At 34.7% G+C, this 72,089-nt stretch overlaps 2 protein-coding genes across 5 annotated transcripts; both read left to right on the top strand.

Annotated features, from left to right (window-relative positions):
* Positions 1 to 29,039: 29,039 nt before the first annotated feature.
* LOC126713802 (glycosyltransferase BC10-like) lies at positions 29,040 to 38,129 on the top strand. Of its 4 annotated transcripts, XM_050413673.1 has the most exons (12): positions 29,040 to 29,139; positions 29,372 to 29,436; positions 30,130 to 30,687; positions 31,053 to 31,151; positions 33,186 to 33,286; positions 33,385 to 33,456; positions 33,569 to 33,659; positions 34,213 to 34,293; positions 36,409 to 36,468; positions 36,551 to 36,673; positions 37,420 to 37,458; positions 37,556 to 38,129. In XM_050413673.1, exons 3-12 carry the CDS (start codon positions 30,304 to 30,306, stop codon positions 37,682 to 37,684), a joined length of 1,179 nt encoding a protein of 392 aa, XP_050269630.1. In that variant the 5' UTR covers positions 29,040 to 29,139; positions 29,372 to 29,436; positions 30,130 to 30,303; the 3' UTR covers positions 37,685 to 38,129. The 4 variants fall into 4 exon arrangements, 3 of the variants coding, with proteins under 3 accessions (XP_050269630.1, XP_050269629.1, XP_050269631.1); XM_050413672.1 differs by lacking the exon at positions 29,040 to 29,139 and having other exon boundaries at positions 29,161 to 29,436; XM_050413674.1 differs by lacking the exons at positions 29,040 to 29,139; positions 29,372 to 29,436 and adding an exon at positions 29,877 to 30,010.
* Positions 38,130 to 41,951: 3,822 nt separating this feature from the next.
* Positions 41,952 to 67,513, top strand: LOC126713801 (ALBINO3-like protein 2, chloroplastic). The gene is made up of 14 exons (XM_050413671.1): positions 41,952 to 42,604; positions 43,562 to 43,668; positions 46,372 to 46,499; positions 46,893 to 46,964; positions 48,032 to 48,133; positions 53,515 to 53,574; positions 54,067 to 54,132; positions 56,591 to 56,638; positions 65,399 to 65,575; positions 65,674 to 65,729; positions 65,842 to 65,959; positions 66,248 to 66,337; positions 66,976 to 67,085; positions 67,189 to 67,513. Exons 1-14 carry the CDS (start codon positions 42,294 to 42,296, stop codon positions 67,343 to 67,345), a joined length of 1,602 nt encoding a protein of 533 aa, XP_050269628.1. The 5' UTR covers positions 41,952 to 42,293; the 3' UTR covers positions 67,346 to 67,513.
* Positions 67,514 to 72,089: the final 4,576 nt, after the last annotated feature.

Raw genomic sequence — 72,089 nt, 5'->3', positions numbered from 1 at the left:
GTGCATGTTTTTGGCATATGTTTCTTTGAAGGCTAAGTGATATTTTGAATGATCTTAAGGATATGGGACATATTCCTTCACCTTGGCTCTCTTATTTTGTTTCTTTCTTTCTCTTCCTTGCTAGGCTATTAAAGCTCTAAGAACATATCTTTTGAACCTCTGAACTATCCCTCTAAATCCCCCTTTTTCTCCCCCCTGCTGTTATGCCTTAGTGTTCCTTTTATAGTGGACATGGTTTGGTATCCCGAATGAGGACGTCCCAGGTTTACTAGGTAAAACCATGTCCTTTAGAAAGTGAAAAGGTGCATTGGGCAAAGATTTAGCTTATTTAGGCAATTATAACTCAAAAACGGCATTTGGCCTTAGCTATAAATGAAAGATATCTTCTTGAAAAGTCAAAACAATGGGTGGGTTGCTCTATGTACTTGATGATAGCTTTAGTTGAAATTGACAATTGAGAGGAAATTGTGGGGAGGTGTCATGCACATGGGGGAACTGAGTTTTCCATTGGTTCATGCATTCCAAGCAAATATATGAACCAAGGGAAACTCTCGAGATCCTCTTTTCATCATAAATCACTCCCCTACCAACCAAACCATTTCTCCCTTACTATCCACTCAAGATCCCATGGGTTTGGACCATGGGTTACAAAGATAATACCTGTTTTTGCTGGATTTTTTAATGGCTTTTGTTGGAAATATGAACATACATCTTGCTGCATATCCTCTGGTCTGACTGGGATCCTTCTTCTTGTTGCATGTCCTCTGGGCCGACTGGGATCCTTCCTTTGGCCTGGCCGAGATCCTCTTCTTATTTCTTTATTATTATTATTCCTTTCTTTTTCCTTCTTTTTGGGATTTTGGGCCTTCATTGTCCTTCTTAACTTCATGAATTGGGCCTTCTTTTGTTAAGGCCCATGGTCTTTCCTTACTTTTCATGGAATGGGCTTTCTTATGAAATTTTGGTCCTCAATAGAGTTTTATAAAAAATAAAAAATAAATAAATAATGAGGACTTAAGCATCAAAGACTCCCTATCAGTTAGCTCCAGAGAGTTTCAACAGCTCTCTTCTTTCCTTTGACAAATAAAAAATATTCCTTTCACCTATCATACATACATGCCCAATTTCACACTCTGATGAGTTGTCAACTTATGATAGGAGCAAAATCACTTTCACATGTAGGGCTATAAATGAACCAAGTCTTTCATATACAACTCAACTTTGCCTCGATAAAAAAATTGTTCATGTTTGTTAATTTATAAAAAGCCAAGCTTGAGCCTTCATTTTAGACTTTTTTTTAATAAATAAACCAAGCCTAAATTTTTTTTAAAAAAAACTAAGTTCATAAATGGGCTATTGAAAATTAAGGCTCGATACAAAACAATCTAAGCCTAAACTCATTTATGGGCTTGGTAATAAGCTTGATATGAGATTGACAATCAAACTTGTATCTTATTAAGAATTTAGGTAATTGGGAGTTGTGACCACTCGTCCAAACCAAATTGGCTTGATAATAAGTTTGATATGGGCTTGGTTATGCACTTGTGTTGGATCTCAAGTCAAAAACTTGATATTGAGCTCAAGTTTTAAGACTTTTTAACAAGCTCGAGCTTGAAAATCATTTATAGGATTGGTTCGAGTTTAAGCTAAACTTGAACATTTTACATTCATTGTCAAGCCAAGCTTAAACAATCACTACTTGACAAGGCTTTGTTCTTTTACAGCCCTTTAATCACATGGGTTCACTACTAACACTATTTTTATTACGTACGACTCATAAATTGACACATTAATCGGGAATGCCCAAAGAAAATTAGTCTTCTCTAGTTGCTTGAAATCCAAAGTACATTTAAATTCCAAAAAAAAAAAAAAAACAAAACAAACAAACAAACAAGCAAAAAACAATTCACTAGTTACTTCTTATTTTTTCTCATGACATTAAATCTTGAATAACTAAAATTCTACTTTAAATTCTAGATTTTTTCTATAAACCAAAATTTTGAATAACTAAAATTAGGGGTGTCCAAGCCACTTAGGAACCCAACCCACCCGCTCGGTTATGAATCGCCCACCGCCCGAACCAATAGCTCTAGTGGTTGGACGTCGGTCCCCACTATCAGAATCCAACACCTGTAGGTTAGTTGGCCGGTTTCCTCCCCTAAAACCTAAGCCACCCGATCCAATCATAAAATCAAAGAAATCCGGCGATATTGAAAGTTTTCCGATGAAGATTCACTTAAAATCCACCAGATCCGACAAGATCTTCGCTGGATCTTTTGAGATATCACCAAATCTAGCGAGATATCATCGGATTTGGAGAGATCTTTGCTAGGTCTGGTGGAGATCTCACCAATTCTTGCAAGATCTCAACAAATCCAGTGAGGACTCGGTCAAATTCAATGAGATCTAGGCGAATTCAGTCAGTTTTTACCATTACTCTACAAATGCCGGTTTGGACCGACCCGACCACCATCCGATGCATTATTCAACCAATCCAAACCGATTGTCTCGTTAATCGGGGATAAGTCTAGAAATCCTCAACCCAATTTAGTCAAATCGGTTGCGGGTTGGGCACAAACCCGACCTATGGACACCCCTAACTAAAATAGAGAAAAAAAATCAATTCTTTAATTTTTTTTTTTTTTTTTTTTGAAAGCAATCAAAGCATTGAGGTGCATAAACAATTTTTTTGGAATATTTTTATACTAACACTTTTATATTGATTTATTTTTTTATAAATTTTACTAACACCAATTAATATTTGTATGATTAATAGACTTTAAGGTTGTATTTGGATATTTGAATTTGGATTTTGATTTGGATTTGAATTTAAAAGTGATGGATTTAAAATGCCTTAATTCCAAATCCATAAATATTTAAGTATGTCATATGAATTTCTAAAATTCTATGGGTTTAAAAGTTATTTCAAATTCAAGGATTTTAAGGTTTAAAATCCTTGATGGATTTGTCAAATCTAAACTTTTGACCTTTTGTAAACTATCAAAACAAGGTATTTGAATTCTAATCACCCAAATCTCTCAAAAAAAAAAAAGAGATTTGTGTGCTTTGGGCACCTCTCTTTTTGGGTAAGTGTGTGGAGTCGCCACTTATTTTTTATACAAAAAAATAAGAAAAAATAAATACAATTACATATCCAGAATCCTTAAATCTACATATATAATAATAGGTGAAGTTAAGAGAAACTCAAATTAGAATTCCAAATTAAAGTTCCAATTTTGCGTCATGTGTCCTAAATTATTTATTCTTAAGGAGTTTTATTTTTTAATTTTAGAATCAAATGTGGGACCACATCATAAATATTCATCCAAGTGAGTTATTAATTACAAAACCAAAGAGTCTAAAATAAATGAATCGTAAAAAAAAAAGTGCTTCACAATAATTAAAAAAATATATGGACAATTTACATTTTATACCTAATAATATCCTTACAAAATTTTCTAAAGAGTTAACAAAATATAAAAATAACTATTAATAGTATTTAAATTATACATATAGGAATTATATTATGCATCTTATTGTATATCTTTAAGTGTATCCATGCATATGCATGGAGTTACAAGCTAGTGTCATTAATTGATAAAAAAAATAAAAAAAGGTACAAATTGGTAGAATAACCTTACAAGGCTTTGGTCCTAGTTACAATCTATGCAAAAGTTACAAAGCTTTGATCCTAGTTACAATCTACCAAAACTAAAGACAAAACACTAATCCACTAACCAAAATCCTAAGTTCGGGGGCTAGGTTACGGAATTGGAAGGTGTTAGGCACCCATCCCGTCCAGACAAAATCTAGCCTTCTAAACTCTAATGATCATTGTATACCCTTTTTTATGACATTGAATGATATGTTGTAATACATGTAACAAACACTTTACTTGACAAAATTAATTTAAACAAATTCATTTATGAATATGCCTACTTCTTAAAGAAAAATCAGATCTATTTTGTAAGGTTGAGAAAATTGAAATTTGATTAACAAAAATCATATCTATTTTGTAAAGGATAAAAAAAAAAAGGGATTTGGTTAGTAAAAATCAGATTTGTTTTGTAAAGGATAAAAAAATGGGATTTGGTTAATAAAAATCGAATCTATTTTGAAAAGTAAAAAATGAGATTTTTAAAAGAGGACTTGTATTCATAATTCAAATCTATTATGCATGCATCACATATTTTAAAAAAAAAATTAAAAAAAAAAGTTTTGACCTAACACTTAATTCATTCTTTAAAATTCAAAATCTGCAACTTTTTATTTAAGAAGAAAAATATTTTAGAAAAATTTTCAAATCTGTATTTAATGAAAATACAGATCTGTTTTATGACCAGAAAAATTTTCAGATCTGTATTTAGTGAAGATACAAATCTGCTTTTGACTTGAAAGAATTTTTAGATCTGTATTTAGTGAAAATACAAATCTGTTTTTTACTCGAAAATTTTCAGATTTGGTTTTTACTCAAAAAAATTTCAGATCTGTATTTAATGAAAATACAAATCTGATTTTATTTTTAAAAAAATGTTTAGGTGATTAATTGCATATTTTAAAATCAAAGAGGAATTAAAACAAGTTAACCAACTAAAGGGCATTGTAAGGTTGAATTTATTCAACCATCTAATTGGCTTTATTCCGTGCCAAATTTGCTTGTAATATAGCACTTAGAAACCTTGTATTTAGGTGGGAATCATGTAAGGGTAGTGTGTGAGAGAGTGTGAAGAAATGCTCAAGACAGTGCAGTGAAGCAGAGACTCGCGGCTAGGACTCGCGGGTGGCTCGCGGCTTGCAAGCCGCCAAAAGTTGCTCACGTGCAGAGCATGCAGGGGAGCTGAACAGTCACGCCACCTGGAGCACTACACGACAAAAATCCAGACTGGCCATTAAGTTAGCTCGCGACTTGAACACGCGACTCAGTCAAGTCGCAAGGTCAAGTCGCCAGCCAGCCCTGTTTTTGGAAAAACTGACTCTTCGTATTCCATTCTCACACCAGTATAAATACCCCTCATTCCCACAAAATATGTGTGGCTATTCAGAAAGAAAAACCCTAAGAGAGGTTTCTTCAAAACATCCACCCAATTAGAGAGAGCTACTCATTCTTAGAGAGAAATCTTTGTAGTCTCTTCTCATTCCCTCTCTCATTGTCATACCTATTGAGAGGAGATTTCTATCCAAATACTACCCACACCCATTCAGAGTGTTGAGTGTCTTTGGAGCTTTGGGAAGCATTGGAAGATGCCAAGGATGGCGGATGCTACGGTCTAGTAGCGGAATCCGATAAGCTAGAAAAGAAAAAGGTTCAGCGCAACCTCGTTGGAGCAAGAAGCTTGGAGGGCTTAGGTACATCGGGTAGATTAGGCTTGGAGGGTCTATTGTTGTTCATGTATCCCAACTACATTTTTTAGTGGATTATTGACCGCTTGGAGGGCGGCGGAGAGGTTTTACGCCGAGGGCTTCGGTTTCCTCTTCGATAACACATCGTGTGTTGTCCTTGTGTTTGCATCTCTCTTCCCTTTATCTTTACTTTTTATTATCTGCTGTGGATTTTATTTTGTTATGGCTTAGATAGTTGTTAACCAATTTCATATTATAGCATGTGTTAAGTTTCCGCACACTAGTTGTTTGACATATTGCTTGAATTGGTTAAGTTGTTTTTGGGGGTCTAAACGTTCAAAGGTGTTTTGTACACGTTTTTGAACTTTCAGGCATGTCAAAGAAAATTCCAACTAAACATATGAACATGGCAAATATGAATTATGAACAAGATCATGATTAAATCAAACATATATTAACAAAATTCATCCAATGAAAATCACAACCTACTAATTAATGGAAAAGAAAAATAGACATAAGAATGAAACTAAATACCTCTTGCATAAGCGTACCTTTCAATAGAATAATATTTTAGAAATAAAAGAAATTTTCACTTCTTTGAGGTCTAAAATACTTTACTTACAAAAAATAAGTTCTTAAATTCCAAGCTTCCAGAACGTCTTTAACGTAAGGGGAGTAGAGAAGTCAAAAAAGAAGACCCCAAAGGGGGGTTAGAAAAAAAAGTAAGAAAAAAGGGTCCTCTTGAATGTTGGGAGGCCTCCCCTATTTATAGAGGTGTTATTTGCTTAGAAAATAAGCTAGGTTTGCTTATAATTAAGTCCAATTACCTTTAAAAAATAAGCAAAAAATGTATATGGAAAATCCTAAAAAAAAGGGGGATTTGGATAAGAGTAAGTTGATTTTCCAAATCAGAACAAGCTTCAGTATTTTGATCATATCGTTTTAATCAAAATTCATATTAAGCTGAAATTTTCAAATCTAAATAGAAATTCAATTCTCTATAACTTTTCCAGAATAGCCTAGTTTGAATTTTGAGTTTTACTATGCCAAAAGTGCCTTGAAACATGAATCTAAAATCTGCTACTTGATTAGCACGTTTTTGAAGTGTTTTCCAATTCAAAAACTGTATTTGGACGAATTTAAGAGTTATTTTCATGATAAACCTCATCCCAAAGTGACAATTAGGTTTTTTAAAATAATTATTTTGAATATAATTATCCTAAAAGCCTAATTATCTACCATCCTTAAATATTATCAGCTTATTTGTTTTAATCCCATACAACAAATCTCACTTTAAGAAAAATACTTAACCAATCACAAAAATTCATTTAATTAATTTTAATCATTAACCAATAAAAATTAATTTCAATTAATCACACGTGATTGGTTTCACCTTATACAATGCATGCAAACCGTGAAAATTGATCTCGTGATATCTTTCAATTTAACGGTCCGATTTGGGAATCAGACATGTTGTCATGACCATTAGAATCTCAAGATCATTTTTATGATATGCAATGAATGAATTAACACATGTAATGTAACTCTAAATTTTGGGTATATGATTGGTCACTCTAGCCATCTCCCAAGATTAAATTATAGGTGCAAAATTGAATGTCTACACCATGTGCCCAAACTCTACCATCCAAACACACCATAAAGAAGATATGGAAAATGTGAAATATCTCTTGACAAAAACCATTGCATTTTAAATAGTAATGATTAATGATCATGGTCAATGTGAGCGACCCAAGGTGCGGCTTGTGAATGTCACTATGGTTGCCAAATGAATGGCTTTTTTAGTTGCTTTTCAGTATGCACCCATTCTACACATGGGCTTGGAAATATGCCTATTGACTCAAGGTGAGGGCAAAGAAAGGAGTTGCCACGGGTTATAGGTTTAGGGACAAACTTTAAACACCATTTGCAAAGGATTATTAGTCTAGATTGCAAAGGACTCACCCAACCACATGAATAGTCATTTAGTTATTATAAAATTACATAATAATTAGTCATTTAGTTATTATCACCAAATAGAATTATATATTATAAGTTAATGTGCAAATCATATCATATCTATAATATATATGAATTTTGGGTTCAAGTGATAGCTAAATTGTAATGGCATCCTTTATAGTGCCTTATGTATGTGATTTGAAAACCCCCTCCCTCTCCTCCACTATCAACCTTTGACTTTTTGTCGGTTTCTTCTAATATTGACACATTAGTCTTTGAAAGCTCACATTTTCCCATGTCATTATTTTAATATATTTTTAACTGAATTTAAATCCAATAAAGATCCCCTTATAAAAGCTCTTGTCATGTCATATATTTTTTGTGAAAAAAACATTTTTCCCCCTTTATGTTTAAGGTAGTTCACAATCCCCCCTCCCCCTCTTTTATCTTTAAAATTAACCAATTTTCCCCTCTATGTTTGGAAAAATTAGCAAATAACCCAAATTTGTTACCATTGTAGTCAAATCCAATGGAATCTTTTCAAAAAGTTATTAGTCGTACAATAGAAGGAAGAAAAAAAGTTATAGATTGCATTGTTGTTTTCTTGGATTGCATTTTTACCTACTATGATTCCATCTGATTTAATTGAAAAAAGTAACATAATTGGGATATTTGCTCTTTTTCCAATTGTAGAAAATGACAAAATTATAAACTACTCCAAACATAGAGGGGGGGAAGTTCTTTTTCCCCTATTTTTTTTTAACAGTAGAATAGATAGTTCGATATGCAAAAACAATAATAATAACTGCCTATTAATAACTTCCATAATGACCAAATTTTATATTTAGGAAAAAAAAAAGAGAATATCATATTTTGTTAAAGGCCAAAAAAGACTATTGGCCCCTAAAGCTAATATGTTTAGTGTGTTTTCTTCCTTGAAGTTAGGGATGGCAATGGGGCAAGGTGAGTTTGAAGGATGTGCCCCGCATGGTTTTGTCTTACCCCATTCCCGCTTTGCCCCACATGACGGGAAAAATTTTCTTGCCCCATCCCCACCCCTCGGGGCCCATGAAGCCCTGCCTCACCTCGTAAAACTCTACTTCTTGTTAATTTACCCACAACTATTACAATTGTTTTTAATAAAAGTTGTTTCATTAATAAATATATACTTGAAATTACAAATAAATTTATCCTATCAAATCAAACTAATTTTTAGCAAAAATTGAATAATATTATTAAAGTATTTAACAAGACAATATCACAACAAAAACAAAAATCTCATAATACAAAATCAAGGATTCAATAGAATATATAAAGACAGAAGAAAATTACCAACAAAGACCAAAATTCAAGCCAAAGTTCATCCAACAAAGACCACAAATTACCAACATTGCCAAAAAATTTCATGACTTCAATGCCCCCAAAATTCGAGCCAAGACTCATCCAACATCATAAATTACCAACATTGCCAAAATTCTATAAGTCACCAACATTGTCCATACTACACCATGACCAAAAGACACTTTAAAAATGCTCCAAAGCCAACATTTCAATATGATTAATTATACAATGCCCCAAATTCGAACAAGATCACACAACAACACAATGACAATGCCTCAACATAAAATTTTCAATTCCAAATTTCCAAATTTCAAATTGCAAAATTCTAAACTCTAAAATTTTATGAATCAAGTACAATTTTCTTTCAAATAATTTCATACATGCTAAAACATCATAGGATCGACAATAGTTCTCCTATACATTGTAGGATCGACAGTAGCTCTCCTACCTTTAAGGGATTGACCTTAGTTCTCCCAAAACTCATAGGATTGATAGTAGTTCTCCTATACATCGTAGGATCAACAATAGCTCTCCTACCTTTAAGGGATCGACCTTAGTTCTCCCAAAACTCATAGGATTGACAGTAGTTCTCCTATACATCATAGGATCGATAATAGATCTCTTACCTTTAAGAGATCGACCTTAGTTCTCCCAAAACTCATAGAATTCACAATAATTCTCCTATACATCGTAGGATCAACAGTAGCTCTCCTACCTTTAAGGGATCAACCTTAGTTCTCCTAAAAACTCATAGGATCAACAGTAGCTCTCTTATCTTCAAAAGATTGACTTTATTTTTTTCATTCATATTCCAAATTTCTAACTCAAAATCCCAAGTTCCAAGTTTCAAACTCTAAATTCCAATTCTCAAAATTCAAAATTTCTAGTTTCCAATTCCAAGATTCAAGTTTTAAAGATAAAAATATTTTTCAAAAAACCACCATCAATCAATCAAATTTTTCTTCATAAAGTTCAAATCAAGAATGAGCAAATGAAAAATCACACATCTCAGAAATAGTAGGACCACGAAGCAACTATCATTTAAAGTCGAACTCTAAATTTTGACTTTTTGCAAAAAGCAAATTCAAATCAAAGTATAAGAAAACCTTTGATTAACATTACAAATCCAGATCGAAGCAGAGGAGGACCTTTGATCTACATCAATAATTTCGGATCGAAGTAGAGGAGGACCTTTGATCCACATCAATAATTTCAAATCAAAGTAGAGGAGGACCTTAGATCATCATTTCATTCCAGATCGAAGTAGAGGAGGACCTTTGATTGACATTAATAATTTCAAATTGAAGTAGAAAAGGACCTTTGATCAACATCAATAATTTCAGAACGAAGTAGAGGAGGACCTTTGATCGACATAAATAATTTCAGATCGAAGTAGAGGACCTTTGATCGACATCAATAATTTCATATCGAAGTAGATGAGGACCTTTGATCAACATCAATAATTTTAGATCAAAGTAGAGGAGGACCTTTGATCGCCATTTCAGTTCCAAATAATCAAAGTAGAAGAGAAACTTTGATCATCATCCCATTCTAGATCAAAGTAGAGGAGGACCTTTGATCATCATTTCAGTTCTAGATTATCAAAATAGAGGAGATCCCTTTGATCATCATTCCATTCCAGATCGAAGTAGAGGAGATCCCTTTGATCAACATTCCCATTCCAGATCAAAGTAGAGGAGATCCCTTTGGTCATCATTTCAGTTCCAGATTATCAAAGTAAAGGAGATCCCTTTGATCATCATTTCATTCCAAATCAAAGTAGAGGAGATCCCTTTGATTGACGTTCCCATTTCAAATCAAAGTAAAGGAGATCCCTTTAATCATCATTTTAGAGCCAGATTGAAGTAGAGGAGATCCCTTTGATCATCATTTCAATTTCAGATTATCAAAGTAGAGGAGGTCCATTTGATCATCATTCCATTCTAGATCGAAATAGAGGAGATCCCTTTCATCGACATTCCATTCCAAATCGAAGTAGAGGAGATCCCTTTGATCAACATTCCCATTCCAGATCAAAGTAGAAGAGATCCCTTTGATCATAATTTCAGAGCCAGATAGAAGAAGAGGAGATCCATTTGATCATCATTTCAGTTCTAGATTATCAAAGTAGAAGAGATCTCTTTGATCATCATTCCATTCCAGATTGAAGTAGAGGAGATCCTTTTGATCATCATTCCATTTTAGATCAAAGTAGAGGAGATCCCTTTGATCATCATTCCATTTCAAATCAAAGTAGAGGAGATCCCTTTGATCGTCATTCCAACAACTCTAGATCAAAGTAGAAGAAGACCTTTGATCGTCATCCCAAATAACTTCATTTTCAAGATTAGGATTGAAAAGTCCTTTGGTCACCCCAATTGCCAAGAATCATGTCTAGAGTCATCAACTACCAACTAAGTCCAGTATTTTCATTATTTTTTGTCAAAAGATAAGGCTAGTTCTATGCTCCAAGATTTTAGGTTCGAGGGCTAGGTAATCTTTGAAAATTCAACCTCAATTAAATCATGGTCGCTAAAATCAGTGTCTTTGTTTTACATTGACATTCACTTTTCAAGCTCTGTCAATGAGGGTATTCTGTAGACTCTCAATTTTGCACCCATGATTTAATCAAGGAGAATGACTTGAATGACCATTCATGTACCCCAAAAATGATAATTGCATTACATGCATTAATTTGTTCTTGCATTACATGCATTAGTTTGTCTTTGCATTACATGCATTAATTCATTCATTGCATATCATAAAAATGATCTTGAGATTCTAACAATCGCAATGATGTTTTCGGTTTTCAAATCGGACCATTAGATCAAAAGGTATCGAATGATCAAGTTTGCATAGCCAACATGCATTATGTCTAGCTAGAGTCGACCACACATGATTAGTTTAAATTAATTCTGATTGGTTAAACAATTAGAATTGATTAAATAATTTTGTGATTGGTTGATAATTAGTGTTCAAAATAGGGATGCATGCATGGGAATAAAAGAGATGATTGGATAACAATAAAATTGTGGATAATTTGAACTTTCTCTAGATTTATTTTAAGGTATTTATTGTCAAGATAATTATTTTTAAATAGCCTAAATTATCCAAAAGAGAGATAAAAAATCATAGACGGAGGATGAAAATGCGTCTCAGTACAAGGACCGGCCAAAAAACGCTAGAAGAGGAGTCCAAACGGCACCCGAACACGAAAGAGTGTTAGGAGCCATAGGGCCAATTTGGCACTTTTGGAGTGCTGAACGGCACTCTAAAAGGGCCAAATTTTCATGTGATGGGCTTTGGCCCAACGACCTTCGGGTGACGATAAAGCACACTCTTTTCGACCTTTTCGCAAAAGGATGCGTCCAAATTCAAATCCTAATCGTCCGTACCTATTTTTTAGTGTCTTCTGGCCTCTATAAATAAAGACTAAACCTCATAATTCAGCACCTTTTTTTTACACTCAGAGAGGCATACATTTTAGGCTCTCAAATTGCCCATATTTTCTAATCCCTTCTCTGAGTGTTGCTACTTAAATTAGGGTTTTTAGGTTTCAAAAAGAATTGAACAAACTTCTTTAAACCCTAAAACATTCTCTCAAGAACAAAGAATGCTCATGCAAGAGGTTGTTTCCTTCACCCTATCTTTATTGTGTTTTTTATATTGATGAATGTTTTTATCCATAACATGAATGGTTCATCATTGTTTTGTTTAAAGCATGATTGTTTTTATGTGATTGTTATAATCTCTTTCTCGAATGTCAATAATCTGCATGTGAACAATTCTTTTTCTCAAAATAAAAATAGATCTGCATTTTTATAAGATGTGGATCTGACATTTTCTCAATACGAAAACAAATCTGTATCTTTACAAGATGTAGATCTGACTTTTTCTCAAAATAAAAATGTATCTGCATCTTCATTAGATGCAAATCTGAATTTTTCTCAATTAAAAACTGATTTGTATCTTTCTTAGGTACAGATCTGATTTTTCATTAATACATGCAGATTTGAAATAAAGAAAAAGATTAAACATGATTGTGTTGGTGTTTGTTTTACTTAATTCATGATTTGTATCTTTCTTAGGTACAGATCTGATTTTTTTTTTTTCTGTCATCAAAAAACCATTTTTTTAGTTCTTAAAAAACAAATCTGATCATTTATAAATCATAAGCCATTTTTTCTATGTTCTTAAAAGCAGATCTGATATTTTTCAAACCAAAAAACTTTATTTCATCATAAAACATATCTGAATTTTTATCATCAAAAACCACTTTTTTTACATACTACAAAACAAATCTGGAATTTTGACAAACCAAAATCAATTTTTTTTAATCACCAAAACAGATCTGAATTTTTTTAAACAAAAGAAGAGACTTCATTCATAAATAAATTTGTGTGATTTAATTTTTGTTTCACATGTACAACATATCATTCATGACATGGATAACATTGTACATTGGTCACAAGAGTCTAGAAGACCAAACTTTGTCTGGGTGGAATGGGTGACTAACACCTTCCCATTCTGTAACCTAGCCTCCAGATTTAGGTCTTTGGTTAAGTAGATATAGCTTTTTCTTTGTTTTTTTTTTTTGGGTAGAATGTAACTAGGACAATAGGCCATGTATTTTGTAGATTGTAACTAGGACCCCAAAGCTATGTAATTTTAAAGTTTTTCAAGATATGTAATATGTATTCAATCAATGAAGAGAACAATTCGGTCATGTATTTGTGTATATTTAGTTTTTCTTTTTTTCCTTTTTTGTATTAAAAAAAAAAAAAAAAAAAGTGGCAACACCAAACCCCTTACCCAAAAAGAGAGGTGCCCTAAAAGGTACCCGAATCTCTTTTTTGAGAGATGTTTTTTTCGAGGTCTCTCACAAATATAGATTGAACTTTTTTTTTTTTTTTGTTTGGAGAAGAAATAAAGGTTGAACTTAATGCTGTTTTTCTTTTCTTCTAATTTTTTGTTTCACTATTTTCAAGTTGAAATTAATGACTTCAAAATTAAGCTCAAATTTTAAAGCTAGGAAAAAATTATATGCTTTCGTGAATTATTGACAAGATCATTGTCAAATTTCCTTTTTAAAAAATTATGACAAATTACACTATTTCACCTGAACCTTTCACCCTAATTACACTTAATTCCTTTAATACATAATTGACCCCATGTTTACTTGATTTGTGCCATAGTTAGAACCTAAGATTAGGATGTGAGTGTGCACTTCTGGTAATGTTAATTTAACCATAATCAAAAATCCAAGAACACAAATGATGGTTAGCTACAATTGGGAGGTGTAGGGTGCCATATATCTTCTAGATTCGTACTCAAACCTCAAACTCAATTTAGACCTATTATATGGAGTTCAAAATGATTCCTAGACATATATCTAGGGGGTGACTACTTTCATGCATATGTGGAGGCAATAGTCTACTCCTATGATTCATTGTCGATAGGAGCCCAAATTGCAAGCATGCACCCCCGCGCGCACACACACATATACATATACAGTGAGAACAAAAGGGTTTTTGGCTTTTTGCGATTTCAGGGGGGAAAAGAGAGAGTGATCGGGCCTTTAAAATCTTGAGAGATAAAATTGTATTTTTGTTTAACTAGTACAATAATATATTGACATGCTATTTTTAAACATATGTCACTTTTATATTTGAAATTGAGAGTCAATTTCGTATAAGAGGTTGTTTCAATTTGGCTAAAGGAACAAAATATTTCAGTATCAGTTGATACTAGTATACCATTTCGAGATTACCGCTATTTATATATTTGTGTATGTATATGCGTGCGTTTGTATTTTAATATGTATGTATGTATGTATGTGGGCGCAACGCGTGGTTGACGCTGCTTTTTTGGGGAGTACGCCTCTGCCGAGTGGATCGAGGCGGAGAAACAAGGAGTTGCCACCTAGTTTTATGGTCTAGGAACCATGAATATAGCGCCCTTACATGGAAGGACTAATCTTATTACCAGAGTATGAGTTTGGAGTTTAGGTATGGTCTTGGGAAGGTGTTAGACACCCAAAACTGCTCGACCCATGGGTTGGCTTCCACTCATTGTGTCTTACGTTTTAATCTTTTTAAAAGCACATTCAACATTGCATCTTAAACACACACACACCAGCATACATCTAAACATACAACATGACATTTCATCCCTAAACCTAACATACATCTATCATGTTTATCACCACATCACAAACCCTAACATACATCTATCATTCTTATCATTACGTCACAAACCCTAGCATACATCTATCATGCTTCTCATCTCATATAGCATCATATCATGGAAGAATTAAATAAACGTTACTGCAAACCTCATCCATGTTTTGTCATCCAAACAAAATCATATTCAAATCAATGCTTGTTTATGTGAATGTATGTCTTACCTTGCTTACCTCACTGCATCACAGCACCTATGACATCAATGTATAATCATATTTGTTTGTTTTTAGACCCCTTAAAACACAACCAGATTAACATAGTTATTTAGCCAAGTTATTACTTAATCCAAATTCCAGATTAACACAATCATATAATCATATCAATCTAAAGTGCGGAATATAAAGAACACAAAGATATGATGACCTAGGAAACCAAACCGGTAAAAACCTGGAGAGGATTTAACCTAGATCCTCAAGGTAAAACTAAATCCACTATGAAAGAATTGAAGTTTACACAATAGCGACTTAGACCACTAACATCCTATTGCTACCTCATGTAGAAAACTTACTGACATGACCACGTGCAAGCTCTAAGACCACGAACTCCTTCTTTCTTGGATTCCCAGCAAGTACAAGCACTCCCGCTTGTGTATCTTTAAGCTCTTATTGTAGCAACTGAAACGATCATCAAGCTCTCAATGAAATCTCCTTCTCGATAATCCTAAGCATGTGTGAAGGCAACTGCTTCTCAGATCTCACAGAAGATTCACACACACAGCAAGCAGAGCAACCTCAAAAACGTGACTAGGGTTTCCCTTTTATACCTAGGGCAAAAACATAAAACCCTACACGTCATATGCGCTTAGGACTGAGTTGGAATTTCTGTAGAAAAAACATTCTACCCGACTTTCGATCGATTAAGTCTAATTCTCGATTGATCGAGCCAGTCAAAATTGCACACTCAATTCTGCTGTTAACTCGATTCCAACTTTACATAAAAGACCTATACTTTGAGCAAGTCTAAACAAGGCTAACATCTGTTTTGATCATGGTTTGCCAACAATACAAAATAAAGTTCTAATACATTAGTTCCTAATTACTTAGAACCTAACAATATTAATACATGTTTAGGGTATCAAAGCAAGAAACAAAGAGAAAACCCTAATCTCGCATGTTGAAGACAAACAAACAACTAAACAAAGGAACATAAACTTAGAAAGCATAAAAATGGACCAAACAGAGGCATATTATATGGAAGAGACAAAGAAACAAAAGCAAAAAGAAACTCAAATTAAGGTTTTTATGCACGAGTATGCATGCGCATACATAGGCCTGCATACATAGGCCAATTGTATGCATACACATACTTCGAGCCTGCGTACACATGCACACTCAAACACGCTCGAAAAAACCCTAACCCAAAAAACAAAAACAAAAACTAAAAGAACAACAAATCTAACAACCTAGCATGCTTTAAAACAGAAAACAAACTAAAACCTAAACTAAACAAACATGTTAACGCATAAACAAGGCAAACAAATAAGATTAATAGCAAGGTTAAAGGCAGAAATGGAAGAAAAGAGGTTTAAACATATACCTTAAAACAAAAGCTTTTTTAGCTTGATTTTAACTATTCCCCTCAGTCAAATCTATTCACAACCAAACCAAAATTATTAGTAAACTTCAAAACTCAAGGATCAAGCATAGAAAAGGTCCCAATCAAAATAAAATTGACTTGACTTGAGGATGTTTTGTAAAAAAACTCCCTCTTTGATTCACTATTTCTAGTGAATCTTAGGTTTTCCCTTAGGATTTTATTTGTGTTTTGAAATATACCATGTAAGGCTTTATATAGTTGAAAAAAGGGGGTTTGGAACGGCTCCCAGACGATGTGGGATTCAATCCAAACCTCGGTCTTTAATGCAGAAAACTTGTCTTTCTTAGGTTTTTGAAACCCTAGCTGCATGTACAGGTCCGTGCCTACATACATACACATCAGTATGTAGGTCCTTGCCTATGTACATAAGCCGAGGGATTCTTTGGCCTTTCATTTTCCAAAAATAGATTTATTTGCTCATAAAAAATTATATTTTCCATTTTAATACCTCTCAAGTCAATTTGTAATTTGATTGGGCCCTAAACCAACCTTGGGCCTTAGAATTTTAGCATCATTGGGGAATGGGGGCTTCAGTCATAAGGGGTACAAAATGATGTGTCTACAATATATTTATTTATTTTGATGCTTATCAACATACGGTTTAAAATCCGCATATTTTATAAACATAAGTAAATTAATCTATGATAGGCCATAAACTGAATGACCCCTTGTGATAGAAATTAATTAATTAATTAACCAAGTTATTAATTAATCAATTTATCATACAAACCCGTGGTAGCACAAACAAATCACCAATAAACTAATTATACAGCGGAAAATAAATAACACGGTGATTTGTTTACGAATGGGGAAAACCTAACAGCAAAAACCCCACAGAGTGATTTTCAGGTCACCACTCCCGAAACTCCACTATTATCACAACAAGCGGTTACAAGTAAAGGAATTCCAAGTACCTTACCAACCTACAGTTGAACCCTTACCCCAATACCCAATTGGACTTGTTCTGTAGTGACAGTTCCCCTTTCTGATGCACGACTCCCAAGTACGTGACTAACTCCTTTGCACAAATCCCAGTACGTGACTAACTCCACAGCAACCCTTTGATTGTTGTAGTTGATTTGCAGCAACTTTACATAAAAACACCAATAAGATCTTCAATGTTGATGCAAGAGACTTTGCTTGGTTACAGAACCCAAAGGCGTACAAGAAATGCAGCAAGAACTCTTTCTTCTGTAGGAGGAGGCTAGGGTTTTAAAAAGAAAACCTTATGAAGCTCTCTAGGGTTAGGGTTTTTCTTTTTCCACCTCCTTTAAATAGGAGCTTAATGGGCTTTCCTATTCCAAATAGTTTAACACAAACCTTGGGCTTTCCTAGTCCAATAAGGATTATACAAACCCACAAACCTTGGGTTTTCCTAGTCCTATAAGGATTATACAAAACCCATAATCAAATAGCCTTTTAGGATAAAAACGTTGTTGGCTATAATTTGAATCTCGTAAGCTCGATCAATCGAGACATCTTTCGAGATTTAATGAATCTCGACAGATCGAGCTTCTGTCGAGGAGGTATCGAGACTTGCAGATTTGCACTTTTCTTGAGCAGTTCTTGAGTAATCTTCATGTCTTCAATTTAACCACTTGTAATGATCATCTTGAACCTACTTAGATTTACCTAAATACAAGTAAAATGCGTTTTGTCAAAGGATATGCCAATTACATAAAAATATGTCCCTAACAATCCAATGTAGCTTAAATAACATTAATTTTTTTTTTTCCATTGCAATGGCCAAAAACATTAATACCACCCAAAAAACCCGAAAAATTTCTAGTACATGTTGGTATTTTATCTGGTGCATTTTAGGGAAGTATCGATACCAATTTAATGGCTGATAAGATATATACTACTAGTATGGGTGCAATATTAACTTCCTTAGTTGAAATGCCAAATTAGAATGGATAGTTTGTATTTCTGTAAAAATCAATACTTTCCTCAACATGAGAGTGGGGGAGAAATTTCGATGTGAGAAAATTTGAGGGGATTTATGGAAGAATTAAAGAGCAAAGTAAGTTTAAAGGCATTAAATGATCATTTTTTTTAAGATGATATTTGCCTCCACCCAATTGAGTTTGCTAATGGGCTGCAAAAGAAAATTTTTTTAAGAATACAACTAAATCAAAGTGTGAATGTTCTCTCTATAGTGTACAATATGTGTGTGTGTGTGAGAGAGAGAGAGAGAAAGAGAGACAGAGAGAGATGAAAATATACATTTGAAAGGTTATTTGTGAAAAGAAAAATCCTTCAAAAAATAGTTATGGTCATAACAAACTGTTAAGCACATAAACAATTCAGAACGAACTCTTTAGATGAATATTTTAAAAATAAGATAAAAAATTCATATGTTTCTTTCTCATCCCTCACCTATCACTCACTTGTGTAGACCATTTAGCTTGAATGAGATAGTTAAATCATGTTAAAATTTTCCTTTTAAACATTTTCCACTCTTCTACTCTTAGGTTTTGTTTGGTTGAGGAGATGGAAAAGTGAGATGAAAGAAAATAGTGGGAGGATAGAAAAGATTTAGTTTTCCATTATTTGTGTTTGGTTGGTGTTGATACCGTACTTTGTCCGCCCTTGATTTGCATGTCAGACCTTGAAAAATCCAAAAATATTATTTTCTCTCCATGGGGCCGCAAGAACATCTAGAATGATGTGGCGCAACCCATTCGGACATCAGAGCACTCAAAGTGCCTCTTTCAGCCAAAATGACCAAAACACTCCTAGTCAACCCTGGGTTAACCGAAAGTCAAACAAAGTCAAAATCCCCTCAAAATATCACTTTTCATTGTTTTACATCAAACCCAAGCTTCTCAAGGATTTTTGGCAACTTTGACCAAGTTTGACCTAGAGTTGACTCCTGGCGGGCCTCAAAAACCCTAATATTGATTCGAAACCAATGCCATTGTGAAGATTATCAAATTCTCAGTCCAACGACTATTCATGGGTCAAAATCGGAGTTAGAATGGACGAGATATCATGAAAACCGGATTAACGCACCGATTGATGCACCGCTAATTTCCAGGAGCCATAACTTTTGATCAGACTATTGGATTTTCAAGTTCCATACCATTTTAGACACTGGAAGTTAATATATTTCAGGGGTGTCAAGATCAACCCCATTTTAGAAGCTTCACAGGTGGCAACCCTTGAAGGGCTGTCGCCTCATAAAGTGTGTCGGGGCTATAAAAGGCCCCAGGCACCCCCCAGACCCCAAAAAAAAAAAAAAAAAAAAAAAAGTCTCCCTTGGTCCTGCTCTCTGCCTGGACATTTTCTACACATTTTTTCTCTCTCTCAAACACAAAAAACACATCTAAGCCTCTTGATTCTTCCTTCTTCATCAAAAATACAAAGTATTATTCTTATACTCAATCTTCTTCTCCTTGGTTCTACACCTTGGATTTGGGTTTTAGGAGTGTGGATGTAGCTTTTTTAGCTACTATCCACACCCCTAACTTTCTAAATCTTTTTCTAGCATTTATCTTGCTCTTTTATGCCTTAATAACATGATCTATTACTTTCCTTAGCATGTTCCTTACTTTATCTTGCTCCTAGCATGTTCTTAGTTTAGATCCATGTTCTTCCATGCTTGTTTACATGTTATTTGTCTTGATCTACATGCTTTATGCTTTATGCCATATTTTCCTATGCTTTGTTCCTCTTTTTTGTTTTATGTTGATGTTAGGGTTACATGCTCACATCCTTGCATGATGTTGTTAGATATGCCTTACTCAAATCTATGTGTTGATGTGTTTATTTCCATGCTATATGGTTAGATCCTTGTTTTCGCATGCTTATATGCTTGGATTCATGTTCTTCCATGTTTATGTGATAGGCTTATACATGTTGATGTGTATGTTTCTATGCCTACTTGTCTAGATCTATGTTTTCACATGCTTGTGTGCCTGGATCTATGTTCTCTACATGCTTTATACTATCTTCCATGTTTGTGTGCCTAGACCTAGGCTATGCTTGTCATGTCATGTGCTATTATAGCCCTTTTGTTTCTTTTATTGCATTTTCTTATGTTTTGGCCTATTGGTTCAGACCCGATCTAGACCCTATGGTCTTTGTCATCATCCATACACCAAGGCCCACTTCAAAAGGGTTTGGATCGTTCCTATTTGCATGTCTATGCTTGCTTGCTCCTATGCTTTATGCTTATGTTAGCCTCTCTAGTTCTAGGCTTTACCATGCTTGACGCCCTTAGCGGGTTTGTGGTTGCGTGGTTACATCTGACACCCATGAGGCATTGTTTGGATGTAACCATTTGGGATGCATCGCCATGATGCCGATTGCTTCATGCATATCCTTCCCTTTCCGCTTCATGCGATGCTATGCTATGCTTACCGTGTTTGTTCGCGCCGCTTATTGGCTTTCTTTGCATCCTTACACGCTTGCTCACATGTCCATGCATGAGTCTTGCTTACTAATGTATTGTCCATGCTTCAACACAATGAAGTTATGGACATTCGATCCAAACCTACATTTGTCCCTTGTGGACACCACCTTTTGTTTGCTTTTTGCATGTTTTGTCTTCTTTCTTGTTTGCTTGCTTTCTTGTTTCTTTGCTTGCCATATCCATCAAGCTTATTGTTTTACGCCTTTTTCATATGCTCTTTGCATCTTTTCCTTCCATTGCTTATCTACTAGTTTCTTGTCTTTGCCTTTGCATGTACACACACGGAGCGAGGATGCATGGAATTAGGGGACGGTCTCCTAAGCGCAAGCAAAAAGGGCGAGGATGTAAGCATGTGGATATAAGCCAAGCAGTTATGTTCAGTAGGTTTAGGGGTCTAGCCTCTCCCATTTGGTTATGTACTCTTTTAAATCCCTTTCCTTCCTCCCTCATTTCTCTCTTAGATGGGTTGTATTGGGTATATCATGTTGTGTACCATTCGTCCTCATCTCTAGAGTACGATGACCCCTGTTTACTTTCCTGCACCTATATTTTGGGTCATGCTCTAAGGATGTAAGCATTTACTTTCCTGCTTTGTGTGCTAGCATTGTGCATGATGTATGTATATATATAACTACTCGCCCCTTTTTGTGTGATTGTCACAGTCCATGTCATCTACTGCGAAGCAATAGCTAATTTCCGTCGCGAAAATAAGGTGACATGTCGCCGGATTTTCACCATGGAAATCTAATACTTTACCCGAATGCCTTAAGAAAGCATAGATTGGGACCACACCCATTCAAAAGCCAAACCTCAAAGCCCCCATGCATGCAAATCTCCAAAAGCCAATGCCAAAATCATGTTTTTTACTGTCAATCTCCGAAAATTAAGGTTTTATCAAAACAAAGGACTGTCCTTGGACAGGCGTTGTGGGGTGCCTAACACCTTCCCCACACATAACCAAACTTCCGAACTCAAAAATCAAGAATTTTTTGCCATCCACATTAGATTAGGAAAAATTCCATTTTTCTTAGCCTAGGATTGGTAATAAAATCAACTAGAAACAGGTAACCAATCACACCTTAGAAAAACCCAATGATTGGTGGCGACTTCACTTACCTTTAGTAATTCCCTTAAAATTTGGCCAAGATTCCTGCCACACCCCTAAAGGTAGACCTACCTTCCTCCACCAAGAGAGAGAGAGAGAGAGAGCACCCGAAGCTCTACACAAACCACGCAAAATCATCGAGAGGGGCCTCCAACGAGCCCTGCGCGCGCAGGAGCGTCGCCACGACGAGTGTTCAAACAAAGGCCCAATGATTCTCCATTCTGGGCTAAGTGTCGACAATTGGAGGGAGGGAAAACTCTTTTATTTGGTTGAGGAGAAAAGTGAGAAAATAAAAAATAGAGTTTGTATAAATTTACTCTCATGTCCCTCATAGATAAAAAAAAATTTGCACATAATATTTTGATTAAAAATTTGTATATAAATGGACACTTCATCAAAAAAAAAAAAAATAGATTAGCACAAAAACCAAAAACAAGTGAGAGAAAAAAAAAGGATGACACAAAAAAAAAAAAAAAACACAAAATATAAGGATTTACACCTAAGTAGACAAAAAAGCAAAAAAGAAATAGCCAGCCAACCACCAAAACAACAAAAGACAAATGTCTAAAAGAAAAAAAAAAAAAGATGCACGGAATGTGTACATAGTAAACAGTTCTATCTTATCATAAAAATAATAAAAAATAAACAGTTCTATTAAAAAAACAAAAACAAAAACCAACGTGTACACACAACAGAGTGGACTAAGAAGCTTGTGATGTGGGCATTTTTGTCCAAATATTTTTGCCTCCCTTTTCTATCCCATTTTCACCCCAATTTGGGGAGATTGTGTTTTGGTAGGCTAAGAGAGAAAACTCCTAGGCACCACTAAATTCTCTCCCCTTTTCCACCCTCAACCAAACAACTACAAACATCACTTTCTTCTTCTCATTTTTCTTTCTTCCATTCTCCATTGTCCCTATAATCACTCCAACCAAACGAGGCCTTAAAATAGGATCAACTAACATATTACAACACACTTATGTATAACATATCATGTTATATTGATCTAGTAATTAAAAAGGCTTGGAAATTTGAGTTTATATTTATAGCCAACCTTAAAATATACTAAGTTCGACTCCTCATCAAATCATATAAAAAAATGGGCCCTATATCACACAAAATGTTCCATCATCCTTACAACAACAACAACAAAAAATCTATGTTGCTCCATTGGGTTTGTTGTAAAATATTTTTCAAAAAAACATTTTTAGTATTTTCAAGTGTTTGCTTTATTATAAAATTTAGTTAACTCTAAAAATGATTTCTGTTGACTAGAAAACCCTTTGTAAAATGTTTGTTGAGGGAGAAGTTTATCCACATGCCACATGTCCCAACCTTATTGGATTTCACTTACCTAATCACCAAAAAATACAAAAACACACTCTACAAATCATTTTGGTCCTCTACAAGTATCTTTTGACTTCACTACAAAGTTGGAACAAAAATCCACAACCACATCATTTAGCCAAAAGCCAAAATGTCATCCTCTACCTCATTTTATCTCACCATTTGGCCAAGCCCAAAATTGGATCCAAAGCCCAATTTATTTAAAAAGCCTATGGAAAATAACTATAAAGCCTATGGTTAAAGCCTATGACAAATTACTTTCACTTCATTTCTTTCAAAAGCCTATGACAAATTATTACAAAGCCCATGGAAAATCATCTTATCAAAGCTCATGGTAAAGCCCATGATAGTTATACTTATTTCATTATATATGCAAGACCCATGACAAGTATTCAAGTCTTGCAAAGGCCCAATAAGCTAAATCAACATGTGTAACAAGGCCACTAACAGTTGGGTAAGAACTTCAACCAATGTGCCAAAGCTAATACAAATAGCTCATAATTGAATCCCACATATGTAACTAACTATAGCCAAGCAAATTCTCTTTTAGTCCAAACTTAACCAAATGATAATTGGACCAATCAGCAAGTGCGACTAGGTTTTCAAATCAAGATCTGAGCTTGAAACATGGCACACTAAAGTTAAATCTCTCTCCCACCATTTGATACTACTGACTTGGACAAGACCTATGAGCTATGTTGGCTTCTCAACCAAGAAAAAAGCAAATATCTCGCTCATTCAATTTTTTGGTCCAAGAGCAGCGAAGCCATGGCCAGAGCTTCAAGCTTATGCTTTTCTTCATTACTAGCTCAAATCTTTCACTAAAACAACATTGTAGATTAGCTCAAGTCCTTTCTTGTCTTTTTCTACTTACCCACTAAACATCCCACTATAAAAGGGTAGCACTAAAATGCCAATAATTACTCATATCGTCACCAACTCAAAAAATCCTAATATCTTAGCAACACACACCTTCCTAAAAACTAGAAATAGAGCAAAGAAACCTCATCTACTTACTACAATTAAAACTAGCTCTAAACACATCACTCTTCTCATACATTCTCTCATATATTCATTCATACATTCACCGATCCTCGTAAAAAAATCTTCAAAAATGCCCTCACTTATTCATCTTTTATTACCATGTCATAAAGAGGGATCTTGCTTAAGTCATTGTTGCACATGGCTGTATACAATCTCTCTCTCTCTCTCAACTGCACTAAGTTTTCCTCTTTTACTTGTGATTATTATTATGAGACCATTATACAAGTTTTATTATTTTACGATTGAAGGATATGATGTCTTTATCATTATTGAGTTTATCTCTCGAACAGATTTATTAATAGAAAAAGAAATACACTGGTTGTCAAAATATGTTTTGATTTATTTATTACTAGCTCTTTTTTCTATAACTACTGTTGAGGTACAAATTTTTCACTCATGCCACGTGCCCCAATCCTATTTAATCACATTTATTTATTCACCAAAAAATACCAAAATATCACCCATAAATTATTTTGAGCCTCTATGGATATTTCTCATCCTATTGGCCAACAAATATTTGATATCTCATTATCTAAATTGGGCCATGCTATAAACCATCACAAAAGCCTAAAAAACTCATATCTTATCCAATTTCATTATCATTATTTAGCTAAGCCCAAAACCGGCCGGCCCTACAACCCAATGCACACATCCCATTCTTTTTAAAGCCCAAGACTACTTATGCTTGGTAATATTTCTAAAGCTCATGATTCAAGTCCATGGCAAAGCAATTTTATCAATGAAATTCAAATCCATAATCAAAACCCATGGCAACTTTATCAATGGAATTCAAATCCATAATCAAAGCCTATGGTTTAAACCCATGGCAATTTATTTATCAAAAACCCAATTCATATTGACAATATCAAAAGCCCAATTTTCATTGGCAATATTAAAAACCCAATTCACATTGGCAACATCAAAAGCTCAATTCTCATTGGCAATATTAAAAACCCAATTTACATTGGCAATATCAAAAGCTCAATTCTCATTGGCAATATCAAAAGCCTAATTTTCATTGGCACTATTAAAAACCCAAGCTAACTACTTGACATTATTTTATCAAAAGGCCAAGGTTATTAATACTTAGCGAAATACTATATCATAAGTATTTCACTTAAAAGTCTAATGATGAACAATGTTTTAAGTTTTTAAATCTGTTACTGTAATATTACAAGCCCATGGAATCTATGACAATTATCTATTCTGAAAACCCATAGCAATAATCTTATAAAAACTCATGGAAAGTTATGATTATTTATCTTAAAACCATGACATTTATTTATTTCATATCATATAATAAACCCATGGAATTTATATAATAAGAACCCATGATCACTATTTATTTTATATCACAACATTCATAATATTTATTTCCAACACTCATGAATACATTTCATTTTTACTAACAACTAAAGCCCATATGGAATAAAAATTCATGGCAATATATGGTAGCTTTGTCCATTTTGTAGGGCTCACAATAAGAAAGCAAAAGGATAGGCCCAAGTAGAGAGAACCACCAAGTCAGAGGCCTACCAAACGACTTAGCCCTCATGGGCAAGCCTAACATGAAGTCTCATCCAAAACAACCCATATGTACAAACTAACCTAGTTGGAGAACTCCATTCAGTTCTGTCATCCGCTAGAGAGTACTTCAAGAAGCAACTAAGCTCTCAAACCAAAAAAGAAGTTGGCCACCTGTCCCATCAACCTCTCTGCCACTACCATTTCTGACGTGAATAGTACTCAGGGGCAAGGCTAACACCAAAAAGCTAAAATGCAATAAATGCCATTCTTCCTCCCTAAGTTTCAGTTATCACTGAAGGAAGCGATGACCAAATCATCTAAACTTTAGCAAACTAGTTTCTGAAGTACTAAAAATGTCTAAAAACTAATTCATGAACCAAGCCTATGAATTCCTAAAGGGGAAATATAGGGATATGTGGTTTGGAGTGCATAAAAAGATCTCTAGCGGAGCTCCCTGAAGTAGGCTAAAAGCTTGACACCTAGCTTAGGGTGATAGCTCCTACTCTTTGAAGTTCAAATCTTAGTTGCAATAACCAAGTTCTAGCCCCATGTATGTCATGATCTTATTGGCTATGATCAATCTCCAAATCTCTGCACTTAATGACATTACCCAAAAAAGATAAAATACTCAAAAGCAAATCACACTATTTTTGGCCAAATCCTAGGTTAAATATTCTGAATTTCAGCTCCACCTAATATTACCCAAAGGAGACAAGCACTCAAAAAGGAGTTCATACCACTTTTGGCCAAATCTCATGATGGATATTCTAAAAATTCTCTTGCTAATTAGGCCCAACGTTTTTGGCCTTTGCTAATTGCTCCCTAAGCTTTACTATTAAATGAAAGCACCATCTACTCATCAAAGGGGGCGAAATCCTCTTAAAGTCTCCATCTATCTTCTTATTTTCAGTCCTTAATTCAGAAATAAGTTCCTTTTTTAGTTCATAAAGGCCCATACCCATCAACTCACAAACATTTCTTCTATTTTTTAACAAAACCCAGCACCATAAAGGTCTCGTGATTAGCTACAATCAGTCTCTCACCACCATGGCCAAAAATAGCCAAGTTCCTTTACCATTTTATTCCTACATCACCATATATCTACTCACCCATTCATATAAGAATAGTTTCCATCATTTACCATACATCCTTCCACATATTCCATCATGGGCATAAGAAACTTGGTTAAATATTTGCTACACTAAGCCGGGGGTCTTTCTCTTCCCATCATTCCATCCTAATTTTCCTCTTTTACTTGTAATTATGAAGTTTTTAATCCCTGTTTATTGATATTATAATGAAGGCTATAATTTCTTGAATACTATGTAAGTTTTTCCTCATGTTGACTTAATAATAATGAGGAAAATATATAATTTTTATCATGTAAACACATTTATTAACTAATTAGACGTTACCGCTGAAGGTCTATCATATTCACTGTTGGACCATTTTCCTTTTGTGTACTTGTTACAACGAGCCCACTTTTATATTAATCAACTATGGAAGAAATGCATAATTTTTACTATGCAATTATATTTATTAATTTTCCAGAAATCTATTGTTGGATGTTTCTCTTGTTTACCACTGGACAATTATTTAAGCACTTATTGTGATGGGTCATTCTTTGTGCTAGCTTATTTTTGCAGGAGGTATTTTTGGGGCCTTATTATAATCTTTGTTGGATGCAACCCGGACCTTAAGCAAAAATGGGCCTTCCTCGCTTTACTGATAGCCTTTGGGCCATATTTCAAGCCCAAAGTTAAGTCTCGGTCTTGGCTTTCCAAATATCATATTGGCAACAAAAAAACTGCCACCTAACAACTACTCATTGGATATTTATCATATTTTATAGCTAGATTATTATTAAACATCTATTTGTAGTGGAACCTCTCTTAGGCATAATTGGATCTATTAGATTACATCGATAGTCATTGGGTTTCCTCTTTGGCCCAACATTGAGTTTCGAGCTACCTCCCTAAAATCATCCTTGCAACAACCCCCCCCCCCCTCGGCAACAATGTTTTACCAACAAAATTTCGTTAAAACATACTACAATTTGGGGAGCTTGCACAACCCTTTTTCCTAATATATGTGAAACTCGTTGTACACCCCCACTTGTCTGAAACCCACAGAGATGGTTGTTAGTGGTGGTTGGCAATGAATCGTAGCTAGGAGACTTGAAATCAGGGTGATGATTCGGAATTGAGAGGCACGATTTGGTGGCTAAAGGTGGCAATTAAGTGATTAGGGTGTTGATCCAGTGTCTAAGGCGCTGATTTAGTGGTTTGGGGCTTGGATTAGGTGATTAAGGGCATTGATTCATCAAGGTTGTGCTGATCTGGTGCTTAAGGGTGTGAATTCGGTCAAGTTTAGTGTTGATCCATCAGTTTGTGCTTGAAAAATTTGATGGTTTAAGCTTAGATATTTTAGATCACACCAAACATTTGAAAATATCTTAACAATGAAACAAACAGAGTATAAAGCTCTTTGAGTTTTATGAAATAAATTAAGAGACTCTTTATTGAGTTAGGCATTGGAAATTCCCTTGTTGGTTAGCCTTCAACAATTTCCTAAGTTTTCTTTTTCCTAAAAAAAAAAAAAAAAAAGTGCATACCATATTATTAACTTATAATAGAAAAATTTAAGGAAAAACAACTTACACTTGACTTTTCAAATGAGACCACTATTGGATTTGGTGTCACAAATGTGGGAAGAGGGAATAATATGTAATTTAAATACAACAAAACTAGCTAGGTAAGAATAAGCATTTTTTTGGTAAAGGAATAACAAATTAAATGGCCATGAGGACACGCACTAGGAATGCGCATAAAATAAGCATTTTTTTTAAATACTAACTAATTAAAAAAGAGTAATATTATTTACACAAACTATTTTACAATGTTTTTATAAATAAATTAATGATATAGTAAATTTTTATTAGTTTTAATATAGGTCTATTACTAACATCACATTTTTATTTGTTATAATTATTTCTTTTTTTTTTGACAGTTTTGTTATAATTATTTCAAAAATTCTAAAGTTACATCAACTGTTCATAAAAATATTATAAAATAATCTGGATCTATAGCATTATTAAAAAAAAGCAGGCTGAAATGGCTTATTTTGTTTGGATGAGCACAGCAAGAAAAAGGAGAAGAAAAAGAGATTAATAACAACAATGACTTCTTCTTCGACTATTCTTTCTTTCTCTCTCTAAAAGTCAGGTCAGAGAATTTGTTTTTGTTTTTTTTTTTTTTTGGTTAGAGAGAGAAAAAAGAAAAATCCACTACAGACGCAGAAACGAATCGTCTAAGGAATCAAATCATAATCAAACAACTATACATAAACGCATAAATATAAAAAACCTCTCTCTCTCTCTCTCCCTCTGACTCTTTGAGTTTGGTTGTGTCTGATTTTTTTTTTTTTTTTTTTTTTTGTTAATATTTTCTGACCTAGATCTTGAATACCCATTTGGTCAAAAGCTTCAGCTTCCAGATCCCTCACAGATTTGCGTCAATTAGGTATCTCTCTTGGTTCATTTCAATTCATCATTTCTGACAATTTTTCTCTGTTATGTTATTGTTTACAAGTGTGTTTCTTAATATATATATATATATATATATATATATATATATATATATATATATAAATATATATATATATATATATATTTTTTTTTTTACGTGTTTTCTCAGCAACCAAACAGGGAATAATGGGAAATTCTTGTTGAGGGGGTTGACTAATGTTTTCGATAGAGTGTGCATTTGGGACATGGAGTTTTCATTTTTTGGGCTTTGAGCAAGTCTTAGTTATTTATTTATTTATTTTTTTTGTTGGGGGAGGTAGGTAGGTTGAAAGTTGAAACTGTGGTGGGCGCTGGATTTTGGGTTTGACTTTTTAAACGCTTTCGTTGGAATTTTATGTTTTATATATACTTGAAGAAATGGGAATTTTCTGTATTGGTTGGTTTAATTAGTTATTGAATTCAAAGGGTTTGCTTATCAAACTCGTTGAATTCAATGGGATTGATAATTATTGATGTTTAATTGTATGCACTTTTGCTCTGTTTGATTAGTGAGAAAGATAATACTTTAGGTAAGGTCCAGCTGAGTCTTTATTTAGAAAGTTAAATCTTTAACTGTTATATGTATAAACTGGATGTTTATGATCTTTAACCATTTGATTTTGTTGTTTTTTTTCTTTCAAAATTTCAGGGTTGGGGGCTTGATCAAACTACTCTCTCTCTCTCTCTCTGTGTTTCTGTTTCTATCTCCTTATTATTTGGGGTTAATTAGGTGAGAGGAAAGGGTGTTTTGGTGGATGGGGAGGACAAAGGACGAGGGAGAGATCATTTGGAGATGAAGATTTGATTGATGAGTTTATTGTAAATGAAGACCAGTCAGGCGTGGCGTGTTGGCATGGCTGATATGCAGATATTGCCGGGGCCTCGCCACCGCCCTCCTTTAAGGCGGCCCATGTGGATCATAATCTTGGTTTTGTTGGTCACATTGTTTCTGATTTGTGCATATATGTATCCACCCCAAAGCAGTGCAGCATGTTATGTATTTTCTTCTCGGGGATGCATGTCAATTACTGATTGGCTTCCACCTGCACCTGCACGGGAATTTACAGATGAAGAACTTGCATCTCATGTTGTGATTAAAGATATCCTGAATTCACCTCCTATTCTGTCTCACAAGTCTAAAATTGCCTTCATGTTCCTGACTCCTGGTTCTTTACCATTTGAGAAACTGTGGGAGAAGTTTTTCCATGTAAGTATGGCACAAGGACAAAATTTTCCTACATCTGGGTTTTGCAAGAATTTCCACCAACCCATTTTGTGGCATTCCAAACGACCATTGGCATGTATTTTATTTAGATGAACAAGTCTCATTACTTTCAAATAGGTCTTGTGACTTAAAACTACATGTGGATTGTCATTTAAATCACTATGTAGTGGGTAGGAAGAACTTTCCAGGAAAATTCTGTCAACAAAATAGATTCTAAGACTAGTACTAAATGTGCAACCTGTTATTGTTTGATTGTTTCTCTCAGACCATCATTTTTATTGATAAAGCCTGTTTTATCGTTGGTAAATTCATATATTTAGCTGAAGCTTTTCCATCATTTTTGGCAGGGTCATGAAGGAAAATTCTCTGTTTATGTGCATGCATCTAAGGAAAAACCAGTACATGTGAGCCGTTATTTTGTTAATCGGGACATACGCAGTGATCAGGTTCACAAATTTAATTTCAAAGTGTACTCTTGGTTTATGTTTCTTCATGGTTAGATTATATATTGAAATGGGTATTTTTCAGAAAAAAACTATGAACAAACTGTTTGCTGCACTCATTATACAGTTTCTTTTATCTTATTTTTAAAATTGGCATTTCTGTTTTTGTTAGATATTAACTCCCAGCGTGAAAAATAGAAATTATTGCTCCATCAGGAAAAGACAACTTCATTTGCTTAAAAAGTGGGCATAATCTCAGATCTCTCCTTTGTTTTTTTGATAAGTAATAAAAGTTTTGCTGAAGATGAAAAATACTTTATGTTCATGGTGATGAATACAAATTTAACTTAAAAAATTACAAGAAGATCAAATAGAAGATGTAAAAGAGTTTTGGAACTCAAACATGGTAAAACCCCATGCCCAAGACCAATCAAACAAAGTACGAATCAACAAAGATTTCAATTGCTCAAGAGGTCTCTCAACATCCCCAAACATACTACTATCCCATGCCTTCCACATAGCCACATAACGCATGCTGGCACCAGATTCCATACAGCTGAGGAGTGTTTTACAAACCAATTCTCCATACAAATAGAAGAGTTTCTACAGTCAATGACATCTCTCACTGGATCCCAAACATCCTAAACACTTCACTCCGCAAAGCATAAGCAACCTCGGAATGGAGTAAAAGATGGTGCACCATGCACCTTTTTCCCACTACACTGACACATACCAACTTACTAATTATAAACCCCTCTTGATAAGGTTATCAATAGGCATGAATTATATTTGTACAGGTGTCTGATGAAGATGTGCCACTGCTCGAATGAATTGATTAATAGTATTTTGGTTTAGTTCTCTAATTATTAATTTTAGTTGGGCTGGGCATGGTTCCTTTATCCCTTTATTGGAAACTTATCTATTTGAGGTAATATGATTAATTAAATTTGATATACTAACTACTAAGACTGTTATGAGCTATGATTCACAAATATAGATATAGGAAATGAGTAAGATAATCTATATAGATTGATAAGGAAAATCCTAAGTATGACAAAGAAGAAGATATGACCAAGAAATTACTTACATGTCAAGGACTAGCCAAAAAGTTACATATGAATCCATAGGGTTTTGAACCCGTCTTCAGCATCTATTCCATTATAATGGGAGGGAGGAAAGTGCTTATTGGCATCTATTGTTTGGCATAACTAATCGGAAAATTGACTTTTCAAAATTGATGACAATGATGCCATTTAAGAACAATATTTACATCTATTAGCCAGTTTTTTAACCAGATGGAATCTCGTCTGATGTAAACAAGGGCTGGAGGATTAACCAATTAAGTCTTGGGTTTAATCCTGTATTATGTAATTTGTGTTTGCCTACCTTATTCAGTCCTTAACCCAGTGGAAAATGTTTGTTTCTTTCTGTTTTTGGCCACTTGGGTAGACACGGTTTAGTTTTTTTGCAGTCTAGATTTACATAACCTTTTTTCAGTCGTTTCAAGAAGTTTAAGTTGTGCACTTAAATGTTCAAATCTGCTGATATGAAGGTTAAAGCAACAATTACCTCTATTGTAATTTGTAAGAAAAGAAGGGTAACACTCATGACATGATCTACATAAGTTATCAATTTTCTCCCCTCTTCCTCCTGAATATATTTATTGAATTCTGTCAAATCCATAATTGTTTGTAGAAGTTCTGACGTGCTGCTTTGTTAGATAATTCTTTTTAAAATGTTAGTTGTTCGTAAAGATCTTATATTGCTTTGGCAGTAGTTGTTGTTATAATATTAGTTTGTTTTTATTATATTATTATTATTATTTGAGAAGTAATAATCTTTGTTGATGAAGAGGCACTATCTCACATTCAAAGGATATATACATGCTGTAGTCCTAAAGAGTTTCAAAGAACAACAGTTACATTTGTAAAGAAAGAAAATAAATGTTATTAATTTGTAGTTATTATTGTTGTTTAATGAGATAGAGATTGATGAGTATTTAAATTAATAAAATTAGTTGGTTTATCATGTTTGCAGGTCATATGGGGGAAAATTTCGATGGTTGATGCAGAGAGGCGATTGTTGGCATATGCACTCCAAGATCCTGATAACCAGCATTTTGTTTTACTTTCTGATAGGTGATGAGCTTTTATAGCTATGTGGAATTACTTTTTGCCAACTAATTTTAATTAATTTTGCTATTATCAATTCTGCTTAACTATTTCTGGCATTGCAGTTGTGTACCGTTACACCGTTTTGAGTATATATACGACTATCTGATGCATACAAATATCAGCTTTGTTGACTGGTATGTGAACCCTTTTTGTATAACGGCCTATTATAAGGATGCCTTGTCTGTTGTTGATGCACTCCTTCCTTCCCCAGCCCCTTTTTAATTTTGTTGTATTTTTTTCCTTCAGCTTTCAGGATCCTGGTCCACATGGAAATGGAAGGTACTCAGAACACATGTTACCTGAAATTGAAAAGAAAGACTTTAGAAAGGGTGCACAGGTATACATTCAACTAAGATGATAATGAGGCTGGGGATGTAGTTGGCAAAACATGAAATACTTGATGTGCATTGTTGTTGTTAGGATAGTTATTTGGACAAAACATGTGGCTAATGTAGCCGTTTTCCAGATGGGATATCCCAAAAAAAAAAAAAATGATTGAATAAACAGTGTCCTCCATCTTTCCATGACCTTTTGTAGCTTGTTATTTAAATATATTACTAGTTGGGAGAAATAGTATATCTTATAATTAGGACCTTATTAATACTTTTACTAGTACTTTTGGCACAATAATCTCAGTATCAAATGTCATCCAATCTCTGTTGGCTATTTTGTCTACATTCTAGTGTATGGAGTCAAACCAATGTCTATAGGTTATAAGAGAGATGCATTTTTTTTCATCCTGCTGTAAGAGCTTTGCTCTTTTTTACCCCACATAAATAGGACAGGGTTGGTGGTGATGAGTTCTTGGTTTAGATATACTAACATGCTAGAATCTGAACTTCTATTGGTATCTTATATATGTAACCATTAATGCTTTAATTTCTGTTCAGTGGTTCTCAATGAAGCGGCAGCATGCTGTGATAGTTGTGGCTGACAATCTTTACTACTCTAAATTCCGTGATTACTGCAAGGTGATTTTGAATTGCATCTTCAATCTTTGTGGTTTCTCAAAATAGTAATGTGTGTCTGGGTATATATATATATGTATATATATATATTGGACAAAGTTTGGCAACAAATTTGGTTGTAGCCTAAAGCTACAACTCCACTCAATATCTTTTTATTAAATGTGAATTCTAAAAAATCCACCATTAGATCACTTTTTCTTTTTATATCCTCCATGCTTATAAAATTTCTAGAAGATCAAAGATCAATAACTATATCATAAATCAAATGTTTTAATTTTAAGTTTTTGTGGTCTTAAATTTTGCATAAAAAATAAGTTTATGAATCAAATAGTTAATAATATCCGATTGGCATGAAATTTGACATGTGTTGAGAACATAAAGAACATGCAATTCAATGGTTAGATTTTCAAAATATATAGTCATATTAATTTTTTTAGCAGGAGTTGTAATCTTAGGCTCTAGCCAAGTTTGTAGCCAAACTTTGTCTATATATATATTTATATGTTGTGCAATATTTTCTTCCTTGATACTTCTTATGAATGTTCTCCGAGATGCTAATTAAAAAAAGATGCTTGTTCATATTGTACCATTGATTTCCAGTTGTTCCTTATGCAAATTTAGATGGTAACATGTGGAATTTTGATGCTCTGTTGATTTCAAGATCATCATCATCATCGTTGTGTAATCTTCTATCCCTCCCTTAGGTACTTTTATATATTTTTTGGCACTTCATGAAGATCTTATGCATCCATGGTTTGGAAATTTATTGTGTTCTTTTGGTTCATTTATTGCTTGGTTTTTAATTTACTCATATTATTTAAAATCGCATGATTTTTGTATGGCAGAAAATTTTATAAGGCATATGCAATAAATGTGTTTTGCACCATTACTCAATATATACTGAAGTTGTATATTTTCATTTCATATAAGTGTGTTTGGTAAGGGGGAAAAGTTTTTGTTTTGGGGGGGTGGGGGGGGGGGGGGTGGAATGGAAGATGGATTGCTACTTTCTCTTGTTTGGTTGAGTTGAAAAGTGGTAGGAAGCAGTAGGAGTGATGGGTATTCTCCATCAAGGCCCATCATGTTCAATCTTCTCAAAATGGGAGGGAAAAAAGAAAAAAATATAATGTATGGACGATTTGACAGTAATCAACAGAAGGATGTAAAAGAAAATTTAAAACAAGATGCTTAATGGACTATCACTTTATTTCCTCACTGTTCTATCCTTCTAAACAAACAAAGCCTTTAAGTCTCAAACTCATGAACTCACCCTATTTACTTGGCCCACAAGTTTGTGCCTGTTCTCTTCCATTATTCATGTACTTGCATTATTGGAGTAGTTTTGGGACAGCACTGACTTATCTCATTGATAAATGGATGCTGCTTTTGAGGATGTATCAATTGTGTGTTTCTCCTTTAATTGTACTAGGACACCAGAATGTGCACATAATAGAAGTTGATGGACCATTGAGCTTGATTACCTAAACTTTTTGTACCTATGTTGTCAGTGTTCCTACTTTGAAGCTTGATATGTTAGCCTTTGGTTTGATTGGTGAACCTAGAACATTATTTGTTGCTCTTGAATTGCATAGTAAGCCGGGAGATTGAATATTTCTATAAATTTGTAATGCAATCTGAGTCATAGACCTGATTTGTGCTGTGAATCTTATCACTGTGATACTTGTATATATGTTAGGAAATTTGGTTTTGCATTAGATGGTTTTGAGTTCCAAGGCAGGTTATGTGAGAATATGGTTTTGTAATATTTCTTGTTTTATTTTTTCTTCACGATTGTACACTAGGACCTACATTTGGTTTTTTTGCTGATTTGGCTTCATGGTTTTGGTCATTGCATTGACTTGTAATAAGTTGCGAGGTACCACATTCCCCCTGCCCTTTTTGTTTCTAACTCCTTGGCAAGATGTATTTCTCTAAGCAATTACACTTATAATTGGGTTGCTAAGTTTACTTGCAAAAAATAGTTGGTTGCTAAATTCATTAAATGTGTATGGGAAACATTGTAAAGATATGTTTGTGGGATCTTTGAAACTATGAAATTTTGTAGATGTGGTTGAAGGCACCAATAGGCATTAATGTGGATGTTCTTGGATATTACAGCCAGGTTTGGAGGGGCGCAATTGCATTGCTGATGAACATTACCTGCCGACCTTTTTCCATGTAAGAAATTTCTGTCAGCATTGCATTTTCAGCTTTTAATTATTTTCAGCACGTCTGATGAATCTTCCAAATGTATTTTCAGATGACTGATCCTGGTGGAATTGCTAACTGGTCGGTTACACATGTTGATTGGTCTGAGAGAAAGTGGCATCCAAAATCATATAGAGCTCAGGATATTACTGAAGAGCTTCGGATGAATATTACGGTATGTTTCCGCTTGATCTGTAAAATATTTCAGACAAAACAGCCCAACATGTGAACACTATCACAAAAATTTATCGTTATGGCCTTTTATATTTAAAATTCAGCTCATCCCCATTGCAGTCCTCCTTCATTCATCCTGCTACCTATTATGTGACATATTCATGTGGGACTCCATGAGTAGGAAAAAAAGAGGATGAATTTTTAGTGACTGACTGCTGTTGCTTTTAAATTAAAGATAACGGTGCCCATCTGAGTGGTGAAAAACCGGTGCCCTTATCAAATTGGTATATATGTATTACTGAGAGTGGCCTTTTTTGGGTTTCACGGTGGGCGTTTGGTTGTTCTGCCCCCAATGATAGTATCCTTGTTTTGTTGCCATATCCAATTGAAGATATCATAAAACCCCAAGGAGTAGCACAATTGGTTGGAGACCTCATGAAGTAGAGGTCGCTAGTTTGAATATCCCCCTAACCCTTCCCTTGAGGCCAAACTTGTCCAAAAAAAAAATGTTTGAACATGTCATATTACAAGTTGTAGCTATTTCAATTAAATGTCATGAATTTTGATGGACGATCAGTTGGAGACCACCTCATGATGTAGAGGTCACTAGTTTGAACATCCCCTAACCCTTCCCTTGCGGCTGTACTTGTAAAAAAAAAAAAAAAAGAAGTTTCATATATTACAAATTGTTGCTATTTCAATTAAAAGTCATGGATTTTGATGGACACTTTGTTGTTGTATTTGCAGTCAATTGATGCGAGTGTGCATGTAACCAGTGATGAGAAGGTATGCTTTCCATAATGCTTCATTATTCAATCTTTCACGAGCAGATGGGTTAGGCAATATCTAAAAACAATTTTCCTTTATTGGGCAATATCTACAGAAAGAAGTGCAGATGTGGCCTTGCTTATGGAATGGTATACGACGGCCGTGTTACCTATTTGCCAGGAAATTCTCCCCAGATGCTCTGGACAACTTGTTGCATCTTTTCTCAAATTACACGACAATTTGAGCAAGATACAACAATTTGAGCAAGATATTTTTGACTCTTAAAATTCTTTGGTCGAATCAATTGTTGCATTTGACCCTTTCGCTCAATCTTTGGTTTCCCATATAGCTTATGAAGTTGTAAATTGTCGCATTATTAGGCTTGAATGACCCCAAACCACAATTCTTGAGTGCAAGGGCAACTGGCTTAGCAATTAGGGTGACGTGAGTAGAGCAGGAGGCTAAGAGGTTGTAAGTGTCATTTCCTTGGGGATGGGTGAATTGTTGTCTATTTTTTCCCCTATAATTTGGGCTATAAATGTTGATCTACTTATGCAGCAGAAAATTTTGGGGGAATATTTCTGGGCATTTTTTTTTTAATTTTTTATGGTTAATTTTTGTAAAAGATGATTACAAGTTGAAGTTCTGAATACAAAACATATCAACGGAGCTCTGAAATTCATCCTTCATTCAAGTCAAACAGAGGAAACAGTAATTACGCGAGTAGAACTACTTTTAAATATTAGTATATTCCTATCAAGTTGTGCCCGCATGTTAGTAGAAAATAAATGTTTATATGATATGCCTACATACTAAATATTATTAAATCAAATGACGGTAGCATTAATTTTAATTTAGTTAAAAAGTTTGTATGTTATCTTTTTTTGATTCTGTATCTACCCATTTCTTTTCTATTTTAAGAAAGAGAAAAAAATCTTTTAAGAATTTTGATAGTCAGAAATTCCAGGATATGGGTATGAATGGTAGAATGTAAACCAAGGACAGATTTTTGAGCTACTGTATTTCTTTTTTCCCCAAGTCTTATTGTTTAGAAGATACAGGCCCATCCTAAGCAGTCAATTCTGTTCTAGTGATATATATATATTTTTTTTAATTTATTTTTTTTATAAGAGTGATCTTTTTGGTTTGCTGGAACATAATGTTTCGGTGTTACAATAACGTACAATTTTAGTATAATTGCTAATATTTCTTTGGCTTTTTTAAATGTATACTTCAGTGCATCAATTATGGATGTTATGTTATATAAAATACTGGATGTTTAAGTAAAGTGAGCTTAAGAAAATATTTTCCCAATGAAAATTAGCTAACATCTCATCATATTTTTTTATATCATATCAAATTATCAAAACAAAATCAAATAATACGCATTCTTAACTTAATCATTACATAACAAAAAGGTCATTAATTTAGGATGAATCAAAAGCTACCCTTTCAAATTTCAAATTATGAAGCAAAAAGATGTTGAATCAAATCATTAGCTCAAATTGCTCAATTTTTAATAGCAGTAGTGTCAAACAAATAACCAGACTCAAATTTCATATTCCAAGAATGAATAAACGAGGATAAAAAATAAAAAAATAAAAAAATTAAATCAAAATGTTTCTTCATGTATTGGTCGAAATCACCATTTTGGTCAAAATTTAACAAAATATTCCAAAACAGCAGAATGGATTGGAATTGGTTAGGTTAAGGCTGTGTTTGTTTCGGGTGTAAATGATTTTCGGAAAGTATTTTACACCCAACAACATGTTTGGGTGTACATGTAAAATAAAGTTTTTCATAAAATCTTAAACTTTGACCGTAAAATAAGCCACTTGACCCGAAAAATCATTTACGCTTCTGTTTTACCTTCAAATAATTTCCGGACTCACAAACACCCAAAGAGAGAGAGAGAAACAGTAAGAAGAAAGAGTAGAGAGAGTGAGCTAGAAGAACAAACAAGCCATCGAACCACCACCCCAACCCCAGACGCACTGGCGAGATCACGCTGTCAAGATCATCTCGCCGAGATCGCGCCGCATGAAGCCTACCTCCGCTTGACCGGTCTTGTCACCCATGACCCACCCATGATCGATCTCTCTCTTTCTCAATCTCCCTCTCCCTTTCCCTCAATTTGAGATCATTCTCTCTTCCTCCTCCCTCTCTTAGTTTGACCGAATTTTTGAGTTTAACGAATGTTATTGTTTTGATTTTTGTTTCTTTAAGTTTACTTATTGAAATTTTTTATTATAAAATTTGTTTGGAAGCTGAGAAAATGACTGATAAAATGTGAGGAACTAGTAGGAAAATAGCATTTTTAGAATGCAACCAAACACTTGAAAATATTTTCCAAAACAATTTTCATAATGTAGCCAAACACTTTAAAATATTTTCACCTGAAAATATTTTACACCCAACCAAACGCAGCGTAAGATTCAAGCTGACATGGAGCTAGGAGGGAACTAACGGTGATTTGAACAAGTTAACTATCGGTACCAACATTTTCGATCAAAGTGGAATGGAAATGATAATTTATTTATTTGATGATTTCCACAATAGTTTAAGTCTTACTCCTCCAGTTGCTTGTAATAGTGTTTTTTTTTTTTTTGGAAATTACATTTTACTCCCTAAATTATATCATCTTTTACACTTACCTCATAAAATATGAAAATGTACACTTGACTTACCCCTTAGAGCATCACCATTGGTGGTGGTAAAATAGCAAAAATTTTACCAACTTAAACTCCAATTTAGCGCCCAAAATCAGTGGAGCTAAAGGCAAAGAGGAAGTGAGAAAGAAATTAATAAAAAAATGAATAATGTTTGGCTAATGGTAAAAATAAGGCCATTGATGCAGGATGTGTTGTGAAATTGTGTGTTAAAATAGATAAAGTAGATTTTTAAGGTGTTAAATGCTAAAATTTTTAGCTCCACCAATATGGATGTAGTACCTATTTTACACTTACTCTTCTAAACTATGATAATGCACATTTTACCCTCTTAAACTTTACTACTTTTTACACTTATTCCTCCTAAACTATGAGAATGCACACTTACTTCCCAAAACTATTATCCATTGGATGGGTTGCAAAGTGTTATATGGGTAATAGTTGTAAGTATGCACTTTCATAATTTAGGAGAGCAAGTGTCATGCAAATGATAATTTAAGGTGATAAGTGTAAAAATTGATATAATTTAGTGTGGTAAAGTATAATTTTACATTTTTTTAGTATATTTTTATTAAATAAATCTCTGTGGAATGTAGGACTTGATTTTATTAAGTTAATGTCCTTGTGATGTATGACTTGGTGTGCATTTGGAATGCACTTAAATTGTTAAAAAGTGTTAACTTATTGTTATGGTTTCTACTATTTGCAGGTCCCATAAAGAAAAAGTTTTTTGTTGGCTTAAGTGAGCTTAATTGCTAAGTGGCTTGGCACATTGTAGAGATCCCACTGTTTTGTTCAAAAAGTGAAGTAAAGTAGATTGTTTGCGAGTCCCATGCTATAGTTTTTGCACAAATAGTAGTTACTTTTTAATTATTGTAGGTCATACTCTACCTTCTTTCTTTTTTTTTTTTTTACTATTGTACTTAAAAATAACTAACTTACTTTATTTAATTTTTAGTTTTTACTTACAGTAGTTTTAACAAAAAGTTAGACAAAAAGACTCTTAATAAAAATTAAGAATCATAGGTAAATTAAAAAAAAAATTTCAATAATATAATTAAAATTAAATAACAAAAATAGATTGTAAATATAAAATAATAAAAATTAGATTTACATGATGAATCCACTTTGTGTAAGTCCAAGTTTTATCAACAACCAAATCTCATTATAGGCTATAAAACAATTTACCGAGTTTTTTATTTTTATTTTTTATTTTGTAATAGACTTATTAGTAGTTAGTGTTTGTTTGGATTGGCATTTGCGTTTGCATTTTTGCCCCTTTTTTTTTTTTTTTTTTTTTTTTTTTTTTTTTTTTTTTTTTTTTTTCATGGGATATAAACAGTGCAAATAGGCAAATGAATAGTAGTAAACAGTAACCAGAAAATATATTTTTTTTATTATTTTCAGTTTTCAGCAAAATTAGCGGTATCCAAACGTACACTTAATCTATATTAGCGTTGGTTTATCAAATTTAAAAAAAAAAAAAATGAAGAAATAAAACCCTTTTTAAATGTCTTGAAACTTTTAGCAATAAGAGTTTTAATTAGAACCATCGTGTAGCTTAGCATAATGATTACTCTACAAGTATAAGTCCACGTGGAATCCGTACGTATGTCTTGCCTAACCCGAATGATATGGATGAACTGAAAGGACCCAAACTTTTTTTTTTGGATAAAAAAATGGATAGAGGAGGTGATTAGTGTGACTTTCTTATTTAGGTGTGATTATAATAGAACTCTACCCGCTTTCAAGTGAGACCTTATACTTCGGTTTACAAGGAACTTACTTATTATTTCTTTTGGACCATTTGGGATTAAGATGAAATATAAGGAGACTTGAACCTAAGCCCTGGGACTTGCCGGATCGGTGCCTTATCAACTAGGTCACCCGTATGTTGGTGAAAGGACCCAAACTTGTACGAGACGAGTGGCCTTCTTCTTATTCATAATCACTGTTGTTTTATTGGACTCTAAACCCTAATTCAAATCCAAATCCAAATCCAAAAGATATTGCTCGGTTTCAATAATTTATCTTCAAACTAAAATTCTAAAAACTGGAAGAAGAGAGAGAGAGAGAGAGATAAAAGAAGATTTTAGGGGGAGTCTCACACTTACACTTACACTTACACTTTACAGCTAGCTAGCTAGCTAGGTTGTTGGTTGAAGAGTGAAGATCTGTGATGAGATGATGACAACAACTTCCATACTCTTGTCCCACCTCCGTCGCTCTCGTCCTTACTACTCCCTTCTCCCCACTCTCTTCTCAGCGCATCAATCAAACCCAAACCCAAACCCAAACCCAAACCCTCTCTCCCACACGCGCTTCACTCCCCGCGTGAACCCACTCCTCTTCCATTCCCGCGCTTTCTCCACTCCACTTGGCGGCGGAGGCGGAGGCGGAGGCGGAGATGTTCCCCTCCAAGAAGATTCGATTCTTCCTGTTCGTCACCTGATTTCGTTGCTCGATGCCTACCACGACCTCACTGGATTGCCTTGGTAATCTTTCTCTTTCCCCATACCATTTAATTGTTCGAAAATACCTGCAAACTTTATTTCATTTTTTCTTCTCTCTCTGTTTCTTTCCCTACAAAATGTCAGGAAAATTAGTTCAAACTTGAATTCATTATGTTCTCTCTCTCCCTAGAATATGTTGGAAAACGGCGGATTTGTAAACTTATCTTTTATGTTCTATTTTCAACTCATTGTTAAACTAATTTCTCTATTTTTTATGTATTCGATTTTGGAAATAGGGAGAATATACGAAAATAATGTAATGTAATCTAACACTGGATTTGTCATCTAATTAAAAAATATTGATCGGTGTAATTTTGCTTAAAGTCGAAGTCGTAAATTGCTCTAAACTAAAATAGAAAAAAAAAAAAAAAAAAATATATATATATATATATATATTATATATATTGTTTTTGGGTATTAAATGGCTTAAGGTTGAAGAGTTACTTTGTCGATGATCTTATAGTTGAGAGTATTATTTTCAATTTTGATACTCAAGGAACCAAAATAACACCAAAAAGTATTTTAGCTTATTGTATTTTATTTTATATTTTAGATATAAGTAAATAAATCTGAGTACTTGCTATTATTTGAATTGTGTGTCTCGATTAGCTTCTTGTTGAAATGGGCAAAGTGTTGAAAATGTGAGCCTTTTAAAAAGCTGTACATACACTAATAAGCTTAGAACCAACTGCTAATACACTAAAATAGTGAATCAACTTTTGCCTAAGTACAACTTTACTTTTACACCCATCTATTTTTTATGCAAAATAAGCTAATCCAAACACAAAGTAATTATAAAGTGAGCTTTTTGATAATCTATGTGTCAAGGAGCTAGGTAATTTTTTTATGTTTTATTATTATTTTTTTTCCCTTTTGTGTTTTACTAATTATTTACATATATTCACTATTTTAGTTTATGAATTTATTATGACCTTGTAGGTGGATAGTTATTGCTTCCTCTACTTTGGCACTGAGAGTTGTACTGTTCCCAGTACTGATTTTGCAACTTAACAAGTTGAAAAGGATTGGAGAGTTATTTCCTAAATGTGAGTTTTTGATATTTGTTAACTATGTCTTTGTTGCTTTTTGTTGCATTCATTCTTCTAAGTTGTTTCTATTATTTTCTTTTTAATTACTTTTTTGGTTCACTCTATAATGTCATTTGAACTCCTATTCATGTTGATTTTTCTTGCGTATTGATGAAAATGGAAAAAGAGGTACAATAATCTATTAGAAAAAAAGTTGTTGGATAGCACAATTGCACATTGGTTTAATTACAAATTGAGATTCAAAGAATCTAAGATTTCATCCAGTCATATAAAGAGCACATTATTTTGGATAGGATATAATGGTTAATAGATGTGCTAGACCTGAATTAGTTTTTATAGGGAATTCAATGATTGGGAGTTAGCGGCTTCCTACTCCTTACTTCATTTCATTCAAACCTGGATTCCTAGGGGTGGAGGGTGTGACAGTCTTTGTTGGGGTCTTAATAGAAGCGGGAAGTTTGATATTCGGTTTTTTTATCATAAGATTCGAAATGCAGCTCCTTCTACTTTCCCTTGGATGGGCATTTGGAAAGTTAAGGTTCCTAAAAGGGTGGCATTCTTTATGTGGACAGAAGCTTATGGTTAGATTCTAACTTTGGATAACCTTATACTTCGTGGTTGTCCTTTGGCGAATTGTTGTTGTATGTGTTGTTGTAATGAGGAATCTGTGGATCACTTGTTACTTTTTTGTCCGAGCTCATTCTTTGTGGACGTATATGCTTTGGTTGTTTGGGATCGATTGGGTTATGCTAGGTTCAGTTGTGGATTTATTATTTTGTTGGTATCATTGGCTTGGGAAGCATAGTTTTGATATTTGGAATTTGGTTTCAAACTGTTTAATGTGGACTATTTGGACTGAACGGAATCAGCGTTCTTTTGAGGATAATGGGAAATCTGTGGTTTAGTTATTAGATTTATGCCAATGGACCCTCTTTGATTGGTCTCACTGTTGGGGTCTCTTGGATTGTTCTACTCTTATGGATTTTCTTTTGTCTATTAGAATAGCTTAGTGGCTGCTTGTGTCTTTTTGTTTCTTATTACTCTTTGTTCACTAACATGAACTCTTTGTATTTTTCTTGCTATTCCTTTTTCAATAATATTTTCTTCTTACTTATAAAAAAAAAAAAAAAAAAAAAAAAAAAGCTAGACCTGAATTAGTCTGTTGAGACTCCAGAGCTGACCGCAAAAGTTTTAGAACCAAGGCTTGGTTATTGTTGAACTTAATTTTCTGTAACTTGTTTCAAAGGCACGGATAAATCACCCAGCGATCTTTTACTGTCTGTGTTCTACTTATCAATGAAAGTCAGGAACACGAGAAGCGTAGTAGGAGTTGATAGATCTAGCTTTCAGCCTCATACAGCCAACTTCCGAAGCTGAAAATTGTGTTATGATGTGTTGTTTGAGTACATTTGTTTAGTTTGCCTTTGATTGCTGTTGCTTAGCTCAAATTTGATTGCCACTTATAAAATTCATGTGCATTATTGATTCAGTATGATCTATGGAGCATGTGTTTCTTGTCATAAAAACAAAACCCCAATGAGCATTGTCAGTTGGCGTGGGAGTCTTTGTTATTGCTTTGAACTTCTTTTCATTTTATTTTATTTTTTGATAAGGAAAAGAACTATATTAAAAAAGTGACAAAGTGGTGCAACCTAATACAAATCAAAAAGAGTACTTCATCGTGGGGTTACTGTTGTGAGAACAAACAGTTTGTATGGAAGGCAATAAGTTCTAGCTTAACTGGAACCTCCTCCCCTTACAAGTGCTAGGTGGAAAAGTGACAAAGAGGTGCAACCTAATACAAAGGCAATAAGCTCTAGCTTAATTGGTACCTCCTCCCCTTGCAAGTGCTGGGTGGAATGTGAGGGCATGGGTTTGGGACCCACTAGGTGCGTGTGTAACTTACCAATGAGGAAAGAACAAGTTTGTATGGAAGCAGTGGGCATGTGAAGCCTGTCTGTTCCTGTAGTTGCAATGTAGTCTGCTATATTAGTCATATATATGCCAAAATTGGATTCTATGATTATTCTACAAGAATGGTGATAATAGTTTGTTAAGATAGCCCCAAGATATTAATTTAAGAAAGGTTGCCAAATGAAAGTTACGTGAGAAGAATAATGCTGTCTTTACTTTGGTTAGGGTTTTTTTTTGGTCAATACCTATGTTTCAAGTATTGTGGGTCTTTCAATATCCTTAATATCTTGTTTGACCTGTTTGTTGTTATTAATATTATTTTTAATATACCAATAAAAATTTTTTTTTTAATATGTTTTTTTGTTTTGTTTTATCCATTATTTTTCCATTAGCTCATGTTGTCTCTTGCCATTTTACTCCACGTATCCAACAAAAGGAAAGCTGAGAGAAAGGAATGAGCTCAAAAATTCTTGTGTAATTTTTTTTTTTTTCATTTTTCATGCTAGAGATTATTAATTTCAATTATTCCTTGCCATAATGTTTTGTTCCAAGCCGTTATTATTTATAGTAGCATGGCATTATTTTGCTAATTGATAAACCTTGACTAGTGGACATTATCATTATCAGCACTCTACCTTTTAATTTTATTAACATCTATTATGAGGAGGATCTGTTTTATATCATTTTTTTGGTTCTCTTACCATGGAATCCTCTTCCTTTTCAGTGTTGTTCATCTATTTAACTTACAATTAATTTTTGTTTGACTCTCATATGCATTTCTCAAAGTGCCTCCTCCATTTCCACCACCTCTGTCAGGAAAGAGTTATATTGATCAAATTTCACTCTTCCGAAAGGAAAGAAGAGCAATTGGATGCCCTTCATTTTTATGGTTCCTTGCATACTTTTCTATCCAGGTGATACATCTGCCTTAATTGTTGGAATAGTTTTGTCCATTATATAAACAGCATTTTTCCCCATTCTCCTTGTAATTACAGATAGCTTGATTGTCTTTGAGTTAATATTCTAGCCTTTTAATAACAAATTAACTGCTGCAAGCAAACTCTGGGTGATCTTGGTTCTTTTGTATTTGTATTGAGCCAATCCCAGTTTGTGTTTACTTACTTCGTATAAATAAAATGAAAGCACCAAAAGTGGGGAGTCCATGAATGATTGATGCGGTGAGGAGACAAATTAAATAAAATTTGTATTCCTACTGAATTATGAAAACCATATTAGCCTGAATATGTAGCTACATAGACGAAGTTTCTGTAATAATTGATCTTGCTTGTATTTAAAATTATCTGCAGGTACCATGCTTTTTCTTGTGGATGACTAGCATTAGAAGAATGTCGCTGGATCATCATCCTGGGTTTGATTGTGTAAGTAACTGACATACGAGATAGATAAATTTAAACAATTATGTTTCAAAAATATTAGTTTCATTTTATTGTAAGTAGTGATATCATGATCTACAGCTTTCATATATTCATAGCTGAAGACCTTGTATTTTATTTAATTGAGAGTAAAAATAAACTTTCTTATTAAGCTGCTACCTTTCTTGAAAATTTTCCATTGATTATATTTCTCCTTTATCCCTGAAAATGACCATCAGGATATGTTTTACGCACATGACACTCCAGTGGGTAAAAAAAATTACAGATGATGGATGGAGAAAAGGCTAGTATAGGTCAAATTAAGAATTGACCTGACATGAATTTAGATTGGTCCATTATTTTTGTAAAGAACCTGTATGCAAGGTGCAATAAACTTTCTTAAGAAGCTTCAACTAGAAATTTCCTTATTATTCACACTCATGCTTCTGTCCTTGAAAACCAGTCAGGATGCCTTTTGTATACATTGCGTTCCGCTTGGGCATGGTTTTTCACTAAAATTTTCTGAAGTCAGGCATGCTTCTTTTGATGATATAGAATAGATGTATATAATCTTTCTATCTTAGATTGTGTTTATTGCAAAAAACTGAAAAGATTATATAGCATTGTAGAAGAATTCCAGAAAACAACTTCATATAAGTTTGGCACATTTATTTGGGATGTTGTCACTTGTCATAGTATACAATTTTATAACTATAAGGCTATGTAGCACATATAAGAATTATTTAATTATTTCTTGAGTATCTTAAGTCTTGGTCCTGTGATGGTAAAATTACCAAAGCTCCTAATCTCAAGTTGCATCTTAAATGCAGTTATAGCTGAAACTCATACAGCATCTTTTGTTTTTCCTCATAAATATAATTTACATTACTGGAAATCTAGAGTACATTGGAAATTTATTTCTTGCCACATGTGATGCTCATCTTTGCCATCTTTGTATTCTGGAAAATTTATAGTGCTGTAGAGAATGTTTGACCATGTTGCAGTTTTGAATTGCTGATATTTATTATGACTTTTTAACTTTACTGGAAATAAATCTCTCACATTCATTACAGGGTGGTGCTTTATGGTTCCAAAATTTGACTGAATTCTCACAAGGTGTTTCGGGCCCCATCTTTCCTTTGTTGATTGCTGGCTTGCACTATATTAATGTTCAGGTATTTGGCTCTCTAGTCGGTGTGCACTAGTTATCATAACATGCAGTTATACCCCACTTTTCTTAGTGATCATGGGGTTGAATCTCCAAGGACAACCTTTTATTGCAAAGAGATGTCATTCTTATTGACTCAGCTCAGTTGGTGCTTATAGACTGAATCATGCTTTTTTCTTGTTACATGACTGTGTTCTAATTTTTATGTATAGTAAAAAGAATCTTCCTAAAGAAAAAACAAATGCACGTTATGTTCCAAGTTTTATGTGCTTTCCAAAATGGAAAATACTATGTATAAAGGTTCAAGACACTGTCGTCTTATTGATGCCACAAATAATTCCAGGCACCATCCTGGTTTAGCTTTGGTGTGTTGGTTCAGTGAGTCATATTTTTGGTTCCTTCACAAATCTATCCCTACATGGCCACATGGGTGTATGTGCTTGCGCTTTTTACAACTTGAGTATAGTTTTGGTTACACTTTTCAATGTATATGTACCTTTTTTCCTTTTGTCTGAACTAGCAATCAGTAGCGATTTGTATAAGTAAAATTTTTATTTAGCAGCAAAACTTTGTTGTCCTAAAGGGCTAATATGGGCTAGCACATGTAAATGGAAGTCATAGCTTTGGCCCAGGGTAAGTTTATTGTAGTTGTTTGTCAATGCTTGGAAATCTGATCATATATCATAGTTTCTTGTTCTTCAAAGTATCACCTTTACACATGCACACACACATATATATGTAGATTTTTAGGAAGTCTTGTGACACGTTTCTCTTATTTGTTCTTTAATATAGCATGTGACAGAATGAAACTCTTCTTGGTCGTTGACTTACATATTACTAATTGTATGTTGATTTAGATGTAATTACCAGTGTTCTTAAAAGCACACCTGAGGCATGCTTCAAAGCTCAAAGCTCCAGGTCTAAGCACTTTGCTTGGCTGAAGTGAAGTTCATGTATTGAGCAACCCGCACTTTTTAAGTTTTTTGCTAAAAACTCCATATTGAAGAAAATAACATGGACCATTGATTTATTATACAAACACTTTTCTTAGGGTACACTTGTATTACACCAAAAAAAAAAAAAAATTACATTATATCAAAAGGCCCATGAACAAGGATATTTACTATTCTTGTGCGTTTTAGTCTTTTCCTTCTGGATATATTTTGATTGAACTGTATGCTTCATTTTGATCATAATTATCATAGTTATGTATTTTTTATTAAACACCATAGAATTAAATAAAAAATGTCGTGTTTAAACTTAGTGTGCATTTGGGATGAGTTGAATTTTTCAACTTATCTTCACTTTCTGTTTATTTTTGCTACTATTCATCGGTCTCACTGTACTTTTTGATACTATTCATGGGTCTCATTGTACTATTCAGCTTATTTTTTAACATTTTTTCTATACTTTCATAAAAAAGCTTTCAGTTTCAACCAAATAAACTGTTCTAAACGAACACTTGATGTGACTAGATTTTTATCCTATTAGCCATTGGTAATTATTTTGAATTTTTTATATAAAAAATTAAAGAAATTGAAATAACTCATGTTAAATTTAACTTGCATTCTTTGTGCAATTGCACTATATATTTGATCTAATAGATTTACTATTTTTAGTTTGTGTACTTATATTATTATTATTATGAATCTTTTTATTAGAGGTTATTATATATTATGAGTCTGTTTGAGGTCCGTTTATTTTGCTGAAACTGAAAACTTTTTGCTGAAAATACTGTAAATAAAGGTAAAAATTAGTTGAAATAGTATAATGAGACCTATGGATAGTAGCAAAAATAAGCTGAATAGTAAAATAAGTTGACAAAAATAATCTTTGCCAAACAGACACTATGTTTGAAAAAATGTACGTTTTACTTCAATCAAGTATGTGCTTTTGTTGCAACATAGACTTGTGGAGGGCTGTCCCACATTGTGTGTTATGGTGTATTTGGAAGGAACGAAATTGACGAATTTTTGAGGGCTTAGATAGATCTGATGACCAGTTGCTTGCTTTCTTTACTGGTTCACTTTTTGATTGGTTTAGGGCTTGGGGACTCACATCTTGTGAATCTCTCCCTTTGTTCCTTAGCTCTCTTTTTCTTTTTAATTAGTTCCTTTTATCCTTTTTTGCTTCTCTCTTTTTTTGTTATCTTTGATATGCTTTGTGCTTATTTGCATAAAGCAGTTTTTTGAATATATATCATTCTTATACTTATCCAAAAAAAGAAAAGAAAAAAAGAACACTAGATGCTTTAAGGGAACGGAACGGTCGATTCTTGAGATTAAATCTCTCCTCCTCCACTCTTTGTTTGATTGCTGTTCTGTTTTTTCTTCTTTTTCTTGTTCTAATCGTTTTTTTATGCTTGATCATTGTAATTTACGATCTTGATGTACTCCTTTCCATGTACACTCTTGGTGCCGGGTCCTGATTAATGATATTTTGTTATTTATCAAAAAAAAAAAAAGTATGTGCTTTGTTTTTACTTTGCTTATAAATTATTGGAGGCCTGTGCAGTAAAGTGTATTTGACACTTTTACCAACACTTAGGGATGGACCCGGGGGGGCCCGGGCCCTAGGCCCAAAGAAAAAAAATAAAAAAAATCTTAAGCCCCTGCCCAAAGAAATTTTTTTTATAGGTTATATATATATATATATATATATTTTTTTTTTGATAAGTAATAAGAATAGTATTAATCATGAAGAAAGAGTGAATAAAACAAGTATAGGGTGTTCATGATGAACACAAGAGAAAGCAACAAACAACAACAAAGATAGTAAAAGCAGCTTAGGGGATAATACTAAGGGAAGAAAGAAACTCAATGATGGAAGAACAAGTCGAAGAACCCCAGCACCTAAACCAATCAAACAGAGTACTTTGGCATAGAGCTTGTAACTGAACAATCGATTTCTCTTTAGCCTCAAAAGAGCGCCGATTTTTTTCCAGCCAAACAACCTACATCAAACAACCATAAACCATATTCCAAATGTCCGAAGTAAATTTTACCAGCCAAAAACTCCAACAAGATGCCAAACTCTCCGTAGAACTTGGCATGACTCATTGGATCCCAAATACGTGTAACATTTGTACCCACAATGAGTGAGCTATAGGACAGTGTAGGAGAAGATGATCCATAGATTCCTCTTTACAGCAGCACATACAACACTGATTCGCCAAAGAGAGACCCCGGAGCATCAGATTATCTAAGGTAAGTATCCAACCATAAGTTGCTGTCCACATGAAAAAAGACACCCTTTTAGGAACCTTACCCTTCCAAGGGAAACTAGGGATAGAACCACCTCGGATCTCATTGTAATAGGACCGAATATCAAACTTGCCATTCCCATTAAGACACCAATGGGAATTGTCACATCTAACACCCCTAGGAATCCGAGCTTGAATGAAATGGAGGAAAGAGAAGGCAACTTCTAATTCCCTCTCGTGAAAGTCCCTATAAAATCTCAAATTCCAAAATCTATCATTTCCACCCTCCTGATGACACAATACATCAGAAATGCAAGCTTCCTTGTCATTTGAACTCGCATATAACTGAGGGTAGATTATTTTAACTGAGATATCCCCAACCCACCTATCATGCCAAAAAAGAATACGAGAGCCATCACCCACCACTACGGCCAAGTGTTTGAAGAATCTCTCCCAACCTTCATTAATACCACGCCAAAGATCAAACTCATGGGCCTTTCTACATACTTTAGTATTCCACCCCCCGTGACTCTCTCCATATTTAGTGGCAACAACCCTCTGCCAAAGATGGGTTCCTTCTTGTCCAAACCTCCATAACCACTTTCCTAATAGGACTTGATTGAAATGCACTAACTTCCTAAACCCCAAACCACCCATCTCTCTCTTCCAAAAACTTAGACTCCCTCCCTTTTAATTAGCCTAGCCCAACTAGCAACTACTTAACTCAAAAACTTAACAAAAACAAAACTTTAAAATAAAAAATAAAAAATCCTAGTTAGCCCAGTATTAGAATACTAGCATCAGGTGTTCTAAATACTAAACATTTAGTATTTAGAACACCAAATACCAAAAACACTACTGTATGAGACATATTAAATGCTATATTAAAGTAGCAAAAGTAATTTTTGGTTTGTGAAAATATATATATATATATATATATATTTGCAATAGCTAAAGAAATAATATTATTTTGTGTTTTTTTGTCATTGTTAGTAGATAATTGCATCTTAATGTATTAAGAAACAATGATTTTGTGTATTTATTTTGGTTGATAGTTTGTTAATACTATATGGATATCTATTTGGTTTTTTTTTTTTTTTCTTATACTTCGGCTCCCCTAGCTTGAAATCCTAGGTCTGCCCCTGCCAACACTGGTAATTGCCATGAAAAAAAAAATTGCTTGCTACCTTGTTTATGTTCCTCATTATGTTTATGGTATAAAGTTTCCAAACATCTTAGCCCACCCAAGGACATTTAAGTTCTAATTGTTGTTGCTTGTATGCTTATTGATTACCCTGGCCAGTAGTTCAACCATTGATGCTTCAAACCTTAAATGTTTTACTTTACTTGAATTTATAGACTTATGTAACTTTAGATGATTTTGTAGCATCCCTTGTACAATGCATGTGTACACGGGGCAAGTTCTTTTTCTACATTTTTTTGGGACCTGAGACCAATCAAACATAGTCCTAAATAACAAGGATTCCTACTTACACTCTGAGCTCTCAGTATCTTTAAAAGTGCAACTATTATGTTCCCTCTACAAGATCCACTTCAAACATAAGAAACAAGGTTCCAAATATCTGAAGAGGTCTTCCCAAACCACTTTGATAATCCAATTAAAAGATCAGAAACCTTTTTGGTAGCACTTAATGAATCCCAACGGATCTAAAACTACGCTCCAGATAACCTGAGCAACATCACAATTGAGCAGTAAATGATCCATTGTTTTCCCACTATAACGGCACATGAAACACCAACCAAATAAAGAGAAAGCTCTCTTGAGAACATTATAATAGGTCAGAATCCTCCCCCAAGCCACTTTCCAAACAAAAAAAGACCTTTTTAGGGGCCTTGATGTGCCAAATATTCTTCCACGGGAAGGATATAGCATTGGCGCCTTAAAGGACCTCATAATATGATGCATTTTTAATAAAAGTCTTTCATTACCTATCCCAAAAAAATGTTCAATGTCTACAAATCTATAAATTGTGGATAACCTAATGTACCAATGCCACTCAAAGATGTTTCTTATTTCAATAGTTGGTGTCAGGATAATCTTGTCATATCCTCTAAAAATGTGTTAAATTTCTTGTGACATCATATGCTTGTACCGAATTTTGATATGTGAATCTTGTTAATAAAAAAAAAAATATAAGCTGACTTCTGCTTGATGGATTCCCCAGATTTCTTTTGGGACATCTTCAGTTCGAAATTTGACTGGCCCACTTGACTTATTAGCAAAAGTAAGTAGAAAAATTATGTACAAATTCCATTGATATTGCTATCTTATTGCACTTGAATATATTGGTTTTCTAGAATTTATATTTTTGATAATTGGTTTAAGGACAAAGTTTGGTTACAAAATTAGTTGTAGCTTAAGACTACAACTTTCTTTAAAAGAATTAACATTGCTACATATTTTAAAAATCTAACTGATGGATTGCATGTTTTTTACGCTCTTAACACACATCAATATAAACAATTGATTGATGACATAATTATTGATCTTTAATCTTTTGAAAATTTGCAAGCATGGAGGATATAAAAAGGAAATGTAATCTAATGGCGAGTTTGTCAAAATTCACACTCAATAAAAAATAGAGTAAAGTTGTAGCTTTAATCTACAACTAATTTTGTATCTAGACTTTGTCCTTGGTTTAATTGAATCTTGAAGGAGTCTATTTTTTCTAGTTTTAATGTCATATAACTAATTGGAATTCTCTTTCTTGTTGCAGTTCTACAAATTCTACTTGGATTTTTTAACGCTGCCTCTATTTTTTATTGGTTACTGCATTCCTCAGGTAAAACTAGGTTATACTTACAACCTCTGCAATGTTACGCGTGCTAAATTGGATAACATAAGTATTGTCTTAGCTTGCCTTCATGGAAGTTTCTTAATTGTCTGTGATTGATAGTGAAATCCATTTTTTTTTTTTTGTTCCCAATTATCTTCCTTTTTGGCTGTTTGGTATTAAAACAATGAATAGAACATAAAATAAAGGAAGATAAAATACTAGGCAATCACACCTAGGTTATCCTAAGCAATCACACTTAGGTGGAAGACAATCACACCCTCAAACCTTTAAAACAAGCTGCTAGAATTTTATTAAAATTAATCTGACTATGAATATTATCTGACTACAATAAATCCTTTATACAGGCTATTGTTAAATCCTTTCTTAGAAGGACTAGGACTTCTAAATAAGCTAGTCCTTGAAAGACTAGACTAGGATTACTAATAACAAAGAAAAAAATACATAAGAAACAAATAGGAAAAGGACTCAAAACACAAAACAGTGGGCTTAGGTACAGTCAAGGACAGCCCATTCCAGAAATATGGAATCTAGTAAAACTTAATTAAAACTGATCCGGGATTAAATAAACAAAATCAACAATAAAATAAGACTCAATTCAACTTTAGACTAAATAAGAAAGGTTCAAAGAGAGCTCTCCATCATCTGAAACATCCCAAATTAATGCTTGAGCACCAGAACCAGCTTTCCCTCATCTATTGTAAGTCTCTGAAAGGGCTGCCAATTACTATCCCAGTCATCCTATGACCTAACCCTCCACCTGATTTTTATGGGAGAAGGAAGTTATTTTAGTTGGAGGTCATTGCCAGGTAAATTTAGATCAACTTAAAACTGACTAGTTACTATTTTTATGCAAAGGATAAGTAACCGCTCACTTGAGCTTTCCGTCTATTATAGGGTTTCAATTATTTCATTAGTAGTGGTGAGTTTAGGAATGCAGGAACTCACGTTGGACCATATGCTAGGTTGGAGATTGGGGTGGGGAATAGAGTGAAATTTTGGCATAATTGTTGGTGTGGGGATCAACCTCTTCAAATAATATTCCAGTTTTGTATAGACTAGCTGTTAATAAAGAGGCTTTTGTTGCTTTATCCTTGACTAGGCTGAGGGAAGGGGAAAGGAGGACTTGGGTTGTGTAAATGATTGGGAGGTGAGTTCTATGGATGATTTTTTTCTTTTTTTTTGGGATAATATTGTCCCTTTAAATGAAGATGATGATCGATTGAGGTGGACTTTGAAGAACAATGGGAATTTTGACATTTGCTCGCATTATAATGTTCTACGAGACTCTTCCTCTATCACTTTTCCTAGGAAAGGTATTTGGGGAGTGAAGGCTCCTAGACGAGTTTCCTTTTTTGTTTGGACTGCGGCTTGGAATAAGATACTCACTGGGGTTAATACGAAGAATAATGGGTTTGATTTTGTTGATTGGTGTTGCATGTGTCGACATTGTGGGGAGACTGTGGACCATTTGTTGATAAATTGTGAGAAGGCTCAACAGTTCTGGTGTACTTCGATCTTTTGGAGTTTCTTTGGTCTTACCAAGAGCGGGGTTCGATCTTATGTTTGGATGGAGGAATTGGTTGGGGAAACACTTGTCAGACATTTGGAATTTAGTACCTTTGTGTTTATTGTGGTGCATTTGGAGGGAACGTAATCGCCACACGTTTGAGGATGTGGACAGTTCTGATGATTAGTTGCTTGCTTCTTTTAGTGGTTATTGGTTTGATTGTTCTCGGGCTTGGGGACTCACTTCTTGTGACTCCATCCCATTGTTCATTAGCTCTCTTCTTTTCTATAATTAGTTTTCTGTTTTTTCTTTCCTCTTTGTGTACTTATCTACTACTTTGTGCTTTACATGCATACTGTAGTTTTTTTAATATAATTTTTCTTTCGTATCAAAAAAAAAAAAAAAAAAAAAAACTATATGCTACAATGTCCATTGAAGTCCATGTCATCTTGTCAAAAATTTTGTAGGTTGACCTGCTTTAAAAGGTATAAGTGTGTGGTATCAATTAAATTGGCATGGTTTGGAGCCGTATTGTGACTATGGAGCATTAAAATGTGTTCTATGGTATAAATCTTGTGAGGCATATAACAATTTTTATGGGGGGATAATTGATGTTATTTGAGGCATTTTGCATAGCTGTCATTTGAAAAGTATGCTGTCCTGTACAATGAAGTGGTTTCCATGGCACGCTTTAATTTCCTACTTAGAATAAATATGTCAAGGAACAATGGCAATTAAGTCGCTGTACATCCTTATTTAGGGCTAAAAGCTGTTCTTGTTTGGGCCACCTACTGTGGATTGGTTAAAGCTTCCCTGTTGTATTCTTGTTCTTTCTTACTGCTACCACTTTATCTACTGGCAAAATTCCCTGCTCCTATTCCTCTTCCCCTTATTTTGTTTAAAATACAAATTTATTACTCTATATTGGTTTTGCAGGGAAGTCTAGTCTATTGGGTTACCAATAGTTCATTCAGTGTCATTCAGGTGAGTCACTGTACTGTCTTTCTATGAATATAAAAGAGTTTGTTGCATTGCATTCTTGAAATTTGAATAAAATGTTATCCAAATTTGTGGTTGGATACTTGATTTTTCCTTTACTGTTCTTTTCTGTCATTTCTCTTTGTAAGGGTTATATAACTAAAACAAGACCCATCAAGTGTGTGTGAATGTGTAGCTTACTAATCATTTTTTTTTTTTTTTTGAAAGGAGATGCACTTAAGAAAGTACAACTCACACTTTCATTATTTTTTTCCAAAGCTGTCCCGTTAAAATAAAAAATGAGTAATGTAGGAAAGAACTGTATGGGAAAGAAAGATTATGTGATTAGAAAAAGGACAATCAATATGCTTATTATGTGAATTATATAAAATTCTTTTGTACTATATTGCACTTTCTTGGCTCTTTTAAATGACGGCTTGCTTATTTATATAGACCCCCCCCCCCCCCCCCCTCAACTCGCATTTATCAAAAAGAAGAACAAGAAAGGGGTAAATTACCTATTTGGTCCCTGAGCTTTACACTGTTTGTCAATTTGGTCATTGATCTTTCAAATGTGTCAGTTTAGTCCATAATATTTTGGTATTGTGTCAAAACGGTCCTTGCCATGAAGTGATGGATGGAAAATGCTGGTGTGGTTAACGTCCAAAATAAAATATTATTTTCATGCTACATAATCAATCACATGTTTTGCCACATTGACAATTAAAACACTCCATTTACATGTTAGATATTAGGTTGAAAAATTCAATATATAATTTCTTGAACGTTAAAACACCAAATCATTAATCAAATCTCAAGGAAAACCAAAATTCAATATATTGACAAGTTAAAGACTGTAGGCGAGTAAAATAGCTACCCAATCTTTTTATTATCTCTATTTAATTGCGGAGAAGACTTGGAAAAAAAGGGAGCATATTTGAATGGGCCTCATAATGTATTCCACGATTAAGAGTGATCCTAGTTGCATAGAAAAAACAGTGTCAACGTGCATCGTGTGTAGCCATGGGAGATTTAGTTTTGAAATCCTATTGAAATTGAAAAATGGGAGATTCAGATAAGATGCAAATTTGAAAATAACACAATTAGAACTGAAAAAATTAAGGGAAAAAAAAACCTCTATATGCCGCCATAAACTGTGATTCTGTCAGAAGGAGAAGGTGGAAGAGTTCAGCTTGCTTCAGGGGCGGAGGCCTTTGTCGGGCATGGAAGATTCAAGAGATGTGGAGGCTTGGACAGGTTGATATGAAACGGCATGGATTTGGGTGGGTGTTCTTCACTGGACAGGCAGAGATTCTAGTGGCGTGAGAGAGATGATCTATCAAATGGGTTTTTCTTTTTGATTACAGTTTTGGTGTTTTTATTTTGGTGGAGCAGATTTGGTGTTTTAACTTTTAAGAAATTATATATTGAAATTTTCAACCTAATATCTGATTATATATTGAATTTTTCAACCTAATATCTGATGTGTAAATGGAGTGTTTTAATAGCTGATGTGGCAATACACGTGGCGGTCTATGTAGCATGAAAATAATATTTTATTTTGGCCATTAGTCACGTCAACATTTTCTATCCATTGCTTATCGGTAGGGACCACTATTTTGACACAATACCAAAACATGTTTGAAAGGTTTTTTTGTTATTATTTTTTTTATTATTTTTATCTTTAATAAGTAATAAGAATGGTATTAATCATGAAGAAAAAAAGAGTAAAGCAAATACAAGGTGTTCATGATGGTGAACACAAGAAAAACAACAAACAACAACAAAGATAAAAAAAAAGCAACTTAAGGGACAATTCTAAGGGAAGAAAGAAACTCAATGATGGAAGAACAATTCGAAGAACCCTAGCACCTAGACGAATCAAAAAGAGTACTCTGGCATAGAGCTTGTAATTGAACAAGCGATTTCTCTTTAGCCTCAAAAGAGCATTGATTTCTTTCCATCCAAACAACCCACATCAAACAGCCAGGAACCATATTCCATATGTCCGAAGTAAATTTCCCCAGCCAATAACTCCAACAAAACACCAAACTCTCCATAGAACCTGGCATGACCCATTGGATCCTGAATACCTGTAACATTTGCACCCATGAGTGAGCTATAGGACTATGTAGGAGAAGATGATTCATTGATTTCTCATTATAGTAGCACATACAACACCGATTCACCAAAGAGAGACTCCAGAACATCAGATTATCCAAGGTAAGTGTCCGACCATTAGCTATTGTCCATATGAAGAAAGCCACCTTTTTAGGAATCTTAACTTTCCAAATACTCTTCCAAGGGAAACTAGGAATAGAACCACCCCGGATCTTATTGTAATAGGACCGAATATCAAACTTACCATTCCTATTAAGACACCAATGGGAAGTATCACACCCAACACCCCTAGGAATTCGAGATTGAATAAAATCAAGGAAAGAGAAGGTGGCTTCTAATACCCTCTTGTGAAAGTTCCTATAAAATCTCAAATTCCAAAATCTATCATTTCTACCCTCCTGATGGCACAATACATTAGAAATGCAAGCTTCCTTGTCATTTGAACACGCATATGATAGAGCATTTTAAGAGAGATATCCCTAACCCACCTATCATGCCAAAAAAGAATACGAGAGCCATCACCCACTACTAGGGCCAAATGTTTGGAGAATCTCTCCCAACCATCATTAATACCACGCCAAAGACCACACCCATGGGCCCTTCTGCATACTTTAGTATTCCACCCCCCTTGACCCTCTCCATATTTAGTGGCAACAACCCTCTGCTAGAGATGGGTTCTTGTCCAAATCTCCATAACCATTTTCCTAATAGGGCTTAATTGAAATGCACTAACTTCCTAATCCCCTAACTGCCCATCTCTAAAGGTGAACACACCTTCTCCCAAGCCACCAAATAATATTTGAAACAATCCTCTAAAGACCCACATAAAAAATTTCTCTAAATACATTCCAACCTATCAGCCATAGCTACAGGGATGGTAAACAAGGATAGGTAGTATGTAGGAAGACTAGAAAGGTTACTCTTCAAAAGAGTAAGTCTACCTCTCTTAGACAAATACAGATGCTTCCAATCTGAAAGTTTCTTCTCCATCTTCTCCAAAATAGAATTCCAAATGGATGCTATCTTATACGGAGTACCCAACGGCATTCCCAAATATTTCATAGGCAAGCTACCCACCCTATAATGGAGAATGTTAGCCAAAACACCTATATTACCAACCTCCCCAACTGGGACAATCTCACTCTTCCCTGCATTTACTTTCAATCTAGTAAAAGCTTGAAAACAATACAAATCCAGCCTAATGGACAATAACTGTTCTCTAGAAGCATCACATAACAAAATGGTATCATTTGCAAACAACAAATGTGATATGCGTACCCCAATAAGGTTAACCGGTCCCACATGAAAACCACGAAGCGGTCCTCAATTTTCTTCAGAATCCGACTTAAAACTTCCATAATCAAAAGGAAAAGAAGAGGGGACAACGGATCACCTTGTCTCAAACCACGAGAACTTCCAGAAAAAACCTGTCGGGATCCATTCACAAGAACAAAGAAACGAACAGTTGTTATGAAAGCCTTAATCCACCCCCTCCACTTCAACCCAAAACCCATCCTATTCAACAAATAGAAAAAGGCATCCTAATTTACATGATCATAGGTTTTTTCTATGTCCAACTTACAAACTACACCTGCTGAATGACACTTCAATCTGCTATCTAGGCACTCATTTGCAATAAGCACTGAGTCCAAAATTTGTCTTCCACCAACAAAGGAATTTTGAGACTCCAAGATCAAACTGTCTAACACTACCCTCAACCTATTCGCCAACACCTTAGATAGCAACTTGTACACACTGCCCACCAAGCTGATAGGCCTAAAGTCCTTAATATTTATAGCATTATTTTTTTGGGAATTAAAGAGAGAAAAGAAGCATTTAGAGACTGTTCAAACACAAAATACCCGTGAAAGTACTTAAATACAGCCATAACATCAACCTCCACAACCTTCCAACATTTGTGAAAAAAAGCCATGGTGAAACCATCCGGACCAGGGGCATTATCCCCCTCCATCTCCGTCAGAACCTGGGTAACTTCTTCTTTCGAGAACTCCCTCTCAAGGGACAGCCTTTCATCCTCCCCAATACAAGCAAAATCCAACCCATCCACAGTTGGATGCTACGTATTTGTCTATGTATAAAGATCCTGATAGAATTGGACCACCTGAGAATGTACAACAGATTCATCCTCGTATAAAACACCATCTACCTCTATGCTCCTAATGTGATTAGCTCTTCCATGAGAATTCGCTAAGCTATGAAAGAAGTGTGTGTTGTTATCTCCCTCCTTCACATACAGAGCACGGGACTTTTGTCTCCAGAAAGTCTTCCAAATTAGCTAAAACTTCAATATCACCTTTAACTGTGTTCCGCGAGATTGTTCTTGATTCGAAAGGCCTAGTAGTTCTTCCTTAGCATCCAGACCCAATAATTCAGTCAACAACCTCTTCTTCTTAAAAGCCAAATCTCCAAATTCCTCCTTATTCCACTTCTTTAGGTCTTCTTTAAGAGCCATTAATTTTTGAGCCAGAACAAAACTTGGAGAGCCCATAAAGCAATACCCATTCCACCATTGTTGAACTTTCTCAACAAAACCCTCAACTTTTAGCCACATATTCTCAAACTTAAAAGCACAACGCCCCCTTCTAACCTCATCAGCTTCCACCAAAAGCGGACAATGATCAGAAATAACATGAGGAAGCATCCTTTGAGACACATTTCCTAAATGATCCACTCAATCCCCAAATACCAAAGTCCTGTCAATACGAGACAAAGACTTTGGCTTAGAATCCCTATTCTAGGTGAAAGAAGCCCCATCTAATGGTAAATCCACTAGGTAATTATTCTCTATAAAATCCGAAAATCCAAACATGGCTGGGCTGAAAGACTCACAACCAAGCCTCTCACAAGGATATCTAATGATGTTGAAGTCTCCAAATAATAACCAAGCCGTGGTCCACCGAACATGTACCTTGGATAACTCCTCCCACAAAGCAGCCCTATGTTGGTCTACATTTGGACCATAAATACTAGTAAAGACCCATTCAAAACTATCCAATACTCCTCTAAGAAGTAACTGATTGAGAACTGACCAACAATAAACATCAATTTTCTCAACCACCTGCTTATCCCAAAGCAGCAGAACCCCCCCCCCCCCCCCCCCCCCCCCCCCCGGCGGGGGGATGTTTAAACCGCATCTAGGATAGCCCAATCGATGAAGGGACTACCCCATAAGCTTTGCACAACAGTAGAATTTAATGAAGAAAGTTTAGTTTCCTAGAGACATACTATATCACACCGCCATTCCTTAAGAAGATTCTTAGAAACCTCCCTCTTTTGAGGATTATTCGATCCCCTAACATTCCAAGAAAGGAGTCTTAAAGTCATTTATAACTACCAATAGCCCCCAAACCCTTCGACGAACCTCTATTACGAGAGGACCTGTCATAATTTACTGTGGATACTAGACCCCGAAGTTCTCTAAGACCTTTCTGACTAGATTTAATAGGTCTCCGAATACACCCATCATTTACAACCTCAAGACATTCTTGTTCCAGTAAACGAAATAAAACCACACACTGAGCTTCATGTCTTACAATAGGAAAACCCACCATTTTGCAAAAACTATTCATCATTGTAGACACCCATTTCGATTAATCCACCTTAGTCGCCTCAAACTCACTCTTCATCAACCATAGTCAACACCTTATCCTTGATTGCCCTAGGATCCCACCGAGACAGCGGTACACAGTCCAGAGGACAACGTTGCTTCTCCCCACTAATAGAAGCACTGGTGTCAACCCTTCTTTGTTCCCATGGAAGAAATAGAAGCTCACTCACCATTTTGCAACCCATCTACAAACTCAGCACCCAATAACATCATACCTGTTTGGTTTGACACTCTTGGGATGGGCCCCCGTAAATACTTCCTCCTCCTCCTCTTCCTTGGACCAAGGATCCACCTCCTTATCCAAGTTAGACAAGGGATATTCGAAGCTTCCCACTGAGAACGATGAAGAGACTGTTGATAATTGCTAGTCAAAGGCATGACTTCTAGCGTCGACATCACCGAGTTTGACCCTAAACCCACAACTTCAAGAAGCCCAGGTTGTTGCGGCTCCATGGTGATTCTCGAATCGTCCCCAAAATGCCTTTTGACTTCCCTATCGGGATGAGAAACCACCGAGATGGAGGCGAGAAGCTCCGTGACTTGACCGGGAAGAGGATTTGTACTAAGAATCGGCAATTTAACGCCCATTGGAGCCACAGACACCACCGATGCCGCTGCCACCACCAGTAACCTTGAACTCTCGCTCAACCCACTCATACTCTGATCGCTATGCAAACTCTTGCCCAACCCACTCGGATAGGAAAACTTATTCTCCTCCAAATGGGCCTTTCCTTTCGGGTTAGCCACTTGGGCTTTGTCTTGCCCAAACAGGCTTTTTAAAACCTCAGGCCCACCTTTAGTGGGCTTGTGAGAAACATTTGCTTCCATCTAGGATACAACACGTTTTCCCTCATTTGATTTAAACACTCTCAAAACCAAGTTGGCAAAAGTCAACTTAAAAGTAAACTCACGTGTCGGTCTGCCATTTATATTAGAAACAGTAATGGTCGAATCACTCATAATCACGTTATGCTTCAAAATAACTCCAGAAATTTGAAAATTCCTTGTCTTCCGCTGGTTACCATAATTGATCATTTTCTTCCCATTTTGTCCACTGCCAGCCCTTGAACCACCACCAACAACACCATCGGAAGTCATCCCTTCCACCAATACAGTATTCTCACCTGTTAAGAACCTGTCTAATTCTTTTATAAACAAACACCACCCAGAACGATTTGAGCTAGCTGGTATCATAACACAACCACGATGAGCTCCACCATAATACACAACTATATCCACAAAAAGACCAGCCTTATTTGATCTTCCCCGGAATTTGAAAAACTTATTGTTTTCTCTATGATGTTTGCACAAATAATCCTTTCCTGGAACCCAATCTCGAATATTGGCAAAACAAGAGAGAATCCATTCCAATCCTTTACGCCCCACCTTTATGCCCCATCCAAATGGAACTTTTGATATTCCAGTGACTCTCATGAATAGCATAAAAATCAGCCTGCCCACCATCAAAAGAGGGAGAAAAAACTTTAGTATCTATGCAAAAAGAACCTTTACTGCCCCATCTGCCCCCAGGAAAAGATTTAGAAGTTGTGTTATAGGGAGGCAATTTGATAGGATTAAATGGTGTGGGTGATATAGTAGTGGTTGATCTAGGCACTAACGCTGGTTGTAAAGGCAGGTTAGATGGGGGTGGGATGGTCAGTGAAGAGAAGGTGGACAAAAAAGGTGAGATGGAAATAAGCCAAAAGGTGATGGAAATTGTGTTGGGAAGAAACTAGGAAATTGAGGAGGTGGCTGGTTGAAAGAGGGTGGTAGAAAGGGGAGCAGAGGTGGGAATGGTGGTGACTGTGAGTTGTGGCGGGTGGGGGGGGCGGGGCATGGAGCTCATCACATTAAAATACACGTTTGAAAGTTTAGAGGACCAAATTCACAGTTAGCGTAAAAGTTAGGGACCAAATAGGTAATTTACATGAAAAAAAACTTTAAAAATTAAGTAAATAAATAAAAAGAGAAGTGACAGTGTTACTTGTACCCTTGAAGAGTCTCTTGTCTCAGAGAAACTTGGGCTAAGATCTAGGAGGCACAAACATGGCAAAATGGGCTGTGGGGTTTTAGAGATTATGGTGGTGAGGGCTTGGGGTGGAGATTTATTTTGAATGAGGACAATCAGATGAACCTTTGCATTGTGGTGTGGAATGGTAGACTTGTGCCTGTGGCCAGCTTTAAATTGTATGCAACTTGTTTCTTATTTTATTGTGTTTGCAGCTTTTTTAGTTTATGCCAATATAAAAAGAAAAATTAGTATTACACTATATACATTATTAATTGTATAAGTATCATAAATTCACATGTGGTGTCTCTTAATTTTTCATTAAGGACAATATTAAAAAATTAATGGATTAAATTTTGTTTCTTCCATGTTCCAAACTACACAACAGGTTTCATTTAATTTATTTTTCAGTTTGCTCAAAAACAATAGAATTCAATTTATGAACCATTTCAACTGAGTTTCACTAAAAGAATCAATTGAATTCTACCTATGATTTGATTTGAAAATGATTCTTTATGTTAATTTACTGATCTTTGATGCATTGTTCTTGGATAGATATATTAATTGGTAAATATTTGTCAAGTTTTCTGGGTTATTTTGAGATTAATCATTGCTTGTTGTAGGGCTAATATCCAAATACTATTGTTAAATTACTGATTGTCCCAAAAGTATAAGCAATTAGGAAATAGTGAATTTAATCATTTAATCTAACACTCCCCCTCATTTGTGGGTCTAAAAATTTCTTAATAAGTGGGGCCCAACATGTGGGACTTTTAATATTTTCAATGGAAGATGGTAGAGTAAAGCCAGGATTGAACTCAGGATCTTTTATTCTTATACCATGTTAAATTACCGATTGTCCAAAAAGTTTAAGCTATTAGGAAATTGTGAATTTAATTATTTAATGTAACAACTATGATTCATTATAAAATGTTTTGAGGCCATTAATCTGTAGACAAGTTGTATCAAATAATTTTTCAAGACAGCTTACATGCAATCAACTGTGCAGCAATTATGTCTCAAACATCCCGTTGTTCGTGCAAAGTTGGGTTTGCCTGACAAGGCTGCTCCAACTACAGCAGCAAATTCGGGGGAAAATTTTACTGCTCAACTAACAATTAGTGATTCTCCCACAAAGAAGCAGAAAATTTCTGTACAGAACTTATCCCCTAAAGAACTGCTAGCTGTGAGTGGCTATGAGCACAAACCTTGGTAAATTATATTAATATTAACGTGAAAGATGTTACAATTTTTTTCAATGTTCATGGGTGCTATTGTTGACAGCTCTCTGTCCAACTTTTATCAAATGGGAAAAGAGAAAGAGCAGTTCCTTTGCTGTGGTAACTAACCCTTCTCTTTGGTTTTCTTCTGTTCCCTTTTTAAGATTTATGTTTTGCTGCTAGGGGTAGCTATGTCCCTTGTTGAATTGCGTTAGTAACTTTTGATTTACAGGCTGGCACTTGAGAAGGATCCTGATTACTTAAGAGCTTTGCTTGTTATGGGGCAGACATTATTGCAGAATGGACAGCTTGCAGAGGCTACCGGATACTTTGAGCGTGCTATCTCCAAGGTCTTACATTGTTTTTGTTTGTTATGCTCCTTTTTACTTTCAAGGTTTGTTTATCCTTGGTAAAATGCTTGGTTCATATCTGCAATCTGAGATGATCATCAAGAGATCGGAATGGCATGTAGAAGCCATATATATTTTTGCTTTACTCAAAAAGGACGCATTTGGGAATAATTACTGAGGAGTCCCTGTTGCTTGCATTTTTATTCTTTTTTGTTGTACTTTTAATTTGTGTATGAATATGCCTTCTTCACTTAATAAATCACAGATTTTATTTTTACTCCTTATCAGCTTTTCCTTGCTGGAAATCCAACAGACGTCGAGAATACTGATCTTATAATTCTTTCATCTCAGTGGGCCGGTGTTGCTTGTATACGCCAGGTGAAGCTCAGTAAATTCTCTTTCATTTTACTTGTAAACAGCATATAAATTGCAAGGAATATTAAGGCACATTTTTAAGGAACATGCTAATACAACAGTGTAACTTGTTTTTTTTGGTCCTCATGCTTTTTGTTTTTTGTTTAGGGAAAAATTTAGGTATAGTTCTTTAGGCGCTATACCTTGCATTTTCCAATTAAATTTCAACACATGGTTGTGATAATTTTGATTGTGCTTGGGAAAGATAACATTATCAATAAAGTTAAGGTCACAACAAAAATTCACAATTTCACATCTCCATATTCGGGCCATAAAAAATGTTTTTAAATTGTAAATTGTTGTGGGTCCAGGTGTGAGGTGGCAGGCAACTTAGGTGGTGTTGACATGTTGTGAAGTTGTTGTTGTCACCTTGGCTTTATTGTAATACTATTTGTACTGCATTGGACAAAACAGCCATGTGTTTGAATGGAGAAACTAAAGTATAGCACCTAAAGAGCTGTACCTAAGTTTTCTCCTTCAGTTTAATGCTATCACCCAACTAGTTCTTATAAATTTCATAGTTGGGTCCGTATGCTCATGGACTGATTGCTTTTATCCCTTTTTCATCTGATTTCTACTTTCTTTGTTTTTTTACTTGGCAGGGGAAGTGGGCTGAAGGGATCATACACCTAGAAAGGGTTGCAAGCTTGAAAGAGCCAGATGATCCAAAGAGCAAAGCCCATTATTTTGATGGTTTGGTATTGCTGGCAAGGTATGAGTTAGAGCAGTTACTTGAATTAGTTCATATAATTCCCATTTCTTTATCACGATTGATTTCAACATTGAAATGTTGAACCTGAGAATTTGCTTTACAGTGCATTATATAACGAAGGTCGAAAAACTGAAGCAGCAAACTATCTGCGTTATGCTGCTGCTTATAATCCTGCATACAAAGAGTACTTGGAACAGTGTGAAAATGACAAGGATGTTTTTGTTAGTGATCTTGTCAGCAGTAGGAGAGGAGATTACTGATTTCAAGTTTTGTACAACTCAAAGCAAATTTTGTTGATCTGATATCCACTTGATTCTCTTGAAATTGTATATTAGAATAAAAATAAGCTTTGGCTAATATCTACTTTGATGTTTATTTTATGGCGAAAATACCATTTTGTTTCCTATATTTAGGGGCTCATTCAATTTTGTCTCTATGTTTTGGTAGCAGTAAATTTGGTCTTTATTATTTTCAACTTGCAATCAATTTGATCATTGTCATTAACTTACTAACGGAAAATGGTATACATGGCAAACAGTGTGCACTGCTGGCACACTTCATGCTTATGTTGTCACAAAAATAATTTAAAAAAAAATTTAATTAGCATTATAAAATGCCATGTCAGCTTAAAAAAAAAAAAAAATTCCCGCTTCTCTCTCTCTCTCTCTCTCTCTCTCTCTCTCTCTCTCTCTCTCTCTCTCTCTCTCTCTCTCTCTCTCTCTCTCTCTCTCTCTCTCTCTCTCTCTCTCTCTCTCCATTGTTCACTCTTTGTTCTTCTTCTTTACACTGTGAATGAGGTTTTGATAAAACCATTGAGAGCTCACATGTAGGAAGAAAGTGGGTATGCAAAGTGGAAACATGAACGTTGCCCGCAATACTGGAAATTATTTGGGATTGAATTATTCAAGTCTAAGTACCAAAGGAACCAATAAAAGAATAGGTTTTGGGTTTGAAATCTAATACGAATTTTCTAGTTGGGAATGGGCAAAAGAAAGAATCAAAAAAGAAAAAAGAAAAAAAGAATGAATCGAAAAGGTTGGAGGAAAAAAAAAATGAAATGAAAAGATTTGAGGGGAAGAATGGATCTAATTGACTTTTAGCGAATATGAAAAATTGAGAGATTGATCTGTGTGTGTGTGTAAGAATAACAACTAATCACCTGATTTGTTGTGAAAATGTTATTAAAATATTGTGGACATAGCATCCCTCAAATTCAAAACCTGATGAACAAACCAATTTTCCCATGAATACCATAGACGCATATCCGCCTAAATACACACACACCTACCTACAATTGCAATACAAAGCCATTGCCAAACAACATTGAGACAGGAGAGAGAGATATTCACACTAAGAAACGAGAGGACCACTGCCGTGATGTGGTGACATGATGCGGCGAGCAGTAGCTTAGCAAGGAGGAGCTCGAATGTTGGGGTTTAGGCTTAGAGCTAAGATAGAAAGAGAGACTATGTTGATAAGGGAGAGAGAAGTAGGCTAAAGGAAAGAGAAGAGCCACATCCACTGGTAGCCCCAGCATGTGATCTTAAAGAGGCCATGGACACTGAGAGAGGGGGGGGGGGGGGGGGCTTTGAAGTTTTGGTATCTTTCCATGTAGTCGTTTAGTACAATGATTGTTCCTTGGTGAGAATATCCACAGGGAATTTACATATATTATGATACAAAGTCATAGACAAAACTCACCCATGAAAACCGACTTGCAAACAGAAGGTGCTCAAATGCTTATATAAAAATGATTAAGCTTGTACTTAAGCCATGTGGGACACTTGAATCTTTTGGTTTTAGTGAAGAAATTCATCATCTAAATTGATTTATCTATATATTCCTTACTATTTGAATATTTCGATTTGCTTCCAATTTTTTTCCCTGGATTTCTTTCCTTGGGTTTGGTTTTCCTTTGAATCTTTTCAATTTTTGTATTGGGTGTCCACTTGATAATTTGTTGCTTAATTTCAAATAGCAAAGAGAGAAACTTTGAGGGTTACCAACTGAAAAAAAATAGTTTAGCTCTAATCCGGATTGAAATTATCTTTCTTCAAACCCATTATATGGGAATTACAAAAATCATCCATGTTAGTTTTAGTCATAGGACATGAATTTTTAAATGAATCATGTAAACTGTATAAATATTACACATAAATAGTCTTATAAATTATCATGTAGAGTGGAAGAGATAATTCCAAACTAATTTGGAACTAAACTTTGTCAAAAAAAGAAAAAGTCACTTAAAGTCATATGTATTCAAGGTTTATAAGAGGGTATTATTTCCTTTTATTTATTGCAGCCTTGTATCACAAAAAAATTTATTTCGTTAATTGTATACACAAAAAATATTTACTTTATTTCTCAATCATTCATTGCAATTTTTCACAAGTAAACAATGCTAACATTAAATTTTTTTTTTCTAACATTATTATGCATTCTTCATACACGTTATGTGTCATAATATATTAAGTGGAAAATTTTAAAAATGTGGACGTCTGATATAAAAGTTTGTACATTGTTTATACCGATTGTACATCAAAGAGTTTGAAATAATAATGTTTCTTTTGTCATATCCTCCAACTTGATGCAGTATCTACGCATTTCAAAACATCATGGGATGAAGCCATGCTCTTCCTAGAAGAAGGTTGTAGCTAGGAGTGATATCCATCACATGAAATTCCACAATAGAATCCAATGGGCCAATCTTGCAAGCGGTCTTGAAGTGTTGTCATATTCTTGACAGTCAAAGGAGAAGGGATAATGGTCTCCATGTCTAGGCCAATCTAAAGAGCAATCCTAAATGAGCATACATTCAATGCGGACCCATTATCAATAAGCACCATTGAGACTTTAGCACCCATGCACTTAATAGTGATTTGCAAAGACCTTGTATGAGTGATTCCCTCTTAAGGGAAATCTTCATCGGAAAAAGTGAGAGAATGGTGTTATACAACCTTTACTCCAATGATGGCCAAAACTTCTTCAGGTGTTGTCTCTATGGGCACTTCTTTTCCAAATAATACTTCCAAGAATCCATTAACAATCCCCGAACGAACACATGAGCTTGAGTCCTTTGCATTTGGGCTAAAGCCCTATCTTTTTCTCTCTTCTTTTCCATCAAGTCCAATAGGTTTTTGTCCTTCTCCCATGTTCCTACTGGGGTGATCTTACTCCAAGAAAGATGGCTTGTAGTGTTTCTCACTCCTAGTAACATTTAACACATTCTCCTTTTGAATTCTCTTCTTCAAATCAGACATCCCTTTGGGAGCAATTCCACAAACAATTATAGCACTCAAAAGCTTCTCTTCCTCTTCATCCCAAAATCATTGAACTTAAACCATGTTTACTGATGGAGATCAAGGCACCGCTTCGAAGGATCTCGTTCAAGTACCAATTGGGCCGGTTACAAGAGCACGAGCAAAGAAGTTCAAGGATGTACTCAACGGACTCATCCAAGAGTTATGGGCTCAAGCAAATTTGTGGAGGCCCATTGAGCATGATCCACGTGGGCAACAAAAAAATCATCACCTTGATTCAAGTTCTAGAAGGATCCGGTTAAGGCTAAGAATTGGCATGAAATATTTTGGGTCTATGTAAAAAAACGTTATTCTAGGTTTAGGTGATTTATTTCCTTGTTTTTAGGTGCATTTAATATTTTTTAGGTCAAACTTTATTCCTAATATGGTTAGGTATCAATTAGGAGTTATTTTAGAATATATTTTTTTGTCTGTCAAGTTTTGAGGAGCCCTTAAATAGTCATCTAAGTCTGTAAACGTTTTTTCAGACATTATTGATAAAACTTGTGAGGTTTATTCTCTTTGGTTCTTTGAAGAACTACTCGAACTTATCGGGAATTCTCGTGGCGTTCATCTCGACTTATCAAATGGAGTTTCCACCACCGTTTGTGGCGTTTTCCTTATACCGAGGTTCTTGTTTGTCATAAACAACGGGTTGATGTCTCCCATTTGAATCTGTCCATAGAACGATCTTGGGTTCCCTTTCGTTGTTGGGTCTCGTTATTCTTGACGGGGTTCACATCATTTGGTATCAGAGCCAGGTTTCTAGTTCAGGTTTGCCTATCCTTTAACATATTTATCTCTTCTTAGCTGAATTTCCTTTACCCTATCTATTCAAATCTTTGTTTGTCTTGTTGATGTCTAAACTATTGGTCTGGTCTCACATCTATTAGTTATTCCGGAAAAAAAAAAAAGACTCGAAGAAGAAGACAGAAAGGAGTTCGAAAAAAAAAAAAAAAATTCACTATTCTGTGCTTCCAAAATTCCAAAACTGCCATATTCCTTCTAATTCTAATATGAAAATTTCCATATTCCTTATGTTCAAATCTGAGATTCCTTGATTAGTTCTTGGTGAATTGTTGCTAGAAATTTTGAGTTATTTGTTTAGTTTCAAAAGAACTGAAAGAGAATTATCGAGTGGAAAAAGGCAAGAGTGGTGAGAACATCAAAGGGTAAAAGCCATATTATTTTGAGTGAAACACGAGTGGAGAGTGATCCACATTCTTGAGTGTAAACACGTAAGGGAGTGATTCGTGAGGTTCCTTTTTTTTTTTTTTTTTCTTCTAACCTTTGTTTTGCAGCAATCATGTCTCACGATAGTGGTAAGAACATTGCGAAAATGATACAAAATTGGATGGTCCGAAAATGTTTTTGGAGGCCATGATGAGTGAGATAAGGCGTGTGATGAAGATGGAGATGGTGCAGGTTCACGAACGGATAGATCAGATGGAGAATAGACGTGAGGAGCAACCACAAAACGGTCGTAATTTGCATAGAAGGGAAAGAGTTCCACCGAGGGAGGAGGATGAAGAGCGTTATGGGTCTGGTTTTGATGAAGAAGAAGATCGGGATTCCATTGTTAGCAATAGGAGACCTAGAGGAAGATTTAGAGAAGTTAGGAATTGCGAAGATAACAACTTGGGTGGTATTAAGATGAAGATTCCGTCCTTTCAAGGTAGGTCTGATCTTGAGGCATATCTTGAGT

Source organism: Quercus robur, chromosome 2 (genome assembly GCF_932294415.1).
Source record: "Quercus robur chromosome 2, dhQueRobu3.1, whole genome shotgun sequence".
NCBI lineage: Eukaryota > Viridiplantae > Streptophyta > Magnoliopsida > Fagales > Fagaceae > Quercus > Quercus robur.
The sequence above is the reverse complement of the archived record's forward strand: the minus strand, read 5'-3'. Positions and strand labels throughout refer to the sequence as shown.

Bases quoted from the DNA above. Each gene is read 5' to 3' on its own strand.
- LOC126713801 (XM_050413671.1), top strand. From the start codon at position 42,294: ATGATGACAACAACTTCCATACTCTTGTCCCACCTCCGTCGCTCTCGT. The intron at 43,669-46,371 runs GTGAGTTTTTGA...CATTTCTCAAAG, and splicing joins TGGAGAGTTATTTCCTAAAT to TGCCTCCTCCATTTCCACCA. The intron at 56,639-65,398 runs GTGAGTCACTGT...TCAACTGTGCAG, and splicing joins GTTCATTCAGTGTCATTCAG to CAATTATGTCTCAAACATCC.
- LOC126713802 (XM_050413673.1), top strand. From the start codon at position 30,304: ATGAAGACCAGTCAGGCGTGGCGTGTTGGCATGGCTGATATGCAGATA. The intron at 33,660-34,212 runs GTATACATTCAA...ATTTCTGTTCAG, and splicing joins ACTTTAGAAAGGGTGCACAG to TGGTTCTCAATGAAGCGGCA. The intron at 36,469-36,550 runs GTAAGAAATTTC...ATGTATTTTCAG, and splicing joins ACCTGCCGACCTTTTTCCAT to ATGACTGATCCTGGTGGAAT.